The 72,089-nt window shown below is 34.7% G+C and overlaps 1 protein-coding gene across 1 annotated transcript; it reads left to right on the forward strand.

The window, feature by feature from the left end:
* Positions 1-25,971: 25,971 nt before the first annotated feature.
* Positions 25,972-35,090, forward strand: LOC114270559 (protein EMSY-LIKE 3). The gene is made up of 10 exons (XM_028212082.2): positions 25,972-26,538; positions 28,640-28,851; positions 28,944-29,053; positions 29,158-29,410; positions 29,494-29,715; positions 29,795-29,863; positions 33,265-33,507; positions 33,588-33,656; positions 33,771-33,834; positions 34,693-35,090. Exons 1-10 carry the CDS (start codon positions 26,511-26,513, stop codon positions 34,728-34,730), a joined length of 1,308 nt encoding a protein of 435 aa, XP_028067883.2. The 5' UTR covers positions 25,972-26,510; the 3' UTR covers positions 34,731-35,090.
* The last annotated feature ends 36,999 nt before the right edge of the window (positions 35,091-72,089 follow it).

A 72,089-nucleotide genomic window follows, 5' to 3' on the forward strand; every position in this document is an offset into this window, starting at 1 on the left:
CCTACATCGCATTGTCTTGTGCACCTACACAACACTGCATCGCATTGTCTCGTGTACTCTATATCGCACTATTTTGTGCACCTCACCCGCACTGTCTTGTGCACTCACTCGTACTATCTTGTGCACCTCCACCCATATATTGCCCCTTCTGTATCTCTATCATCATCATCCTATTGCATTGTGTTGTATATCATCATTTTCATAGCCACTTCTTGTTTGTCCCTTTAATGTTCGAAGAGCTTTAATCCCCAGCGTGGGTCTAGAAGACCTTAAATCCTCTAAAGGTGCAATTCATTTGGTGTTTGTCGTGCCCAAATGACTTCAGGTGGTCTGGTATAGCCACCTAACTCTGATTGTAGTGAGTTCCTGGGAGACTAACTAGGACAATAGAAACTAGAGTTCGAGTAGCTAAGGCCTAGAACACAAAGGTTTGGAATTTTCGAGACTAAAGTCTTGTTTAAATACCTAGAGGTATATCCTCGCCTTGAAATTTGTATAGTAGCCCCATAGGTTGAGGTAACTTATGCACCTCAATTCTGGATACTGAATCAACCTAGTCTATCACCCCGTTAGAGAATATGGAAGGTTACAAGTGTGATCAAGGAGAAAAGCAGATTTCACCATTTTCCAAAGTTGAAGGAAGAAGTCTTAAAACCAAGAAGAAGAGGAAAATCCCCAGCAGAATACGATGAGTCATCGCCAATTACCCCTGTAATGTGCTTTTTAAGGCACCACTTCCAGCTGTTACATCACATCTATTATCTAGTACCTCTATCACATTGCATATAGCATTTGTTGCATGCATCTACTACATTATCCATTTCATCCATTGCATCATACCATTTTATTGCCTACATCCTTTCCATGTTAAGCTTAGTTTGGTATGTGCTCATACCTTTCTTGCATTAAAGCATGGTTCTGTGATAATGTGTATGCGCCTATTCTACAAGAATTGTAGTTTGAGGGTGTTGGCACCTTTTCTGTGTTAGACGTTGTCTGTTTTGCGTCCATGCCTTTTCTAGGTAAGACGAAGTTCGGCCTGCGCCCCCTATCCATTTTATCCATTACATCCATTGCGTCGTACTCGATCTTGTTGCATTCATTATTTTCGCGTAAATGCATTTAGGATCATTATCATCCCATTGCATTGTTATTTCCCAGTAGATCATTACCTAGCAAATCATTCCTCACCTATATCGTACCACCCAATCACATGTACACTTTCTGCGAAAGGCATAGTTTTGCATGTGCTCGCACCCCTTTCATGTTAAAACATGGTTCTGTTATGTATAAGCACCCATGCTGCGCTAAGGCCAATATTGAGAGTGTAAGCACTTAGCATGTGTTAGGCATCATTTGGCTCATGCCCACTTTTTTTCTATATAAAACATAGTTTGATTTGCATTCTCACTCCTTTATGATATTTGTGTGGTAGGCACTGCTTATGGTTTCAATTGTTGCATTGCATTGTGTTATTTGCATCATGCCCTTGAATTACGCTAGTTTGATTCCTTGCAAAGGGATACGTAGGCAACCCTCTGGTTCAACTAACTGCATCTGCATTTTGTTTGTTTGCCCAAGTCTTACGGCCTCGTCAAATGGGTTGTCTTCGGGCTTTGACATTCACTCACCTCATTTCATGACTCCAAGCCCTGTCAAAGTGGGGCAACTGTAAACACTCCATTTTTTATCGCCTCTAAGGCTTGTGCACTTCATTGCAAACACTCGATGATGAAATGTTATGCTGTGCAATCGTTCGAATCTTCAGCAAAAGGTTTTAGTTCTGAGCTTTAAAACCTAAACCTTACACCCCATTTTGACCAAAACCTTATTTTTTCTAGCCTGACCACTCAAAGAACAGCTGGCCAACAAATGGCCGGTAGGCCATTTTGATTGGGCCAGCCGTACATCCTCATGGTTAATCGGCCATGTTTAGTGAAAACAGATATTTTGCAGCAGCCAACTACTCCTATGCACAGGGTTTAGACCAGCTGTCTCTTTTGAAGATATTTCTGACATGAGAAGCTGAAACTCTATAAATACAGCACCCCCTTCATGGTTTGGAGTTAGAAAAAAATTGACAAAAGCCTAAATGTGAGACCCCTAACTTTAGTAAATCCTATTAAGTCCCAAAATTTTGAGTTATTATAATAAAGCCTCTAGTTCTTCGTTTATTCATAAATTTAACCGTAGAATCGAAGACGCATTGCGAATGAACCCGTACAAACCTTAATTGGCTCCGATAGCTTAGTAATCATTTCTATACGCTAATATTAATTATTTAACTATGAGGCCCCTGACCTTTGTAATTTTATTTTGACCCTTACTTTTGAACTATTTCAATAGAGAACCTTGATTCTTTATTTGTTTTCAATTTTAGCTATAGAGTCGAAAACACGCGCCAACTGAAAACTCACAAATCTTGATTGAATCCAAGAACTCAAGAACCATTTCTAAAACTCTAATAACAATTAAATTAATTTTCTAAATATATTTTTCACATAGAAACCCTAAGTTTCTGATTCTTAATACAATTCGCAGTTTAATTCAAAACAAAGAAACTTTAACCGAATTACATTCCCAAATTCTAAATAAATTGTATACTACACTTAGTTAAATTTTCAAATCCATAAGTTAAGGCTTTGGCCCTCATGTTTTTCTTGAACCACATTTTGACCCCAAACTAGTAACCATTATACACACGCACACAAACACACACACACACACACACACACACACACACACACACACACACACACATATATATATATATATATACTTGTGCCTTTCTTAAATAAATAGTTTTTGTACACAAAATATCTTTATATATATAATTGTACACAAGAAAATCAACAAAAATCTCCCAAAATTCCTTGCACATGGCCAACCACCCTTGGGAAGAGAAATTGATACATCTTTTTCAAATATAATCCATGAAATCATGGAAAAGTGTTCTAGTATACCCCAAAACATGGAACCATGCTTCCACCCTAAGTTCAATCATAACCAAGGCCTAACTAGATCATGATTAATTGCATATTTAAAGCCTCTAATTATTCACTATTCCATTAAGCCATTAAATTTCAACTAAATCCAAAATATCCAATCCAATTCCAACCAATGGACATTTTGGACCTTTTACACCAATTTTATTATATAAAAAAACCCCTCCCTTAGCATTTTGCACACAAGAATATACACACAAACACCCATTCGGTTGAGAGGGAGAGAAGGGAAGAGAGTGAGCTTGGTGGAAGAAAGGAAAGAAAGAGAAGGTCATGCTAGTTAAACAACCTCAAGTAAGCCACAACACAACCCTCTTTTTTATTTTTATTTTTCAAATACATATTATTAGAGGTTTAATATAATATTTTTAGATGTGTTGTAATGGTGTTCATGTGTTCAAAGTTGATGAATTGCGCTTTGATCCTTCTTCTATTCATATTTTCAATTAATAGATGCCAAACTACATTTTTCTTCCCATATCTCAAATTTTTTTAAAGGCATACCACCACTATAAAAATCTGAGTTATTGATACATTATTTAGTATATTTTTATCACAAAAAAATGGAAAATTTCCCTTAAATGGCCTCTTTTCTCACCAATCTTCTTATTTTGAGTATTGTGCATGAAAAATCTATTTTACAACCAACTTTCAACAATTCTAGAAACATGTAGAAAAATCTCCTAGACCTCAGTTTTGTGTCAACATCATACTTAAGGAGTTATCTTTCAAGGAAAATTGGTTTCATTGAAAAAGAGTAAGCGGTTTGTAAGAAAATCCGATTTTTGTTACGGTCGACGAATCTGGACAGCGCTGGAGTGTTTCTTAAATAACTAAAAATCTAGATAAGCTATTCCATTCCCAAAATATGTTCTGAAAACTAGATTAAATTCTCTTCGAACCATAGGAAGGCTGAATTTAGGAAAATTTTGAAATAGCCCTTTTGATTTTAATCTTTAAGTAGTACTAAATCTGGAAATTTTGTTTGACATCGTTATTTTATGCTCTTGTGTTCATGAATATGCTTATTAATATATGATCATGTCTTAGTATGATATTACATATGTCATGAATGTATACCTTTTATTTTAGTCCTTCAATGATGCTTACGTCCGTGCAAATTTATTCCTTTGTTACTTGCTTGTACTAACTAACTTAAAACATAATCTCAACAGAAAACTTAATGGGGTAGCTAATGGGGTTTCAATCACATGAGTACTGTTATGAGATAAAGTTATGCTCAAATTGAATTGATTAGCGGGACGTGTTCCCCTTGAAAGTAAAGTCTTGCGCAAAGCTGTTGTTTCGGAACCCTTGAATGGAGTGGTTGTCTTCGGACCCTAGGTATTTTGGTGTAAGGAGGGATTCGAACAAGGCCCATTATTATCATCTCTTTTGAGGCCCTGCAGTTAGCACTACACAGTAGATAACCGTTGGTAGGCATCCGAGGTAAGTTCTGTAACAAGCAGCAAAATATAGGGCATACCGAATAATCTGCGTTTGAGTCTTGTGGTTGGAAGGACGAAGTCTCTTTGGGGGATTTTTAGTTTACTAACAACTAACCTTGTAACCTTTATTATTTTCTTAAATATCATGTTTCTTTCTCCATTGTTGTAATTGTCATTGTGTATTGAATTGGAAAAAATGGAAGGGGTGTGTGTGCATTTACTGGACATTCAAAACTCATGGCGTTTCATGCCAGGAATCGAAGAAACATACAAGGTCGACAAAGAGCTAGAGACACTTGAAGACTTATGTTTGCCTTAGAGAAAATTAGAAGCCATTTTGCTTATGAGTCTGTTCGTACTTTTTGGAATGCAATAGTAATGGAACTTATTTTGAAATTTAAGTTTTAAAACACTGTAATTATTTTTTGCTTATATATCTTTATAATCCTATGACTATCTTCGAGTTACTTATGAGACATTGTGTTAATACCTCTTAAGATCTGTCAAAAAGATAGCTTGCTATCTAAAGTGGTTGGACTTAGAAAGGAGGCTATATTGACTCCTTCGACCTTCCTGGGATCTTACTTGGCTATTGACTAAAGGGCTCTTTAGTGACGTTACCCTAACCCTTAGAGTAGAAATTGGGGCATCACACTAAAGCTTGTCCAACACACTTCTCTACCCTCTCTCTTGAATATAGATACACAATAGATACACCATATAAGCTTAAACTTTAAGCTTTTGTTGAGATTTTGAACACAATTTCATATACTTGACAGTGTTTAGAGTGAGGTTTGTTAACTAAAAAAATCTTCCTCTCTTTCAATAGGTGAACTTTGAACCTTTTTTTCATTACCTTTTCTCTCTCTTTTTCTTGTCTTTACATACTAATTTCAGAGTTATTTTAAGCTTAAAATGTGATCAAAACTTTATTAAAAGTGGGAGAGCTAGCCACCCTTTCATTGGCTAGCTCACTAGTTGTGCACCCTTTGTTTTCTTTTACTTTTTTTTCACTTTGTTTTCATTTCATTTGGTTAAATTTCAGCACTTTTAGCACTGTTTTAGATTGGTTTTGTGTAATATGAATTGAATATAGGCTTATGAAAGGGTCCTCGTCCTCTCCGCTGCATGTGCTCTTACTTCCTATGTTTTGAATATCATATTTGTATTGCTGTAAGTCCTCCTGAATTTGGTTTGTTTAGGATATAGCAGTCAATCCATTTGAGTTGATCGTTTTTACTTTGTTATACCTTTCCTTATGTATCTTGGAACCTTATAGTCATAGGAGGATCAGAGCTTTGGCTTAGCCACCCCGCCACAAGTTTGCTTAACTAGCGATAAATTTCTTACTTTCATATTATTGTTGTCCACGTTGAAGCTAGGTAATAGCTTCCGTACTCAAAATGTTGAAAAAACTCTCTTATCGATCCTTTTTGAAACATGGAAATGGATGTCTCATCCTTGTTCCATAAATAAAAGAGGAGTTGTCAACAACTTTGGTGAGTTGTGTGTTTAAGCTTTGATAGATAGCTTGTTTCTTGATTTTTTTTTTTTTTCCCCTTACTTGTTTTGTTGCTCCTAGAGAGCTCTTTATCAAGAAGTGTTGAAAACTCTCTCCTAGTTCCACCTTGAAGCATGAAAATGGATGTTTTATCCTTATTCCATGAGTAGAGAGAGAAGTTGACAACAATTTTTGAGTTGTTATTTTTCATTTTAGTTGCTCTATAATCATCACATATTATCTTGTGATGTTTGATGATTTGTGAAGCATGTCTATCTCTTCCTTGAATAAATTCATGATAGGAAGGAGGTAAAGAGAATGGCCCATTTTTTGTGTTTAGCTAAGTCTTCTCCTATTGCTTTTGAGATCATCACGCAACAAACTTGCGATGGTTGATGATTTGGGAAGTAAACATATTCTATGAGAACCCGAATATATAAATAAAATAAATAATTAAATAATAATTATCTTGCAAACCTCAAATATTTTACTTGTGAATCATAAGATGCAAATTAAATATTACTGAACAATCTTTTAATTAATTTTAAACCTAAAATAAATTTATGGTGAAAGTCTTTAATTTAGAAGCAAGATTTATTATTAAAAACAAAATAGAGAAGAGGGTGTGACTTGAACTTTAGACCACAAATTTGATAAATAAGACTCTTACCATTTGAGTTGCATACAACATATATACACATTTTGTATATTATTTATTTATTTGACCTGCACACGCTTTGGGTGTGCCCCACCACTAGTATAAAATAAAATAAACACAAACCCTACCCTCTTATTTGTTCACCACAAGTTAGCAGCAATCGTAAGGGAGAAAAAAGGAAAGAGAGAGAGAGAGAGAGAGAGAGAGAGATAAGAGAGATTGGAGAGAAACTTTCAGCAACATTGGTGGTCAACAACTCTAAGGTATTGTCCTATTTTATTATATTTATATATTGTGATGGTTCATGTGTGTAATCTGCTTGTTGTTGGGAAGGAATAAGAGAAACGGGTGTGTTGTTTGGGTGCCAAGTCAGTGGTTGGTGATGAGAAATAATGGATGTAAATGTTAATCCAAAAATTTTGTACACAAACACAAACTTTAAAAATTAAGAAACCTTATCAAACGGATGATTTTTTAATTGAAATTTTTACAGCAGATTAATTACATATTGAACATAACATAATTTTTGCATAATTTTTGGGAGTCAAAATCTATGTAAACTGATGTATTCAAATCTATCCAGAAAACTAGTACAAAACAGTAACTTCAGAAGTGTCGTTCTTTTTGGGTATAAATCCAAAAACTATCAAATCAGCGTCATTAGAACCGGTTATGAGTCTAGTTTCTTACATGGCCTTGCATTGATTGCTCATGTATACTAAAAGAACTATTAATTTCTTTAAAGTGCTGCAGAAAACAACCTGTTTGTATATAATTAATTGTAAATAATTATTTTGATAAGAAAATCGAATAAAACCAATGGGGTTTGAAACTTAGGATATATTAGTTGTTATCTGGGGGGTTTTGGAAGCGTGGAGTGGGTTTTTAATTTTCAAAGTTAGCGATTGGATTGGGAAAACTTGTTTAAAATTCTTTTTTTACTTAAGGTTACTTTTAATTAAGTTTCGATCTAAACTCATGTCTTGGGTAATTTTAGACCTTGAAGAACATGAACTTAGGTAATATTTAAAAGTAACAGTGAGTTGGGTTGAGCCCTGTTATTGCGCTTTAGTTGAGGTTACTGAGTTTATTATTCCTTTTAATATGTTTGAATTAGTAACGACATGTAGTTTTAATAATTTGTTCAGGGCAGTAGTTGGACTTTCATACTTTATTCAAGGATTATATTATATCGTGTTCAGGTGAGTAGTTGCATGCTACATATTTTTATAAATGTTCTCTTACCTTGAACTGTTGGAAAATTAAATTGTTGTTTTAGAACTAAACTGTTTTGATAAATTATTATAGTATCAATGGAATTAAATTAATTCTGAAATATGTGTAAACTTGGCATACTGTAAACTATTTATTATGGTCTCATGTTTATAATGGTGAATTATTCCATTGTGTGTGGTGACTTTGGCCACTAAGGAACAGATCTGAGTTGGGCTGTAATGACTCTAGTGCTCAATGATTGTAAGAAAAAGACCTGGGCTAGGCTAGGTGACCTTCAATATGATCGTCTTAGAGAAAAGGCCTCGGTTGCCACCATAAGGATCACTCTTGGTTCGATATTGGATCCAACGTGCTTATTGCCTTGAGAACTGTGTGGCGTTTTACTTGTCACGACCCAACCCCAGGGACTTAGGCCTGGAATCACAACTTACTAATTAACTCTAATCTTAACAAATTAAATGGCGCAGGCGAAGGTAGAATGGTGGAAGGAAAATAATGAAACAAAAAATTAACTTTATTTTACTATTTCGATAAAAGAAAATACATTTATAGGGCTTTTATTATTTTATTATGTAGTGATTGGCCATCAGTAAAAACAAATAAAATGAAGAAAAGAAAAGAAAAACAAAATAACAGATCAGCATCAAATTCTTGTGCGGGTTCCACTACATAAGGTTACGGGTCTTCATTACATCTCATTACCTAAAAGGGTAACAGCTATAAGCACATAGCAGAGTAAGAAATATTATGCAAAGAGTATAGGGGACACAAAATAACCATGGATAGATAGTCAAGCTAAAACAGTAACATAACTTAATTTGAAGAAACAAATGATTTAAAGTGGCAGAAACTGAAATACAAAAATTATGTAAATAAATAACCATAACCACGGTACAGAACAGAATAGAACATAGGGCACAAGAGTGACTATCAGAACAGAGATCAATGGATCCATGACAAACAGAGGACCACAAAGTGGCCAAACAAAAGCTAGTGGTTATTTAAGTCCCCCAAGGCATAGGACTCTTATGGTAGTACTTACAGAAAATAATTGTTTACAAAATCATTGTCAAATAACTTCTAAAATTTAAACAAACATATCCATGCGTTTCAATTTAAGTAAATGGAGTTCAGAAAATAATTAACGTAATTGCAATATAAATATAAGTTATAAAACATAACTTGTATAAAATGAATTATGGTAACTCAAAACATACATAAAATATATTATGGTAATTCAAGATATAATATAACTCGCCTTTATACTAATCCCTTACTCTTACTCTTCCATTCATCGAAACTCCCTCCTATTACTAACTGATCACACACCGTTTTGCTCTCCCCAACTTACTCCCAACACTCCTATTTATAGGCAATTTCTTTGCCTCTCAAGGAACCACTTGGCCTTGACCATGCTTATCCATAAGGTTAAGCTTCTACTTGATCGTTACCCTTTTTTTTCTTTTTTTTTTTCTTTTTTTTTTTCTTTTTTATACAAACTTATCTATAACAATTATTAATTTTAGTTAACAGAATAATTGTACAATAACTCCTAATTACACTTTATCTCATACCATCATAAAATTAATTATTTTCTTTTACTATTACTACCATTCTTATTATTATTACGATTATTATTATTTTTTTGTTATTATTGTCGCGATTGGCTGTGGTATTGATTAAATATTTAGGGTGTCACATTTCTCCCATCCTAAATAAAGGTTTGTCCTCAAACTTGACGTATCTTGGTTTTCGAAGAGGTATGGGTATTTGATCTACATTTGACTTTCCATTTCCTATGTAGCTTCTTTGACTCGAAGATTTCTCCACAAAACTTTTACAAGAGGTATAGTCTTGTTTCGGAGAACCTAATTACGATGGTCAAAAATCTGCACTAGTTGTTCTTCATATGAGAGATCTTCTTGAACTGTTAGGACCTCATAATCCACGATATGCTCTGGATCTCGAAGATATCGTCGAAGCATCGAAATGTGAAACGCATTGTGAACATTGGACAATTCAGGTGGTAGTGCAAGTTGATATGCCACAGGACCAATCCTTTCTAGTATCTTGAATGGCCCGTATAACGTGGGTTTAACTTGCCTCACTTTCCAAATTGAATAACCCCTCTTGTTGGTGAGATCTTTAGGAACATATGATCTCCTACTTGGAATTCCAGTTCCCGTCTTCGTATATCTACATAGCTTTTCTGGCAACTATGAGCAGTACGAATTTGCTGTTGGGTGAGTTGGATTTTGTCACTTATCATTTGCACAATCTCGGGACCTAATAGTTTCCTGTCTCCAACTTCCGTCCAACACGGAGGTGATCGACATCTCCTTCCATATAGGGTTTCGTACGGTGCCATTCCAATGCTTGCTTGGTAGCTGTTGTTATAGGCGAATTCCACAAAAGGTAGGTGTTCATCCCAATTACCTTTGAGGTCCAACACGCATACACGTAACATGTCTTCCAAAGTCTAGATTGTTCTTTCGGATTGCCCATCAGTTTGCTGGTGATAAGCAGTGCTAAACTTCAGTGTGGTTCCCAGAGCCTCTTGTAATTTGTTCTAGAAGTGAGACACGAAACGGGGGTCTCAGTCAGACACGATTGACACTGGGATGCCATGTAAATGAATGATTTCCTTGATGTATAAAGTGGCGAACTTCGTAAGGGAGTACGTGATTTTGATTGGTAAAAAAATGCATTGGCTTCGTCAATCGATCTACTATAACCCATATTGCATCGTTCTTCAAGACTGACTGTGGCAGCCCGACCACGAAGTCCATAGTAATGTGTTCCCATTTCCACTCAAGTATAAGAAGTGGTTGTAGCATTCCTACAGGCCTTTGATGTTCTGCTTTAATCCATTAACAATGCAGGCATTTAGAGATGTGGCTTACTATGTCTCTTTTCATTCCTGTCCACCAGTAGTGTTCATTCAAATCATGATACATCTTCGTATTGCCAGGGTGGACCACAAACCTCGAGCTATGAGCTTCTACCAATATCTTCTTCTTGAGTTCTGAAATATTGAGTTTGCAAATTCAATTTTGAAATTTTAGCATCCCATTGCTGATAGTGAAGTCAGGATCGGGCGTACTCATTTGCTCTTCGTACTTTTTCTTCAAAAGTTTATCTTCATATTGGCGTGCTTTGATTTCTTTAATCAACGCGAGTTCCACGATTATTTTAGCGAACAGTCCATTGATCTTACGGGAAACGAAAGTGCATGCCAAACTTCTGGTCGTCTTTAGGCTCAGTGCGTCTGCTACCACGTTAGCTTTGCCGAGATGGTGATGGATCTCTACATCGTAGTCTTTCATAAATTCTGGCCACTACCGTTGCCTCATGTTCAATTCCTTCAGTGTAAACAGATATTTAAAACTCTTATGATCAGTGTAAATCTCGCAGGTTGCCTCATAGAGGTAATGGCGCCAGATCTTGAGGGCGAAAATCACTACAACCAATTCTCGATCATGGGTTGGGTAATTTCTCTCGTGAGTCTTTAGTTGGCATGATGCATAATCAATGACTTTTTCGTTTTTCATAAGAACGCACCCCAAACCATTATATAAGCCATCCCTATACGAACCCATCTACTCATATAGGGAGTTGCTAGTATAGGAGTCGACACAAGTCTGCTTTTTAACTCTTGAAAGCAACGTTCTTGTTTGTCTGTCCATTCAAAGGATACGTTCTTCTGAGTTAGTTGAGTTAAGGGTGATGCTATCTTCAAGAAATCTTGAACGAAATGTCGGTAATAGCCAGCTAGACCTAAGAAACTTCATATTTCTGACACATTAGTAGGTCGTGGCTAGTCCACGATTGCTATAACTTTTTAGGGGTCAACTGAGATGCCATTTTTGTTAATGACGTGATCGAGGAAGCGTACACTAGTGATCCAGAATTTGCATTTTTTTAACTTGGCATAAAGTTTATGATCACGTAGTGTTTGTAGAACCGTTCGCAAGTGCTGCTCATGGTCTTCCGGTGACTTAGAGTAGACGAGAATGTCATTAATGAAGACAATAACGAACTCGTAACACTCGGTTCATGAGATCGATGAAGGCTGTTGGAGCATTTGTGATGCCAAATGACATGATGAGAAATTAGTAGTGCCCGTAATGGGTTTTGAAGGCAGTCTTTTCGATACTTTCTATTTTGACTTTTAGTCGATGGTAGCCAGAACGCAAGTCGATTTTTGAGAATACTCGGGCGCCTTAAAATTGATCGAACAAGTCATCGATTCATGGCAGAGGGTATCGATTCTTGATGGTGACTTTGTTCAGCTCCCAGTAGTCAATACATAACCTCATCGTGCCATCCTTTTTCTTTACGAATCATATTAGAGCTCCCCAGGGTGAGGTACTAGGTCGAATGAAGCCTTTGTCCAGTAGTTCCTGGAGTTGAGTCTTCAGCTTCTTCAATTCTATCATCGATATACGATAAGGAGCTTTTGATATTGATTGTGTGCCAGGTTGAGTTTTAATGGTGAATTTGATTTCCCGGTCAATCAGGGTACCAGGTAGATCTTCAGGAAAGACATTCGGGAATTCTTGAACCATGGGGATTGCATCAACGGTGGGGGCCTCTTTTTGTGTATCAATCACATAATAAATATAACTACAATAACCCTTTCTTAGAAGTCATTGGACTGTCATGGAGGCTATGACACATGGAGGAGTGGAAACTCCAATCCCATCAAATACAAGCTCAAGTTGGTTTGCTAATCGAATGGAGACCTTTTGGTTTTGCAATCAATAGAGGCTTGGTTGGCAGTCAGCCAATCCATTCCGAGGATGATATCAAAGTGACCAATGCGGAGGGGAATCAAGTCTACGTATAAGGTTTTGCCTTTTTGGGATATAGCACAAGATTTGTACACATTAGTACTAAGGGTAGAATTACCAAAAAGGAAAGACACAAACAATAGATATCCTAATGGTTCGAGTGTTGATGCCAACTTGGCAGCAAAGTATGGTGCAACAAAAGAATGAGTTAACCCAAAGTCAATGAGAAAATCAGCTAAATGACCACAGACATAAAGTCTACCTGACATAACGTTTTCGGTAACTTCCAGTTTTACAGGTACTAAGGCAAAAGCCCTTCTTTAGCGTTTTTGGTCCTTCCTCCCTTCTCCAAGTCCTGCGGGTTTTTTGACTGGTCTAGAGGGGCTGGCTGGAGAATTGGTCAGCTTTGGACAATCCCTCAGCAAGTGGCCAACTTAATCACATTTAAAGCATGCTCCCATGTCTCAATGGCATTGTCCCCAATGAGCCCTTCCACAAGTAGGGCAAGTTGGAATGGTGCTACCTCTAGGGTTAATAGAACCTTGATTTCCTGAACTAGTTGTGCCCATATTTACCCTTTTGAGAGGTGCAACCTCAAATCTTCTGTTGTCTTTTTTCCAAAATCGTTTCTTTTGGCTTGGTTCCTTAGAGCGTGAGGCTTTAATCCTTTTTTCTACAATGTACACTCGATCTACCGCTTCCGCATAGGTTGGTAGTTTCAAAACCTCAAGCCTATCTTTGATTTCAACATCCAATCCTACTTCGAATTTCCTTGCTTGTCGAGCTTCGGTAGGGATGACATATGTCGCAAATCGAGCAAGTTATGTGAACTTTCTCTCATATTCGGCCACTGTCATGGTTCCTTGCTTGAGATGTATGAATTCCGACACTTTTTGTTCCCACAGCGAATCTAGGAAGTATTTTATGAAATACTTCCAAGAATCTTGCCCAAGTCACGATTTCTTCTTTCTCCAGGGTGAGAAGCCACCATTCCTGCGCATTGTCTTTAAAAGTGAAAGTAGCGAAAGTAACATTTTGTCTTTCGGTACAGGGTATGGTACGAAAAATCTTTTCCATGTCTTTAACCCAAGCATCTGCTACCATTGGCTCTGGACCGCCGGTAAATATGGTGGGTTTCGGATCTTGGAATTGTTTTATGGCAACCGGCTATTCTCGCCATTTTAACATCCCGTTGTTGATGTTGGTCTGCAAGGCTTGCAAAAGGCTAGTAACCCCTCTTTCCATGATTCTTTCCATCAATTCAGTGTCACTAACTGATGACTCGCTTCCGTTACCACTATTGGTCATTCTACAAAGTAATAAATGAGGGATTACACTCATAACACAGTATATATATATATATATATATCTAAAATACCAACTTTACTATTTTTGCAATTACATCCTTGTTCCAAAAATCAAAAATTATGTTAGTGTCTCATCCCTGTGATATAAAAACAAAAGAGGGATCAAAACTCATCATGGTCAGCTTACAAAAAAAAAAAAATTCCCCTTACAACATCTAGAGTGGTGGGTCAAACAACCACAGCAAGTAGTGTTGCATAAAAAGCTCAAATTCCTATCCTAACTGTACCACATCAAAACACATCCACGCTGCCTGGACTATATAAATGGAGACGGATTGTATGTAGCCCCAAAACGCTCGATTGGCGATCCATCCAGGTTGCTCAATATATGATAGGTCATTACGAAAATCAACATTTTGAATATTAATAATTTCTAACGGGTTAGGGACATTGGTGACGATGTAGTCCTCGGGGTACACATTTCCCCTTCTTACAATAAAATTTGGGGGCAAAGGGCCAATGATGTATTGCGGGCAGTCATATCCTGGGGCAAAGCCGAGGACACGAGTGGGTCTGAGAAATTGTCCGTGCGTATGGCTCTGCCTCTACAATAAGTATGGTACATCAGTAGGATCGGTCTGTATATATATTGGCCAACCCATCAATTAGGATATCCTCGAAATTGATAGCCTCAAGTTCCTCCCAAAATGCCTCATCAAGGTTCAATTCGGACATTCCTACATCACCAGAATTAATCATAGTACAAACGTGAGATTTTACATAAAAAGACAAACGTCGTTGTAAATATTTATTTTTTAGTTTATTATTTATTTATTCATTCATTTTTTCTTTTAGACCACTGCTCTGATACCACCTTTGTCACGACCCAACCTCAGGGACTTAGGGCTGGAATCGCAACTTACTAATTAACTCTAATCTTAACAAATTAAATGGCGCAAGCGGAGGTAAAATGATGGAAGGAAAATAATGAAATAGAAAATTAAGTTCATTTTACTATTTCGATAAAAGAAAATACATTTATAGGGCTTTTATTATTTTATTATGCAGTGACTGGTCATCAATAAAAACAAATAAAATGAAGAAAAGAAAAGAAAAACAAAATAACGGATCAGCATCAAATTCTTTTGCAGGTTCCACTACATGAGGTTACGGATCTTCCTTATATCTCATCACCTGAAAGGGTAACAGCTATATGCACACAGCAGAGTGAGAAATATTATGCCAAGAGTATAAGGGACACAAAATAACCATGGATAGATAGTCAAGCTAAAACAGTAACATAACTTAATTTAAAGAAACAAATGATTTAAAGTGGCAGAAACGGAGATACAAAAATTATGTAAATAAATAACCATAACCACGGAACAGAACAGAGGTCATAGGAGTGACAATCAGAACAGAGATCAATGGATCCATGACAAACAAAGGACCACAAAGTGGCCAAACAAAAACCAATGGTTATTTAAGTCCCCCAAGGCATAGGACTCTAGTGATAGTACTTACAGAAAATAATTGTTTACAAAATAATTGTCAAATAATTTCTAAAATTTAAACAAACATATCCATGCGTTTCAATTTAAGTAAATGGAGTTTAGAAAATAATTAACATAATTGAAATATAAATATAAGTCATAAAACATAACTTGTATTAAATGAATTATGGTAACTCAAAACATGCGTAAAATATATTATGGTAACTCAAAATATAATATAACTCACCTTTATACTAATCCCTTACTGTTACTCCTCCGTTCACCGAAACTCCCTCCTATTACTAACTGATCATACACCATTTTGCTCCTCCAACTTACTCCCAACACTCCTATTTATAAGCAATTTCTTTGCCTCTCAAGGAACCACGTGGCATCACCACGTGGCCTTGGCCATGCTTATCTGTAAGGATAAGCTTCTGCTTGATCCTTATCTTTTTTATCTTTTTTTTTTTATACAAACTTATCTACAACAATTATTAATCTTAGTTAATAGAATAATTGTACAATAACTCCTAATTACACTTTATCACATACCATCATAAAATTAATTATTTTCTTTTACTATTACTACCATTATTATTATTATTATTATTATTATTATTATTATTATTATTATTATTATTATTATTATTATTATTATTATTGTCGTGATTGGTTGTGGTATTGACTAAATATTTAGGGTGTTACATTGCTAGTTATTCTTGGTATCCAAAAAATCATTGATGATCATGTTGTAGTCTGTTTTAAATGGAGAATGTCATTTGTTATGTTCTTGAGAGACATGAGTATTTTTAACCGTTGAACTGTGGAACCTTCTTTTTTGAACAGATTATCTTCATCGAAACTGTATGCCAATCTAGTTTCTGTGATATATATCTTATTTTCGAGTTGAACCTTGTTTTCAAAACTGTATTTACTATCCGTGTTGTTACTCACTGAACTATCAGCTAACTTAGTTTTTTTTATCATTTCTAGGTGATAGAAGAACTTAGAGTGGACTTATGGCGTAGTGGAGACTCAATTGCATGGACCTCTAGGACATTCATTATTTTATTTTAGCTTGTTATGTCGGTTTTGTGCATACATTGTGGTTAGGTTTCATTTAGAATTATTTTATTTTGTGGGCAGTTTGTGTTCCATTTAGTATATATTTTTAGAAGTTGGTTATGGCTGGTTTTACCATTTATATTTGTGACATGTCACTGAATTGGATTTTGATTTATTTATTTCTGGACTATTGTTACATTTATTCTTTGTGATATTGGGTTCATGTTTTGGCTAACGTGTATCTTGGGCTAAGTCCCTGTGGGCCACGGCCGGTCATGCCTGGATTAGCGGTGTGACATATTCCCTCCTTGAAAATCTTCACAGCAGGAGGGAGAAAGAATGATGAACATTTTTTAGAAACGCTCTGTCTTGCTCTGTTCCAGTTTTATTGCAACAAGGTTTTCCTCAAAAACAATGGCCGGCAGGCCATTTTTCAGTACGGTTGACCATCTGATCAGGGCAGCCGACCAAGCATGTTGTACGGCAATGGTAATTTTCCAGCAAAACAAAGTAGATCTTGAGGCCAAAATAGAACTATTTTCTGACTACGAACAGGACAACTTCTGGCAGCAAATAGAGAAGTTTCCAAAGGATGTTCTTGCTTGCGCACATGCAATTCCCTGCCTCCTATTCAAGTCCTTTAGATTAGTAGCTTTGAGATTTGTATTTTGTAATAATTAGTTTATTAATTAGTTCATTCATTTGTGTTTATTAGGACATTCAGACTCACTTGTGCGATGGGTAAATTTGTAGTATTTGTATATCTTTCAACCCCCATTTCTTTCTCCTTTTTACTTACATGCTTACCGTGGTTGTATATAGCATCGTGTTTTCTTTTATCATTCCCATGTTTTGTATCTATTTGTGCATACATTAAAATTCGCCTCATCATGCATAATGCTCTTACCAATTCCTAAATGATTATGTGCGCTACCTCATGCTTTGACTTGCTTCACATGTCATGTTACTAGCCAAATTTATTAGTTACATTTTGTATGCGTCACATTAGCCACTTGTATATTAGGATCATGCATTTTTCTAACTATCTTCTTTTCTTCGGCTTGCCTTGTTTGAGTACTAGGTGAGCATTTTTGCTTTATCATATTAGATGTGTGTTTATGTTGCCATGCCAAGCATACTACCATGAGGCTACGTGCTTATTTGAAATACTTCTTTGAATGCTTGTGGATGAAGACTATTTCGCTTAAGTTGGAATGACTTTGATTATTGTACATATGAGCTCGTTTTTTCTTTAAGTAGCACATATTCAAAACTCTTTTCAAGAAAGCATAAAATCAAAGCATTCCAAAGTAAGTGATGTGGTCTATACTTGTTTGCTTCACATAGTAATGTTAGTATATTAAAAATCAGAACATGAGCATATAATGTTCATAAAATTCACATCATGATTTAATAGAGGCCGATCTTTTATCAGGTGAGTGGGATGCTCAATTCATGACCTTCCCCTCTCATACCTAAGTACCCAAACCAAGACACTTTGATTATGACAGACAAGTGGCCTTTGGCATGAGTCACAGGCTTCTTAAATTTCCTAAAAATATTTAGGTGGCAATTCTGAAATCTAGCAATATAGTCCATTTTTGGCATCTCTGATAATTAATGGATTTTCTAAGATTTGTCGAATCTGGACTCTCATTCATTTTTTATGTTTTACATTACACTTGTGAAACTAGATTCAAAACCACAGGAGTTCTAACTGTAGGGCGATCGCATCTGAGGAGACTAAACCCCTCCGAGGAGCGCTAAAAACCAGCTACAGAGATGTATAACGGTTTCGATTTAGACCTAACCCATTTCATGCTCTTATATCCAGGATTTCGTGTATTTAATTATTGTTCATACTCTTTTGATGTTGTTGGTGGTTGGGTTAAGTGTTGGTCGTGTTTGAAACAGGTTGAGAGTTAGTTTTTTAAAAGAGTTGTTGTCCAATTTTTTACTTGTTCACTCGAGTAGTGTTTTGGTCACTCGAGTAGTCTTTGAGATCTCTCAGTATTTTTATAGGTCTGCAAAACTTCTGAAAGTGGGATATCTTTGCTCGAGCGGTGTTTCTTCTGCTCGAGCACTCTTTTACAGGTCTGAACTTCTGGAATGGGGTCATTGTGCTGTTGAGCGGCGTTCTTGGTAGTTCAAGCAGTGTCACTTATTGTGTTTAGCGCTCGAGCGATGTTTTGGTCGCTCGAACGATGTGTACGTATATCAGTTCACGAAAAGGGATTTTTGAATCACTTTTTCATTTCCTCTCTCTCTCTAAAACCTTACAAACCCTAATTTCTTCACTTTGTCTCTCTCTCTCTAGTTCTTACTTAAAACCTCAAATACTCCGTCATCCATTGATTTCTTCATCATTGCTCCTTGGAGAAAAATGTAAAGCTCGTCGAAAACTTCATTCTAATTGGAGAGGATCTTATTTTCAGCTCCATCAAAGTTTCACTCTTGCTCTCTTCCTCTACTTCTAAGGTAGAGATTTCCTCAACTTTTGATATGATTTTTACCCTAGTTATTTTCTCATTGAAAGGATTTAGTGATTTGGGGGAATTTAGATTAAACCTAGGGTTTGAATTTGAAATGTAAAAGAGGGGTTTTCAAATGGTTTCTTGAAAAAGGTTATGGGGATGAGTTCAGGGTTAAGATATGTTAAAATGTTAGAATTTCTTTGCTCAAATGTGATTTTGAAAGGTAATGGAGGTTTGTTATAAAACCATTGATTATTTGATTTATAGAAGAAAAGGGGAAAAGATGTTGAAATTGAATGGATGAAATGAATGTGTATGTTGATAAAGATGATGGAGTTGGATATATGTATCACTCATGTTTTGAAATTAATGAGATTATATCTTTTGTTTGAAATTATCTGTCAAACAGAGATATCTGTTTTGGGCTATCAGTAAAAAATAGCTCTGATTATTGTAGAAATTGCATGAGGATTAAGTGAATTGAAACTAATTACTCATACATCTTGCCTTGAGCATTGTTTCATACTTAAATATTGAAAATGTATTGTTTTGAGAAAAATTAGTGAATACCTTGGTGAATCTAGTTAGAGGGTGTGATTGTGGTTATTATGTTGGCCTGTGTGTCCCTAGTGAAAGTCCAGAAACTTGCACGATTAGGTGTCGATCCTTCCGATTAGTACCGGTAAAATAGCTTTGATAGTGCTTGTATAGCCTACTGGTAGACACGTACCTAAAGATTCTAGTGTTTTGTATCCAGTGCCCTATTTTCTGATATAAAAGGATTTTTTTTCATGAATTGATATATAATTTGTCATTGCATTGTTTTAAGATGAAAATGTGAAACATTTGACAAATGGTATGCATATGCATTCACCTTATAACTTCGTTAAGATTCATACATTGTGTTAAAGCATCTGTACTAGGCTTTGGCTCACTCTATGTGAAAAATAACTTTCAAGTGCTGATGATATGCCTCCACTAAGGATTTCGTTTTAGGATGACTGTAGAGCTGAAGGCTCATTTTTTATTTCTTGTTGTAATTATTTTGTACAAGCCTTGGGCTTTAACTGTATTAAGTAGAACTCACTTTTGTTGTAACCAAGCATTATCTTATAAAGATGTAGCCATTAGGGCATTAACTTATTTGTATGACCTTTTACTTCAATTTACTCATATGTGGCATACGCTATAGATTCAGGATTTAGGATATATGAATGTATACTTGTATATGTCATCTTTTGTATGATAAAAAGATATGAATGAAAGGTTATTATTTCACATGTGATGTTACTATTGAATATCATGAGATGGATTGTTGTTATTATTATTTTTGGGGGCGTGATGAGATATGCTAGCACTCGATTTATAGGGTGTTCACCTCCTCCAACTAGGGAGTTCAAACTCAATACTTATGGGGCAGCTAAAGTGAACACTAACGTAGCTAGTGGAGGGGGACTTATCAAAGATGAACATGGGAACTGGATCAAAGGGTTTTATAGGAATATTGGGACAGCATCAACGGTTGAAACAAAGTTATGGGCTCTTTGGGACGGTTTGCGATTGGCCTTGGAACTGGATCTGAAAGGAATTCATGTGGAAACTGATGCTCAAGTTACGTCAAACTTGCAAAATTCATTCGAAAATCATCATTTCAACAATCTTATTTCTGATTGTAGGTTCCTTATGAGCCAACTGGAAGTAGCGAATGTTGAGCACATTTTTCGAGAAGCCAACAAATGCGAGGACATTTTAGCTAATTAAGGCAATGTTGCCACAAAGTGATTGCATTTTTGTACTACTTTTCCTTCTTGTATTGCATCCCAATTATATGATGATGCTAGGGGTGTTTCTTACCCTAGGACTTTTATTATCTAATATATGATCGCTTATTTATCAAAAAAAAAAAAAACCTTGTTTTTGTAAGTTTTACTTTGATTTGTGCCCCAAGCATTTTTTATTTTTATTTTTTTTGAATCCCCAAAGACAAGCAAAAATAGGATTTGGGGATGCTACTACGCAGCAATGCATCAAAACAACACCGTTTTGATGCCAATCAGATTTTAAAAATAATTTTCTAACCAGCAAGAGTTTTGAGCATGGGACCTCCTAAGAAGAGGCCCACTATTTAACCACCACACCATCAAGTTTCCTTGTAAACATTTGGTATATATATATATATATATTATTTATCATCAGTATAATTATAAATATATTAATATCAAACCTTGTAAAAGTTGCTGTGCGGCAACAACAAAAATACGGTGTTCGTAGTTTTAAATAAGAAAATCTAAATTCAAAACTACATGGTTTATGATCTTACAATTTATTTTACTCTGATTTATTTTTACAATCAAACTCTTAACTATCAGTATTTCAAAAACCCTAAAAGTTTGTTCTCATCGGCCAACCATACATCTACCTTCGTCGGAAACTTTTCATTACGTTCGTCAGAGACTCTCTATTGCCTTCACCATACTATCCAAGTTTTGTATGAATAGAACATATTTTCTCTTTGAATCAAGTTAGGGTGTTTCAAGAAAAAATATGTAATTTTTTTACTTTTATGATTGTGGTTGGTTGATTTTTTTTTCCTTGCAAAATGTTAGTAGTTTTTTTTTTTTTTTTTCTTTTTTAGTCTTGAGAACTGTTGTTTTGATTGAGATACTAGATTACCATCCGTCGGTAGCAATCAAAAGTACAAACCCATTCCTTTGCAGAATGTTCTGCGTAAAAAAACCCATGCATATATAGTAAATCCATTACTGATAGAAAAAGCATCCATCAAATAACAATTCAAATCATCAAACTGTAAAGAAGCCACATGCTTCAGTCAAGATGGTGTGCAAGAAAATAGAAAATCACTAATAGCAAAATTACCTAAAAATAAAATAACACTTCTTCACACCATATTTTCTCTTTGAATGTTAGGAAGCCTCAAGAAAAAATATATAATTTTCTTCACTTTTATGATTGTAGTTGGTTAATTTTTTTTACCTTACAGAATGTTTAGAGTTTGTATTTTTTTTTTAGTCCTTAGAACTATTGCTTTCATTATTAGTGTTGTATTCTAGATGTTAGATGTGTCCAATTTTATTATTACCCTTTGTACATTGCTTTGTTGATTTTCTATCAAAAAAGAAAATAAAAATAAAAAATTTGACATCAACAAAGTGAACAATAAAATCTATAAATAAATTAATATAAAATGTTTTAAAATTAATGAATGACTAGATTTAAGATTTTTTGTTGTTTAACTTTTACTTGCTTCATATTTTTAATAATAAAAACAATAATGTTAGATTTATCATATTGTTATATCATATTATGTTTATTATTTATTTCTAAACAAAAGTTGTTGTAATGGATCTAACCATGAGTGTATATCTCCAATACATTGTTAATAACTAAATATAAATAGTCATTGTATTATTATACTAATAAAAATTTGATGATTTAAATACTTATACACTAAAAATACTATCTTTCTATAAATCAAAATGCTGGTTCTGTTTTAGAGAATACGTTATTTGTAATTCAAATTAGAGAAGACAATTCTATAAATTTTAATAGTAGAACTTGAGCATCTTATTGGATAAGTAGAATAAAAAATAATAAAAATCAAAAACTAAGACTAACATGGATCCATAAATTTATTTTTCTATCTTTCCATATTGGCAACCATATAAATATTATGTAATGACAATCTCAAAAAATCTTGTCTTACTTTTATACTTATTCTCAACTTTTTAGATTTGTTAGTGTTGGGATGGAGAGTGGTGGACATGAGGGTTGTAGCAAAGACATGGAAGAGTTGACCAAAGATTAAACTCCATGTCTTGGCATGAAGTTTCATTCAGAAGAAGATGCATATTGATTCTATAATGAATATGGAAGGACTATGGGATTTGGTATTAGAAGAGATTACCACAACAAAAGTAAAAAAGATGGTGTTATGATTAACAAGAAGTTTGTTTGTTGTAAGGAGAGCGAAAAGGAAAAAGACAAACAGTACATGATTGTAAATCATCCTAAACATGAGACAAGAACAATGTGAAATGCATTTATGTATGTATCTTTGGATCGAGACTTGTCGAAGTGGATAGTGAAAAAGTTTGATGACAATCACAACCATCCTTTACATCTTTCTCAGTGCACACATTTGATACCATCTCAAAAAAAGTTATGTCAGGCTCAGGCTTTGAATGTTGATATAGCTGATGACACTGGTATCTCTCTTAAAGCAGCACATAATCTCATTAGTTTCTTAGCAGGGGGAAAAGAAAATTTGGGGTTGACGAAAGAGGACCAAAAAAGCTACTTGCGTGGAAAAAGACAACGAAATTTGCAATATGGGAAAGCTAGGAGTTTATTAAGATATTTTCAAATAGCCGAAAATCCATATTTTTACTATGCAATTCAATTGGATGTAGATGAGATGATTACTAATATTTTTTAGGCTGACCATGAGATGATTACAAATTATGAACTTTTTGGTGATGTCGTGTCATCCGACACAACATTTCGAACAAATAAGGAGTATTGGCCACTAGCTTTATTTACTGGCTTTAACCATTTTAGAAAGACAATTATTTTTGGTGCCTCATTATTATATGATGAAACTACAGTTTCATTTGAGTGGTTATTCGAAACCTTCTTGCATGCAATATTGGGGAAAAAGCCTAGCAATTTTTCACAGACCAAGATCAGGCAATGGCTAAGACAATATCTGAAGTCATGCCCAAGATTTTCCATGGATTATGAACTTTCCACCTAATGCAAAATGCTTTGAAGCATTTAGGGCACTTGTATAAGAGTGGTTCAAAATTTGGTAGTGATTTCAAAGCTATTATTTTTGGATACGAGGATGAATACAAGTTAATTGAAGTGTGGGATTCTGTGATTGATAAATACAACTTGCATGAGAATGCGTGGATGAAGAAGACTTGGGAAAAAAGAGAGCAGTGGACACGTGTATACATGAAACATTTGTTCACTGTAGGAATGAGAAGCACCCAGCTTAGTGAAAGCTTAAATGTAGCATTAAAAACGTATTTGCAAGCTTACCATAACATTGTTCAATTCTTTACCCATTTCAATTGGATTGTTCTAGATAAGCGGTATGAGGAAGTAAAAGCTATATATAATTCTAGACAACAATTGCCGAGAATGAAATTGAAAAAGTCTCATATTTTGAACCAAGTTGCAAATTTGTACACCCCTCTTATCTTTGACTTATTTCATAATGAATTGGACATATCTCTTTATTGTCGAGTGACGCAATGCCATGAGTTAGAAAGAGAAGTTTGGTATGTGATTAGCTTGTATGGTGATGATAGAGAGTATATTGTGGAGGGTAATATGGAAGTTGATGAGTTAAGATGAGACAAAATTTGTCAAAAAAAAATCATTGCACTTGTCAAAAGTTTGAAAATTTGGGATTTTTACGTGGTCATACAATTAAAGCACTTAATAGAATGAATGTAATAGAGATTCCTGAGAGGTACATATTAGGTTGATGGAGATTAGATGCCAATAGTGGTGAAATATAGGGAGAGAAAGTTGAAGTGTATGAGAATGATCCCAAGTCAGAGATATCGATAGGTTACAGGGATTTTTATCCTAGAATGGTAAAGCTAGCAACTCAGGCATCTGTGTATAAAGCTACTTATCAATTGGTTGATGAAGGGATTAAGGAATTGCGTGCAAAAGTGAACAAAATGATAGTATCATTTGATGGTTTGGGCGCTTGCAGTAGTGGAAACAACATTGATATGAGTTCTAATCCTAACTTTGCACGAGTTAAGAGCTTAAAAAAAAAAGATGGTGGACAGAAGGGTGAGAGTAGATTAAAACCTTGGCATGAAAAAGCTAATAAGAGGACAAAAATTATTTCACAACCTACCCGCCTTAGTAAGGTATTGTGCACCTACTTGATTCTATTTTTTTTTTACTTGATTCTACTTTCTTTCTTTTTTTTTTTGGACTCATGCACTGTATTGATAAATATTATAATCTTTTTAGAAAATTGGCCAATCAAGCGACACTTCAAATGTTCAAAGTTCTTCTTTATGCCACTCACATGTTAAATTTATTTTTTGTGTTTAAATTTTCTTATAATAGTATACTTACTTCTAACGGTATTTTATGAATTAGGATGTTGGGATATCCTATTAACCACAATTGATGAATTATGGTTACAATCTTTTCAAGCATGATGATACTAACATTGCATGCTCATCAAGTTAACCATAGTCTACACTTTTATCTTTACAAATATCATTTAATCTGCAAACTTCTCAAGTATGCAATTTTCTTAAGTTTGTAATATAATTTGTTTTTAATGAAAAATAAATTGATTATTTTCTCACACTTATTCATTTTTTTTTTCCAGTGGATGTCATTTAATGAAGGAGAGGTCAATCCCACAGGTAGCGAGTCATTCTTAGATAATGAAACTTTTATAAATAAATAAAAAAATTAGTTATTGACAACCTCCTCCACAAAATTGAAATGTAGTATTTTATTTTATTTTATTTTTCATGATTATTAGATAATGATATTTTCTTTAGCCTTCATAGAATTTTGTTTGAGCCTTGGACTTTTTTTTAGTGTTGCTTTGGATGGATATATTGTAGTTTTTGGCATAACTTGATAATTTTTTTTTTTGTTCTTGATTTGACAGATTTTATTATTTGTTCTTGAAATAGTCATTTTTTGTTGTTTTGCTTCTCGTTTAAATGAATAGGTGTAAATATATGCATATATATATATATATATATAAATCGAATTGAGTGCCGTCATCCACTAGTAAAAAATATAAATCCAAATAGGTGGACATTATTTCTTCATTCACTATGAAATTGAGAAAAGTGAGATGGTGACATCCACCTACTTAGATTTATATGCATATAGAATTTTTTTTTTTTTTTGATAACACAACTTGGATATATACATACATATTAATTGTTTGTTTGAGTAATATAATAGCATGATATAATAGTGGAACGTAGTTACTCAATAGTTAGGCTTTTTGTGCCTCCCTTTTGGAGGTCTCATACTCAAAACTCTTGCTAGTCAAAAAAAAATTATTTTTAAAATCTGCTTGGAATCAAAACGGCGCCGTTTTGATGCGCTGCTTCGCGGACTGCGCAGCATCCCCGAATCCGCAGAAACAAGAAGTGGCGGAACTCAAACCCAACTATCGACCAAAAATAATCAAAGCGCTCTATAATAAAATTTCAAGTCCGCGCTTCGCAACTGATGAGTATCGCTGATGAACTCTCTCTATCCTATGCTCTACGAATCAAGCCGCCCCGTAATTCGTCTCTCCAAAACCCTAGAATTCGTCGATTCTCGTCGAATTCGTTGTATTAAACACTCGCACAAATATTAGGTTTTGCATTCGAAGCTGATTTCGAGTTTGAAAGTCTCTCCGATCAAGTTTCTCAGTTTTTGTGCTCACTGTGAGATCTAGGGTTTCGTTTCCCTGCAATTCTTGAAAGTGATTGTGGGTTTACGAAACTGGCTATGAACTACGAGCCCTACGACAGCAGTGGTGAGTTCACTCAATCGATAAGAAAAAAAAAGTTTCAATCTTTGTCCCCAATTTTGGTGAATTTAGGGTTTTGTAGTGATTTCATTCGTGAATTAATGTTTGGGTTTGTTTGAATTATTTTCAGCATTGTCAATTTTGAGTGATTCTTTTACGTCTCAGAGTTGTGTTTCAATTTCTTCTTTTTAGTTTAGAATTGGATTCTTTAGACTGTATCTGGCTGTGTCTCTGGCTTGCCTTTGTGCCATGGCGACTATGTAGATGTATATATGAAATTTACTATTTTGGTATATCACGAGAGCTTAAAGAATTTTAAAAAGGCTTCTTTTTATCTTTTTTGCTTTGCCAATATGGGGATTTTTAGAGAGTGTATGCTTCAAGTGTTTGCTTTGAATTTGGGGCGTTTTCCTGTTGCCAAGGAGATTTGTATATTACATCAGTTGATTTGGTTATTATGTCTTCAAGATGTGTCACTTTCTTGAGAACAAGAAAACAGACAAAAAGATTCACAGAATTGAAGCAGACAGTCAACTAAAATGAGTTTTGCAAAAACTTGACTTAAGACCTGTAAGAGCAATGTTTATTGAATCAAGGGAGAAATATTTTTTCATCAAGTTGAGAATTCATGGAAGCCTTAGTCAAATTTGAATTTGATGAAAATTTGAAAAATAAAGCATTGGAGAAAAACAGTGAAGGGGAATTTTATCAATTTGAATTTGATGAAAATTTGAAAAATAAAGCATTGGAGATGATTTTTTTAAGCATGGAAGCCTTAGTCAAATTTGAATTTGATGGAAATTTGAAAAATAAAGCATTGGAGATGATTTTTTTTTTTTTTTCATCAATTTGATGAAAAGGGGAATTTGGGATAATAGGGAAATTTTTAAAAAGATTTTGATGAAAGGGCTGGAGTGGTTCATATGAAATCAAGCCTTTTACTCAATTTTGGAATCAAATTAGATGAAAAAAATAGTGAAGGGTTGGAGATGCTCTAAGTTCGAGAAATGTTGCATTAGTAGGAATTAGTGGTGAAATGGTGAGAATAGTGATTGGAAACTAAGGAAGCACGGACATGGATACGGTGATTTCAAAAGAAAAAATACGGCAATAAAAAAATTATTTTTATATATTTTTATTTGTTGTATAGATTAATATTACACCCACCAACAATCAAAATCAACAAGAACTAATGTTAATTCAATATTTAAAAAAACCCCACTCTTAATTTAACTCTTATCGTTTATGCCATTTTTATGGATGATGTATTAATTATTTAAATCTAATCAAAAAGTAATAAATATTCAACATATAATATCTATCAAAAACACTAAAAAAAAAGAGGGGGGGGGGGGGGGGGCTAGTTGGTGTGTTCCTGATGCGTTCCTTGGAAACAAATTAAATAAATAAAGGTGTTTCTCATACTTTTCCCCGCCATGTCCCTGTGTCCGACACCTGTTTTGTAGCGTCGTTGCTTCATAGATTGGAAGGCATATATAATAAGGGGAAAAAAAAAAAAAAATTGTCCATATATTATGCACTGACATGAATCACTTTATTTATTTATTTTATTATTAGAAGAAGAAGGCAAATGCATTTTTATGATGTGTGAAACATAAAAATTAACATAGATGAACTTTTCCCCCTCCCCTTTTTGCTGTAATATGTATCTATAGACCAGTTCATCTGTAATTGTCTGTAATTGTTGCAATAGTATCTACTTCTCCATTTTGAAGGCTTATATGGCAATAAATGTTGTTATGTGCATTAGTAAACAATTTAATAAGAACAAGTCATTCACAGTCGAATTGTCTGTGTTGGATATCTTCAGCTGTTTGAAATCAGAGATACACATAACGATCCCAGTAGTCTGGATTCAACCCATGACTTGTGTCCATCTTTAGATGCTTAGGTGACTGCACCCTTCACTTGTAATAATGGAATTAGACAATATTTTCATATTTAATTCGTTCTTCTGCTTGCTTTGCTGTCTTGTTCTATATCAGAAATTGGGATTGCTTGCTAGCTAGATCTTTTTGGTGTGAACTTTGTGTTGCATTTGAACATTTGAAGTCTCATCTTATTTTTCATTCTGAATCAAATGCAGGAACTGATGACGATCTTCCTCCATCACATCAAGGTAGACTTCCAAGAGGGGGTCGCGTTGCAGGGAATGGAAGATCTGCTGTAATGGGTTCTGTCCCATACCCTCGGATGTATGGTGAAACTGATATGGAGGCCCAAATTCACCACCTGGAGCAAGAAGCATACAGTTCAGTTCTAAGAGCCTTTAAAGCTCAAGCTGATGCCATAACTTGGGTACTTCTTGTCATTTTATTTGTGTGATCTAATATCTCTATATTTGTTTGATCAGGTTTAAATGACTGCTCAATGAAATGTATTTTCTTCAGGAGAAAGAAAGTTTAATAACTGAACTCCGAAAAGAGTTGAGATTATCAAATGAAGAACATAGAGAGCTTCTAGGCAGGGTTAACGCTGATGATGTCATCCGGAGGATAAGGTCTGATAGTGTTATGAACATAAGTGGCCCCATTTGTCTGATTTTTTTTTCAAGGTTTGGTCTCTTCTATCTTTTAATTGGTTGTATTTGGATAATGCCATTAGGGAGTGGAGACAGGCTGGTGGGATTCAACCTGGCATGCTTAGTACTGGTCAAGCTGTTCATGATCCAGTGCCTAGTCCCACTGTCTCAGCATCACGGAAAAAACAAAAGATGAATCAGTCCGTCCCTTCTCAATCATTTGGCGGGCCATCTTCTTCTTTCCACCCAAAAACGGTGGCTCCTTCCACCCAACCATCTTCTTCAGCTGCAAAACGAGGACCTATTATGGGAGGCAAGGGCAAGAAGCATAAACCTGTGAGTTAGAAATTTAGCTGTGAAGCTTCTGTTTCATCTATTTCTGGTATTCATGTTTTCCTTCTATTTTTTTTACTTAACAGGGTCAGATGTTGCCCAATGCATCGTCAATGAGAATGAAGTACCCTTCCTCAGGTCCAACTGGAAGGGGTCAACTTGGTAATCAGGTTTCTTCTAGTGCCCTTGCAAGTGAACCTGCTGAAGGAGCATCATTTGATAATTTAATTGGGAGGAAAGTGAGGACCAGGTGGCCAGATGACAATAATTTTTATGAAGCAGTTATTACTGACTACAATCCTGTTGAGGTATAGTTGGTTTTCCATGACTTACGAATTTAATTTTCTGCGAGTTTGTGCTGATGATATCTGTCTGAACCATTGTCAGGGCCGGCATGCTCTTGTTTATGATATTGGTACTGCAAATGAGACATGGGAGTGGGTCAATCTTGCAGAGGTAGATATCAGAATCCTTAAATATGAATGTGACATTGGTTATTTCCTGTCTAATTCAAAAAATAAATAAATAAATAGAGCAAATGTCACTTTATCCCCTCATGGTTTGGCCTATGTGTGGATTGCCGCCACATTATTTGAAAATAACCACATAACCCCCATGTGGTTGGGTGGGGAAAGCAAAGATGTCTATGGCAGTTGAGGGTGGTGGGAAAGGAAGGGAGACATGGGAAAGACAGAGAAGGGCAATGGAGGGGAGGAGGGGGGGGAGTAGAGAACTGTGAAAAGGATAGCCTGTTTTATATTTTGCTGGGTTTGCGCAACAGACTGATCGGTTTCAGGCTATGATACCAATGGTGTCGTAAATGAAGCTGCATAAGAACCACTCCAGGGTTTTTGAAACTATTCACTTGAAACATTCATTCATTTAAAAGTATCTTCCTTACACAATCCCATATATATATGTTCTCAAATAAGGAAACAGAGGAAAAATGAGAAATAGATAAAATTAGAAATCAAATCTCCTAATGTATTATTTGACTTCCTCTAGATGTCTCTTGCGCCTAAAATAGGTCTTTAAACATCTTCTTCCTTGATCCCCATCAAGTAGAGAATGGGAGGAGAGTACCCTTGAATTTTGTTATGATTTTTCACTCATGAATGAAGTATCACCACGAAATGTAGGGCCTTAATCAGTTCTCACTTATATTTACAGATGACTGTAAACTTCTCAAGCACAAACTGGAAACTTTTCATTTGTCTACTGTAAGTCAGGTTAAATAACATACAAGAACAAGAAAAGCTAACCCGAAATGCAAATGAAATATATATGCACAACTTAAAACATTTGAAAAATGCCCCTCTTAATTGGCTTGCACTGCTTACAAGAAAAAAAATACAAGACTGTTGCTCTACATGTAAATGAAAAAAATTTAGTAAAAGTGTTCTTGACGCAATCGCAGTCCTGCCCTTAACTGCCTTTCAACATGAATTTTTGTTTAACATGATAATTTACAAGTGGTGGACACTGCTTATCTGTAATATCTGTTGCTTATATCAAATGGTATTAGAAGTTCTATTTCGTATCAATCTTGGAATATCTCCACCCTGCTTCTCCTTCACTGTTCTCGTTTCCCTAACAAACAAAATAATTTGTTTCTCCCCTTCTCCTCTCCCTCTCTCCATCCATTTTTCCTCTTTTCAATACAGTGTAAGAGATTTTGACTAGTGATATCCGTTGAGACTTCTAAAACTCATACAAAAAGACACCCAAGAACTTTCTTCATCCAAACTATTACCCATGGATGACCACTTTACAATCCATTTAGAAATTCAAAAATAACAAAACTACCCTTGACTCATAGAAATTTAAGAGGTATATAAAGCTTTGTGGCAATATATGCTTGGTTATCATTTTTCAAAAACACTTTACAGAAAATTCTACTTTCTTATTTTCCGTGTTTTTTTGTTTTTACTGAATTTTTTTAATATTTTGAGCAATTTTTTTAATTTTTAGACATACCTAACATAAATATACCTAAAAAGTAAAAAAAAAAATGGAAAAAACCTTTTAAAAATTCACTAAATACCAAAAATACAAAAAAAAATACAAGAATTCAGTACATTTTTTCTATTTTTATGTATTTATTAATTTTTAAAAATGTTTTTTCACAAATTTTTTACTTTTTAGATGCATTTAAGTAAGGTACATCTAAAAAAGTAAAAAAATGTTTAAAATTTTAAAAATATTCACTAAAAACAAAAAAACACGAAAACCAAAAAATTCAGTTTTCAAATAACTTAATTCAAAAAACTCAAACCAAACACACTGATTAGGATTTAAAAATCAAAATGAAGTTCGGAATCTGTCACAACTAAAACACAAGCCATGCCCCAACTAAGCCTGCCTTGAAATTGATCAATTTTCATAAATTTCCACTTTAAATACTTTTTCAGTCTTCCTAGTGTGTACACCATGATCTCACCAAAACGCTACGTCATTCAGCTCTCATGAGTGGGACAACTAATAAATTATTATTAGCCAGGAGTGTTGACACAGGACTTCTCTGTTGCTCCCATAGCATATTGAAAAATCTTCTGTGAAAACTTATGCTTTTAGATTAGCTGGTTTCAAACATATTTCATCTGTCCTGGTTTTGATGGTTCCACTAGTGTAATTCATGATAAAGTGACTCAACAAAAAAAAAAAAAAATGTGACTCATGTCATGCCAAAGTGACCATTAATTATATTTCCAGTAATATGGTGTGGGTCATTGATGTATTGCAAACTGAAACTAATTTAGAGGTTTGCTATGTATGCTGTGAGTGAAGTGTTTTGGGGACAAATGGTATTGTGGAAATTATACTCATGTCACTGATGAAACACTGATTGATTCTTAACTAAATGTTTACTAATAAAGTTTGTCAGTGATGTTTTAAACACACACAAATTGAGGGGTTTGTGATCTTAATTTGCAGGGCCAATTCAATGGGATTGATATTTGTCAGTGATGTTTTGAACACACAAATTGCGGGGTTTGTGATCTTGTTTTGCAGGGCCAATTCAATGGGATTAATTGGGAAATTGTTTTAGCTTTTACATATTTGTGGTATCATCATAAATGTGTTTCATTAGATCGACCATCTGAGGAAGACATACGGTGCATCTATTATTTAGTGATTGAGTCGGACAATGGATGGAATGAAATAGTAATTTTAAGTGTTAGTAGTTGCCCATCCCTGTAATAAATGTTTTATTGCACACCCTCATTCTCTAGACCCTTCTTTCACTCAATTTCTTACCCAAACCACACCCTACTCAAGAACGAAAGGAGGTATTTTGGGTATAGATATTAAATGTTTTTCCTTGTAAAAAAAGTTTATATGCTTCTTTCACCCATGTGTATAGATGTTGGTTGGATCTTCTTGTGTTTAGATTCAATTGCCAAGAATTTAATGGAGAACTTGACTCTAGAGGGTTGAATGGTGGTGAGGATTACTACAGGGTTGAGGATTGAACCACCAAAGTAATTGAGATGAAGGCTGTTGAATTTGAGGCAATGAGGCATACACACTTGACACCAGTATTTATCCACATGTTCAATGACATGACTCAAATCATATTGTGGAAGTGCTCAGAAAACTGTGTCATTTGAATATCACATTTGATTAAGTACTAATCTTTAAAAATAATAAAATAAAACTAAAAAAAAAAAACTGTTGGAGATTTCCTTGCTTGCAGCTTTTATGGATTAATCAAAAGCATTTTATTTTATATCTCATACTAGGCTTGTTATTTGTTAAGAACTGATGTACTTTTTATTATTATTATTTTAATATCATTACTTATGGTTGTATTATTCGAATGAGCTCAATTTTTCATTTTTTGTTTGTTATGGCAGATTTCTCCTGAAGATATTCAATGGGATGGTGAAGACCCTGGAATTTCTCGTCCAGGGGGTTATGGTGGACCAGGACATGTGATGGGTAGATCTGGTGGACGTGATGGTGGTCCAGCAGGAGGAAGAGGAAGGGGATTGACGAAGAGCCAATTGAGGAAGGATTTTCCTCCATCACAGAATGGTATCGGAAAAAAGGGATCGGATGAAATTCAAATATTTCACACAGACACTCTAATTAAGGAGGTCGGTGGAAAGCAATTTGATTCATGTCACTCTTTATGTGTTTATATATTTTTTTAATTATTTTCATTGTCTAATGATAGGTGGAGAGGGTCTTTGGTGCTAGTCATCCAGATCCGCTCGAAATTGAGAAAGCAAAGAAGATGCTAAAGGTCAGCGATGCAACCATGCAATTTGGTGAATTGATTTTCCTTTGTTAGCAATACACATAACAAGGTTAAGAGTTATCTTTTTTTCTTTTTTTCTTTTTTTTTTGGGCAATGCAGGATCATGAACAAGCACTTGTTGGTGCAATTGCCCAGCTTGCAGATATTTCTGATGGTGAAAGTGGTATAAAATTCTTTAAAATATTTCTATACTTTGTTCCATGTGTTTTAAATAGTTCTTCAAAATTTATTGTCTCACTTGCACTAGTAATATTTCATAATCAAGGTAAGTCTGGGCATCTCATGAGAAAGTTTGGGTAACCTTTGCCCTATCATTTTTATGGAAAATTTCAATATCTTGATCGGGGTTGTCAGGAGTATAGGACATTTCACAAGATCCTAAAAAATTAACTGTTACTATTGCGAGTAGGGGTGTGCGCGGTGTGGTTCGGGCGGTTTGAGAGTAAAATTACAAACCGAATGGCGGATTGGCAGATTGCGGTTTGGGCGGTTTTTTGCGGATTGGCAGATTGAAGAATATTCTAACCAATTATCATACATTTGCATAATATATAACTCTAATTTGTATAATATTTTTTAGATATATAACCCAAAGTAATTTTACATAATATGTTTCATATATATAACTACTAATTTGTAATAAATTTATATCTTAAATCTCTTATACTCATTTTTACATTGAAATTTCATTGGAGGTTAAAAAATATATATGTATTAATTATAGCGGAGCGGAGCGGTTCGGTTGGCGGATTATAAATTTTAAAGTTTAAACTGCGGTTAGTGGTTAGAGCGGTGCGGATTGATGCAGATCGGTGCGATTTTAGCGAATTAGGCGGTATTTTGCACAGTCCTAATTGGGAGGGAGGGAGAGAGGTTATATATTGACTCATGTCTCTGTTAATAAAATTCAGCAGTAAGTCGTGTTGGACACTGCAATAATTATTCTGTTAATTTTCAATTTTTCCGATTTCATGCTTTAATAGCATTTTTCTTTTCTTTTTTCCCTGCTGTTTTGAAACAGATGAGGGTGGCCATTTCTTGCCCATGGACCGGGAATAATGAATTGAGGTTTTGATGTAAACTAGAACACAGCAGATGCACTGATTACAATGACTGGAGGGGAGGGGTGTTCAAATGACAGTCAAATGCAGCACTGGACACATTTGAATCTGACGAACAGTGAGTGAGACGTTGAACGTCCCGTTTGATTCTAGGTCTATGTTGTATAATGCCATCCTCTGATTGTATTTTTGAATTGCTCTAGTTTGGTTTTTTTAGAGTAGACAATTTTTAGCTGGGGTGGTAGTTTTCTTCACTAACAGGCTGATGTTTGTGTAAAATTATTCTAGTGTTTATCTAGTCGTCATGTACAAAGTTCATTTTCTTTTTTGTTTTATGGCTAATTATTGGTGTTTGCTCTTTGTTGTGGCCATAGTTTTGTAATTCATAAAGGTGCGCCCATGTCTAGTTCTTGAAATCAAATTGAGACTGCAAAGCCTTGATGGAAACCAAATTAACAGAGTGTTGTGATTGAGCTAATTGATGTTTGTGCAAAGAATTGTCTCTGATTGTAGGTCATTGATATCTTGATCATCTCAATAAACCTTTTCCCTTTTGGGAAAAAGAACAGAATTAATTGATGAAATTTAAATCCCCTCGCCCCCGTTTTGGTTTTGGCGAAGGTGATGTGAGCGATTCTTAATCACGCACAATAGAAGTATGGTGTTTTTTGGGTGGAAGGTTCTCCTACGATAACTGGACATAAATTCTAGCTATTGTATAAACTCAAGTGATCTAATCCTTGACCCAGTGATCTCTCTATCCTATTTCTTTCATTTCATGTTCCCTTTTGATCATATATGTTTTGAATAGCTAGTTTTTGTGACTTGAGGGTAAATCATAACTTGTGGGGATGAGCTGTGCTGTCTTTGTCATTTTTGAGCTGTATAAGGGCTGTGGAAAAACAAATATTAATGTTTTGAGTCTGTTGAGATAGAGCTATCCTACAAAGTAGTGTGGCAACTGAGGAAGAGGAAGATACTTGTTAGTTTAATAGGTAAATGTTTAGATTGTGTTTGAAAAGAAAAAGGAAAGGAGTGACTTTTTTTGTGCCCCATAGAGAAGTGACTCCCTTGTTGAACGAAAAAACAAAACAAAACTTGGGTGCAATTTTGTAGATTAAGTGGTGGAGTTGATCAATAAGACAATAAGGCAAGTGTGTTACACCTGCAAGGCAAAGTCAAACATGTGTGGGGGTTTAATATTAATATATATTCTCATAAGTTGGCAAATTGGTCATAAAATAAAAGTGTACATATATGAAGTTTATGAAGCAAAACTCATTTTGATGGAGCATTTGGGAAGAGATTGGGATGTTGGCTCCAAACTATATATTGTGAGTAGAGTTGTAAACGAATCAAGTTGTTCGTGAGTTCGGTCTGACTCGGCTCAACTTGTTAAGAGTCTCACTCTGCTCAGTTCAATTTGTTGGGTAAATAAACTAGTTCGAGTTAGAATTTTAGGTTCGTTTAGTAAATGAGCCAAGTTAGAGTTTGAATAAGTTCGGTTCGTTAAGTTCGACTCGTTTATCTTTATTTAAATTATAAAATAAATATATTATTTATATATTAATTAATATAAAGTATGTATAAATAATACCATAATTATATTATTTATATGTTAAAATAATATTTTATTTAATTTTTTTATTAAATAATATGTAACGCCCCGAAATAATTAACGTTAACCCGTCTCATAATAGTGCTATAATTGATCAATAATCTCATTACTTCTATTCATTATATATTTTATCATCACACGAGATGACATATGCAATATATATTCACCGAACCTAAATTCTGAATTTATTGCATATGGCATTGATACAAGAGTAAAAAGAGAAATAAAATCGAGTAATAAAATGCCTTAGTGGCTACAACTTTCCAAGATGATGTTTGGTTACAACAAAATGAGTTTAAACTCAATACAAGTAAAGCACTAGGCTTAAACAAAATAATTACATCAAGAAACCAAAAATGAAACTTTAAGCTCCAAGTCTTCCCATTACATTCTTGGTGGAGGCATATCATTAACACCTGAAAATTGTTTTCCACATAGGGTGAATCATAACCCAGTAGAGATACTCTAGCACAATATATGAATCTTAGCAAAATTATAAGATGAATGCACATGCATGCCATTTGTCAAACATTTCTCATTTTCCAATCTCAAAACAATGCAATGCCAAATTATATATCAATTCATGAAAATAATACTTTTGTACAGAAAACAAGGCAATGGATACAACACACTAGAATCTCTAGGTACATGTCTACCAATAGGCTATACAAGCACTACCAAAGTCATTTTACCGGTACTAACCGGTAGGATCGGCACCTAACCGCGCAGGTTTCTAGACTTTTACCAAGGACACACAGGCCAACATAATAAAACCACAATCCCATCCCCTAATCAGATTCACCACGATATTCATCCTTTTTTTTCTAAAAATAAAAATCAAAACATTTACAATGTTCAATATAAAATGATGCTCAATGCATAATGTATGAGAAATTAGTTTCAATTCAACCTAATCCTCATATAATGTTTATAACAATCAAAACTATCCTCCACCGATAATCCAAAATTAATATTTCTATTCAATAGATAATTCTAATTAAAAGATACAATTTCATCAATTACAATGGGAGTGATACTACATATACAACTCCACCATCATTATCAACATAAACATTGTTCCAATTTCACAATACCCAACATCATTTTCCATTTTCCTTCACAATTCCAAATATCCAAAAATCTAGGGCAAAACCCCCTTTGTTTTACAAAATCCATTTCAAGAAGAAATATCCACAATTTTAACATATCTCACTCATAAATACATTCCCACAACCATTTTCAAGAATTCATTTGGAAAACCCTTTTGATTTCAAATCCTAATCCTAGTTTTTTTTTTTCCAAAATTTCCTAAATCAATATCCTTTTCAAAGAACAATTAACTAAGCTAAAAATCATATAAAAGAGTCAAAGAAATCCTTCCTCAAAGTAGAAGACACGAAGAAACAATGGGTAGAACTTGACGGAGTCGAAAACACTAACTTCTCCGATTAAAACGAAACTCGCGACGTACTCAACATTTTACTCCAAAGAATTAGGTGAAAAAGCCCACGGATTGAGAGTATTTAGAGTTAGAATTCAAGAACTAAAGAGATAGAGTGAAGATCTAGGGTTTTGAAATGTTTAGAGAGAGTGAGAGATGAAAAAATGACTGAAAATGGCTTCCTCTCGGATTGATATACACACAAACCGCTCAAGCGCAAGAATGGTCGCTCGAGCAACATACACAATAAGTAACACTGCTCAAGCGACCAAAACCACCGGTCAAGTGCACAATGACCCCCTCCTAGTAGTTCAGACCTGTAAAAGATCGCTCAAGCGCAAGAAAGACCGCTCGAGCGAAGATATCAAACTCTCAGTAGTTTTGTAGACTGTAAAAGATCATTCAAGCGCAGGAATGATCACTCGAGCGCAAGAAAGACCGCTCGAGCGAAGATATCAAACTCTCAGTAGTTTTGTAAACTGTAAAAGACCGTTCAAGCGCAGAAATGATCGCTCGAACGAACAAGTAGAATTCTGGGCAACAATTATTTGAAAAACTGACTTCCAAACTTGTTTCAAATTCAACCAAAACTCTCAATAGCCAAACTTAACAAGTGTTATGATGGAAAGATGATGAACAACAGTTAAGTATATGAATTCTCGAATCCAAAAGTAACAAATGAGTTGAATCTAAATCAAAATCGTTATATAATATATAAATATATTATTTATATATTTAAACAATAGAAATAATAATAATAATAATTTATTATCAAGTTTCCAGTTGAATTTAGACTTAGGTCAAGTTTGGGAAGACTAAATAAGTGCACTTTTTGACTTTTTATGAAATATGGGTTGGATTTGGGTTGGGTTTGAAGTGATGTGTTAGAGAAGTGATGTGATGTGACTTAAATAAGATGATGTGATTTAAATAAGATAGTGACTTTTTGACTTTTCGAATTTTTTAAAAGATACCAAACTTGACCTTAATAAACAAAAGAACTGATCTCGTCCTTAACAAAGCTTGAACGCGACCTTAACATAGTTCGGGTCGGGGCTCCACTCGTTCGCGACCAGAGAATCAAAATTTGGGCAATTAATTGGGGGGCTGCTGCTTTGAGGCCCAGGAGGAGGTTGACATTTTGAACATTTTGGTGGAAAAGAAACTTTTATCTGTAAAGTGGTTTTCTTGGACCCACCTAGTACCCCTCCACATTGAATTTGCAAGATAAAAGTGATTTATTCAAGTGTAGTCCATCACCACCACACGTACAAAATAAATTTTGTTCAATCGGGTGTTCAAATTACGCGCATATTGATTAATCTTGAGATTTACGTAAAGAGCTCCTTTTATGTGCATCGGACATAAATTCTAGCTATTGTATAAACTCAAGTGATCTAACCTAGACCCAGTAATCTCCTATTTTCTTTCAACTCATGTTCCCTTTTGATCATCCATGTTTTGAATAGCTAGTTTTTGTGACTTGAGGGCAAATCGTAACTCGTGGGGATGCGCTGTGCTGTCCTTGCCATTTTTGAGCTGTAGAAGGGCTGTGGAAAAACAAATATTTAATGTTTTGAGTCTAATGGGCTAGTGCTATCCTCCAAAGTAGTGTGGCAACTAGTGGCGGAGTCACTGTGGGTCTAGGGAGTCACATGCCCTCTTGGGTTTTGGAATAATTTTTTTTTTTTTTACAAACATAAAGAAAATATTTTCAATAAAAAAAATTATAAAATATTATTTAGAGTGAAATATCAATGACAATTTTAAATTATGAGAATAATAATGATTTTTTTTATTAAAAATAAAGATATTACGATAAGTCATATTATTATCTATGAAAATTTTAATATAATGGCGATATTTATCATTATTAACATATAATAATGTGGGGACATAATTTTTGAATGACAACACGTGGCCGAGGTGTCAACGAAGTGCCGGCCGAGGTGTCAACGAAGTGCCAGCCGAGATGCCACGTGTCCTGGTCATGACACCGAGATCGTCTCGGCTAGGTCGAGGTTATCTGCGAAGATACCGGAATCCGGGATAAGCGGATAAGGGACAAGAGTCCTAAAATAAGAAATGACTTCAGTTTGGGTAAAGAAAAAACTCTTAGGGAGTTTATCCCAATCCTATTGGGAGTTTATCCCAATCCTATTGGGAGTCCAAGATTAGCAGTAATCCTAAGTCCATTAAAACTAGGCTTCTTTTGGGACTAGGTTTGTGTTGGCTATAAAAGAGAGGCACCCTCATGGGTCTAAGGTATGTTTTTTATGCTCTAAATAGTGAGTTAAGCACTTTTGCTATCTTTGAGAGATAACTGACTTGATCGTCGGAGTGCCCCGGGTGGACGAACCTCCCCCAAAATCTCTTCTTTTTGTGACAGGTCGTTCGGGCTTAATCTATTCTGTCAGTGTTCTCCAACTGAGTGTTTGATTGACAGTGTGGTCGGAAATTGACACACACAAATAATAATTAATCTCAATAAAGATATGGAATTTATTGAATTATTAGTTACATTTGACATGTAGGGTTTATCCTCTATGTGTTTCTTTACTATTAATTGGTGATATCATATATCAATAATGACGTACTATTACTATTATATTAAATTTTTACTAAAATTTTGTATAAAAAATTAATTTATCATTATATAATTTATTTTAATACTTATATCCATGAATTTTTTTTATATTGTTCATGATATACAAATTACAAATAATATATATATATATATATATATACATTTATTTTTGTTGAAGTCAATCGTAAAAATTTATGTGAAATATTTTTGTAAAAATTTTCAAGATAATAATTAATTAGTGCCCCCGATATAATTTCTTGGCTCCACCACTTGTGGAAATTGAGGAAGAGGAAGATACTTGTTAGTTTAATGGGTGAAGATTTGGATTGTGGTTGGATCATAAATTTATAGATTAATATGTGTTCGAAAAGAAAAATGAAAGAAGTGCTTTTTTTGTGCCCCATGGAGAAGTGTCTCCCTTGAACAAAAAAAAAAAAAAACAAAACAAAACAAAACAAAACTTGGGTGCAATTTTGTAGATTAAGTGGTGGAGTTGATCAATAAGACGATAAGGCAAGTGTGTTACACCTGCAAGGCAAAGTCAAACACGTGTGGGGGTTTAATATTAATATATATTCTCATAAGTTGGCAAATTGGTCATAAAATAAAAGTGTACATATATGAAGTTTATAAAGCAAAACTCATTTTGACGAGCATTTGGAAGAGATTGGGATGTTAGCTTCAAATTATATATTGTGATTATAGCTGCAAACAAATCCAGTTATTTGTGAGCTCGACTCGACTTGTTAAGAGTCTGAATCATCTTAGTTTAGTTTGTTGAGTAAATGAACGAGTTCGAGTTAGAATTTTAGGTTCGTTTCTGTAAATGAGCCAAGTTCGAACTCAAATAAGTTTGGTTCGTCAAGTTCGACTTGTTTATCTTTATTTAAATTATAAAATAAATATATTATTTATATATTAATTAATAAAAAGTATGTATAAATAATATCATAATTATATTATTTATATGTTAAAATAATATAAATAATATTTTTATTTAATTTTTTATTAAATAATATATAAATATATTATTTATATATTTAAACAATATAAATAATAATAATACTTCATTATAGTTTCGAGTCGAATTTAAACTTAATAAACAAAAGAACTAAACTCGACCATAACAAAGTTCGGCTCGACTCGTTCAGCGCGTGAATCTCGGGATTAATCGAAATGCATATAATTCGAACGAGCACACCCCAAATTACACCCACTAAGTCAATTCCTTAAAGTTACCGCATGTACAAAATACGGAGAGATAGGGAGGGAGAAAAATAATTTTGTGACTTGAAAAAAAAAGAAAAAAAAAAAGAGGTGAACTACAATGACCTCCCTTGAGTTTTGGTAAAATTGCAGAAAACTCCACTAAGGTTTTTGAAATGACTTAAACCTCTCTTGAGGTCTAGCTTTTAGTTACACAGACCTCTTTTGAGATTTAATGAAATGTAGAAACCTCCCCTAAGGTTTCTGAAATGACAGAAACCTTCATTAAAGTTTAGTTTTCAAATGCACTGACCTCCCCTGATGTTTAATGAAATTGTAAAAACCTTCCTCAAGGTTTTAAAGTGACAGGAACCTGCCTTGAGGTTTAGCTTTTATTATAAATTATTTTTTGTGCTACTTTATCGTAAAAACTAGCAAAAAATGCTGACATCATTAGATAGTTTAATTGTATTTTTAATTTACTCACTGTGTGCAATTACAAATAAATAAAAATATTTATAATTTTTATTTTCTTTCTTTATTATGCCTTCAATTACTATTGATTGTGTGTGCCTCATTTATTAAAAATTCCCTAGCATCGTAAAAAGATAAATAAATAACAAAAAAAATCTTGACATCATTAAATAATTTAGTTACATTTCTATTTTTACGCTTTAAAATGAAGTCCAATTACAAAAATAAATAAAATAAAATAAAATAAAAATTCTTATTATTGTCTTTGTTATTCTTGTAGTTATTGTTGATTATGTATGCCTCATTTATCCAAAGCCCCCAATAGAAATTATATATATATTATTTCTTCACTACAACAAAAAACACAAACGGCGACTAAAAAAAAAAAATTCGTCGCTGAAAGTGCATGAAATGGCGACTAAAATGAAATTAGTCGCCGAAAAGCAGGTTTTTAGCGACTAAAAGGGTTTAGTCGCCGAACAGCGTGTTTTTAGCGACTAAAAGGAAGTTTTGTCGCCTAATATACGGTTTTCAGCGACTAAAGTTTGTTTAGTAGCCAAAAGTCACGGTTTTTAGCGGCTAAAATAATTTAGTAGCGAAAAGGTAGGGTTTTGGCGACTAAAAACAGGTTTAGTCGCTGATTATAGCAGTTTTGCCGACTAAAAGCAATTTAGTGACTGAAAGTGGAGGTTTTGCCGACGAAAATCCATTTTAGTCGCCGAAAGTAGTGGTTTTGGCGACGAAATTTCTGTTTAGTCGCCAAAAGTGCTGATTTTTAATTGAGAACTTGTTTTTTTAACAACAAATAAATAATTAGTAGCCCAAAATAATACAATTAGCGACTAAAAAATGGTTTTAGTCGCCAAAAGTCGCCTAATTTTTTTTTATTAAATAATTTATTTTTTGACAAAAATTATATTGAATTAAAAAAATTATATTTATAAATATTATTTTGTATTAATTGCGGTTAATATAGTATATAAATAATATATATTGCATATATGATCATGTGATGATGTACTGGCATAGTGGAGGGAGTGTTGTGCAAAGGGTTTGGCGTGTGCAAAGGGACGTCGCAAGTTCGAAACCTGTTGGGAGCAACGGAGGCGAAATTTTTTTTTTTTCTGAAAATACTTTCAGCGACTAAAGTGAATGGTCGCCAAAGGTATTAATAATAAAATAAAAATGAACTATTGGCGACTAAAAGTTTAGTCGGCAAAGGTATAATTTCCAATACAGAAATTGACTATTGGCGACGAAATATTTAGTCGCTGAAGACATATATATTGGCGACTAACATTGTTTTAGCCGCCAAAGGCATTCGCGACCGTTTATTGGCGACAACACGGGCGACTAAACTTTTTTGTCGGGAAAAGTGAAATTTTGACATTTGGCGACTAAAATCGGACCTTTGGCGACTAAAAATTTAGTCGCCAAAGGTGTATTTTCTTGTAGTGCTTTCTAATTGAACACAATTTTAAAAGGTAAATTAAAAATATAATTAAACTATTTAATAATGTTAACTTTTTCTATTATACTTTTTACGATAAAGTAACATAAGAAAAGAAAATATTAATAAAAAATAAAACCTCAAGGGAGGCTTCTACAATTTTATTAAACCTCAAAGGAAGTTAGTGTAATTGAAAACTAAACTTTAAGAGAGGTTTTAACCTTTTATTAAAAGGGGACTTATCAGCCGGTCTCATGGAAATAGGTTAATACTAGTCAAGTCTTGTCCTATTTCCATTTCCAATTTTACCCCTCCATATCACACCACACGTGTGAAGCAAAGAAGCCATCACGAGCTCTCTCCTGCGCGCGTGACACACATGCGCCTTTTCAAGGGTTCTATTGCAGACGAACCTGTGAAGATTTGGAAACCATTCTGAAGCGATTTTCGATTTGGAAATCGAAACAAACGAAGAGATTTTCGACGAATCTCCCATTGTTTCCAAAGAAATCGGCAATTGTTTTCATAGCGATTCTGAACAGATCCCCAACAAATCTTCCACTGTTTCGATCTATATTTCGATTCGGACATCTACTCTACCTGTTTAGTTCATCTTCAACAAACATGTCAATCAAATGTGAGTCGTACTCATCTTCCCTTCTTTTTTCATAACTATAATTAAGTGATAAAATTCGACGTGAAGCTATTTTCAATGTGTATCATACAGTATTAATTTATCAATGATATTCAACTTCATAATAATCATATCTTTATATTCATTTTCTATATAATGATGGATTTGTTTACTTTTGCTAATTCAGTGATAAAATTTGCTATACAATGACAGATTTGCTTACTTTGCCTAATTTAGTGATAAAATTTGCAATAAGAATAATAGATTTGCTTAATTTTCCGAATTGAGTGATAACATTTGCTATACAATGACGAATTTCCTTACTTTACCTAATTCAGTGATAAAAATTATTATAACAATGACAGATTTGCTTAATTTGCCTAATTGAGTGATAAAATTTGTTATAATGATGAATTTGCTTCCCTTCTTCTTTCATAACTATAATTAAGTGATAAAATTCAACTTGAAGCTATTTTCAATGTATACATATAGTATTAATTTATCAGTGATATTCAACTTCATAATGATCACATCTTCATGTTCATTTGCTAATGATGGATTTGCTTACTTTTGCTAATTCAATGATAAAATTTGTTATACAATGACAGATTTGCTTACTTTGCTTAATTTAGTAATAAAATTTGCTATAACATTGACAAAAGGACTTGACCATGCAACCTATGTCTATTTAAATGACATTGACAAAATATTGAAGGGTGAAGATTTGGCAGGCATTGTAAATTGAATTTGTAACTCATTAAAATAACATTTTAGTTTTTGATTTATATTAATTCCTTGTTTTATTTTTTGTTTTCAACACAGGTAATAGACGCATATGTAGAACACTTGCTTGCACAAAAACAAGAAACAACATCATTCATATTCATTTCAAGTTGCCATGTAAGTAATACATAGTATTTGTCATTTTTTTCAGATATTTATGTATTGTTTAATGAAAAAATTCTTTGTGATCTACACGGCATCTCATCTATGCTAGGAAATTATTCAAGAAATAAGTTTTATTAATGTATAACCTCTGTTTGCTTAACTGAGTAATGAATTTTGCAATGCAGTGATAAATTTTGATATGGAGTGATAAAATTTTGATCACAGTGATAAATTTGCTTAATTTTGTGGTAGCAAATTATTTAACCCTTTATGTTTATGTTGTGTAGTTGAGTTCATTATTGTGATTTTATAATACTTTGTTTGCTTAATTAAGTTAAAAACAAAGTATTATAATACAAGTATTTCAATTTATCACTATAAATTGCATACTTGCCACCTACTCAATTTGAAAAAGCTTAAATTAACATTATTTTTTTATTTATATTAGTTAGCACTTGTTGACAACAAAAGATAAGGAAGCAACAAAGAAAATGCTGAACAGGTTGATGCTTGAAACCATGAAACGAATATACCTTCTTTTCCCAATCCACCAAAATTTTCATTGAACAATACTTGTTCTTGACATTGAAGAAGGTTCATGGAAATTCTACAATTCCATGAGACTAAGGGGTGCAATGTGTAAAGATCCATACTTCAATACCGCAAATGAAGTGGTAAAAATGTTTTCACTATCAAACTTACCATTAATCCAATATATCAATCCTGATGCATGCTCAATTATACATCAAAAATTTATACAGTGATATATTTTATCATTCTTTAAATCCATGGTTTCTCATTAATTGTTTCAACTGACTTTCTAATAGAACAATTATACAAATCTATATGTTGTAGAGAAAGATTGTTGACAAGTACATAAAGGAAGAGAAGCCAACTCTCATTGCCCCTGATAAATTTTAACAAGAGACAGAGAGAGTCATCAACAGCTCACAATAAGAAGACACTTCGTAAGTTGATCAATAACAAAACACTCTCATAAAAAAAAATGTAACGAAACCAAATTATAATATTTTGTTTTCAAAATGTTTTTGCAGGCTTGATTGTGGAATCATTGTTTGCTATATCATGAGGCAATATGTTTCCAGTAACAACATAATGTCTACTTTTTCCAAGGAAGAATGCAATCAATTGAGAGCCGATATATTAACTATCTTCTTGACTGACCAACAAACTACTCAATAATAAATAGTTGATGAAAACATTGATGACTTGCCTCCGCAATAATCAACAGATCTGGAAGAAAAGAAAACATTTTGCTTGTTTGTTTGTTACACTAACCAACAGATCTGGAAGAAAAGAAAACATTTTGCTTATTTGCTTGTTATAGTGTAACAAAAAGGAAACATTGATTCATTTAGTTGTTAGAATGTGAACATCATCGCTACATTTCTTAACTATCCATGCCTTTGTATCATTAAAAGCTTCTTCCAATTTTTTCTCTGCAAAAGGACAAACAATACGATTCCACTTATTTCCAACTTCTCTCCTTTTTGAAAATTGCTCCATTAGTCTCACCCGTATAGCATCAACAAGATTAGTTGAAAACAAATGGCGCTTATCCCTAATCCAAAAGATTCCGCAGCATTTGTGCACATTTCACCATACATCTTGCTTTGAAAATAAGCGTTACACCAATACTCATTAGGTAAATCCTCAAAAAACTTCTAAACACTACGACCACAACGACTCTTAAATTCTTCAAATAGCTCATTAAACAACTCAATAGTAGGAGCATATGCACATCTACTAAAAAGAGTGAGCAAATACTGTTTAGATTCGCGACTCTTCATTAACAAATAAGTCTTCAAGTTTGTCTTCAAATACATTAGACAAAAAGAATGAGAAGAAAACGGAAGGACCTCAGCTAAAGCTTTCAGCAAACCTCCATGCCGATCAGTAACAAACGCAATATCCCTTCCCAGAGTCAAAATAACAAATAACTTTGACAAGAACCAATGCCAATTGTCATAACGTTCACTATCAACAATGGAAAAACATAACGAATATAAACCTACAAATAAAATATATACACATTATTCATAACAAATAAAAAAGATTACAAAACAAAAGCAAAACGCAAAGTATATAACATATAGCACCAACCATAGATAACTTTATCACTGTATTACTACAACAATTCAATTGCAACATACAACATATAGAATCAATGCATAATAAATTTATCACTGTATAAATATAAAAAATTAACGAAAGTATACAGTATATAAAAGTATACAGCATAAATTTATCACTAATTGATTGACCATACTCAATAATCAACACTCTCCAGTAACAAAAATGATAAAATTATCATTGTTTTAATGATAATAACAAATAGACACAGAATATACCTTGGTTACTGTCTTTTGCCGTAGCAGCCAATAAACAACCTTTGTGTCTTCCTTTCAAGAAAGTTTCATCAAGTATCAACACAGGCCGACAATACTTGAAACCATGAATACATGCCTCAAAAGCGAAAAACAAGCATTTGAAATGTCTTCCTTTACTATCAATATCAAATTTCATATCAAAAACACTCCCGGATTACAATCATTAGCGGCATCAACATACCAACGAAGATCGTCAAATAAAGATGAATAGTCACCAAAAACAACATTCCTTATTTTTTTCAACACCCATCCAAGCTCGCCGATAAGAAACTTCTGCTCCATAATAGTCCTTGAAATCACAAACCCCCTCACTAACCGATGTCAAAGCCTTATTACGAACCTCACTTGAAATTAGCCCACCAATCATACTCGAAGCCATCCTAGTATGTTTAATTGTACGAAAAGAAGATCCACACATATGAACATCATCAAATTGTTTAATAACAAAAGCTTTACTAGAATTTTCCACTCTAGCATGCACGCTCCATAAACATCCTAAATCAGCCCTTCTCTTATAATGAATAGTGACACGATCCTTGTCATTCTTAACAAAATCAAAATCAAAATCAAAACCAGAATGAATAGAATACTTTGACAACGCATCTCGAAATTCAACGACTTCTTGAGCAAACCTTTGACCCACTCCTTTTATACAATTAACCCACCTATCGAAGAGCAAAGGTTTCCGTTGATTTCAATAAAATAAAGACAAAAAATTAGTTTCACAAACAACACTATTACTACTACCAGCTTCATCATCACAAATCATATAACCTTCACCCAAAGAACAACACTTAACCAAAACATCAATACGATGAATATCACAAGAAAATGCGAGTCCAACCATTACCTTCAAATCATCTTCACTTTGTAGACCATAACAAGAATGTCCAGGCATTGAATACGATATATTCAAAGAACTACCAACTAACTCACTCTATTTTGCACACAATTTATATACTAAATCCTTGAAATTAAATCCATCATTATACTTGATAACCAATGTCACACCTCTAAACTTGCACATAAGAAACAAAGAATTTTCCATCACTATAAATCCTACAACAAACAACAATTATATTTCAGCAAACAACTCAAACAACCTAAAACAAAATCTAATACAGTGATAAAATTATCAACAAACTCAAACACATCCAAAAACCAACAGTGATAAATTTAACAATTAACACTACTAAAGACCAAGAGCATGAACAGTGAATAAGGCTTACACTTATTGGGCATGGTAACTCGATTTGAATCTTACCATTATATTATGTAACTTTTTCATCTCCTATTCCTATATTCACTGATAAATTTATCAGTGTTGAAAAAGTTAATCCAATAACACCCTCAAACGACTCAGTGATAAAATTATCACTGTAGAAAATTACAAACCAGCACCTGCGTTCAACCAAAACAATTTCGTAACCAAAAAAAAAAAAATCTAATAATCATTACATATACATATCTCAAAACTTTCAATATCATGATCAAAATACAAATTCAATCGCAGAAACAACATAATAACAATAATATCACAAACAAAATCAAAATCACAAACTCAAACTCAAACTAAAAAACACCAAAACGTCGAAATTGAAATCAAAATCAAACATACCAGTCGAGCTCCCTCCACAAAATCGCAAATCAGAAAATATAACTATACACCAAACATGAAATCACAAAGCACGAAAGTTCACAGATTTATAAAAAGCAAATCATAAATCGAGCTCCCTCCATGAGATCGCAAATCGCAAAATCCAAATATACACCAAGCGCGAAATCACAAATCACGAAGCTCCACAATAATGCATTAATAAATTGCGAAATTTCACAGAAATCCAAATCCAAATCCCAAACCCAAACCCAAACTCACATCACAGTATTTTGATGGCAAAAATCAAATAGAAACGTGCCAAAACAGGGGAAAACAAAACAGGGGTAAAACAGGTACAAAAAAAAGACTCCAGGACCTACTGGTGCACAACATCAATATTCAGGACTAAGAAGGGAATAACTATAAAAAGTAGGACCGACCAGTAAAAAACCCTTTATTAAACCTCGAGGTCAATGCAATTGAAAATTAAAACTCTAGCAATGTTTAAGTCATTTCAAAAACTTAATGGGAGGTTTCTACAATTTCATTAAATCTCAGGGGCAGTAAATATAATTTACTAGAAGAAAAAAAAAAAAAAAAAAAAAAAATGACCATCCTCACTCCATCCATGGGTTGTTTGGTTATAACAATTAATCAAAAGGAAAGTAATTTGGAATTTGGATAGTTATTTGGGAAGATTTCAGGTTGGTTTGGAATGATTTTTCCATTTTTTTTTTTTCCTTCTCTTGGATAAAGTTATTTAAAAAATGGATAAATTACACTCATCTTCCTTGAGATTTAAAATAATTAGAATTACTTTTTTATATAATTATATTGGCTTTACTTGGAGTTTTAATTCACATAACATTTTGGTCATTTTTCATTAGTAATTCGTGAGTCGTATGAATAAAAATATACTATTATCATCTTTTTTTCTATTAAAATATTTATATTTATCTTTGTTTATTTTATTATCTACTCACCGTCTGTATTAGTTTTGATTGTTTTAACCTGACTAAAAAGAAAGTTAATGTAATTATGTTAAACTTATAAGGCTGATTATATTTTTTTCAACGTTAATGGAGGTAAGTGTAATTTACCCTAAAATATTGATGTGTGAAAATTGAGTGGGTCTTTTTCTTTTTCTTTTTTTTTTCTTTTGTGAACCTTTTTTTAGTTAAAAACAAAAAAAAAAATTTATATGGAAAATGATATAAAAATTCACTTTCTTTCTAAACCTATTTTTTAAACTCAATGATGTGTAAGTGATGTAATTGGTTAATAAAGAGAAGATATAAGAGAGAGTGCTATATTTAATATCTTAATTGATTGTCACATCATTGGGTTTAAAAATTTAGTCTACTTCTTTTTTTTTCTTTTTTTCTTTTTTTCTTTTTTTGGGATATATGATCAATTCATTGATTGTAAGGAACTTTCACTCCTCTACATTCCCAAAAGAAGATGGGTGGGGTTGGCTGTTGTGGGGAGGCACAATAACTACTATTGTACGGTCATATGAGCCCATTTGAGACCTTTTTCGATAATGCAAACTATTAACATTTTAAAGTACGTCAAATAAAACATCCATAAAAAAAATCGAGTTGATCAAACATTGTTAACCATTTCATTGAATTACATTTCTATTTATAAAATAAATGACAAATGTGATTTTAAATATAAAATTGAATACAAATGTGAGTCGATGAAATGATTAAAGATTTCGGATTAACTTAAATTTTTATAGATATGTTTTACTCTATGTATTTTAAAAATTGAACGGTTTGATTATCAAAACAAGCTCCGAAATAGGCTCATATGACCGCACAACAGTAGCTACCCTACCCTACCCACAGTAGCCACCCCATTTCTTATTTGAAATGGGTTGGGTTTCACAAAATAAATAATTCAAATTATCAAAATATGACTCATAATGAGCTACACAAACTTCTCAATTTTTTTCAAATTAAAATATAAACTTGAAAAAAGGCATTCGAAATATGCCTTTTTAGGAGGATTACATTACATCTATTTATACTATATATTAAGAAAAAAATAGTTTCTAATAAGAAAAATGTTGTGAAACTCAAAACTCTCATACTATATTTTTAGAATTTTTATTTTTTAAATAATTAAAAAATCTTCTATTGGCTAACTTTTATTGAATCATTAAAATAAATCTTATCATGCCTTAATTTACACATTTTAAAAAGAAAATTAATTAATCAATTATAAATTTAGATTTAGAAATCTGAAAAGAAAAATTAATTAATCAGTTTTAAAAAAAAATTTAAAAATTTCTAACTATTATTGAATCATTTAAAAAAAAATCGTAACATGCCTTGATTTGTACATTTCACAAAGAAAGATAATTAATCCATTTTTTTAGTTTAGAAATTTGAAAAAATCAGTATTAAAATTTAGATTTTTGCACTACTAAAATATAGTAATCAATTCACATCTTCCATAGATTATTTCTCTTGATATTTAATTTTTTAAATAATTAAAAAATCTTTTATTGGCTAACTTTTATTCCCTTATAATGTGATTGATGATCCATTCTAAGAACTTGATTCTCCCACTAAGTATTATATAAGTTTGTTTTAGATAATGTATATCAATACAAGATCCAAAACTTCTTTCAAACATTGATGATGTGTTTGGTTCATGATTTTGGGTAGAAATTTTGAAAGGAAAAATGAAAAAGTGTGTAAAATTAGGTAAAATATAGTTATATTTCATTCATATTTCACCTATCATTTTGCCTTTCTCATTCCAAATTTCTATCCAAATTCATGAATCAAACATAATATAAAATTGGGTACATATTTTCCATACTGAATTTTTTTTAAAAAAAAAAATTTGTGTACTCCAAACTCTTATCACACATGTCTCTCCCTATAATAATGATTGAAATTTATTTTAGTTGCTATTTCAAATATTAGGTATAGAGTAAAGGAAAATGTATACATCTTAAAGTTTTAAAGTAAAAATTTTATGTTAAAATTTGTTCAAATATAATTCTCTTAATATTTATTAAAAAAATTTATTGATTGATAAAAAGTATAGTTAACATTCAGATTATTTTTCTTTTATGATATTGAGTTTTTAAAGTAGGATGTAATATAGGCTTAAACCAAAAATTTGTGGAAAAAAAAAAAGACTCGAACTAAATATTTTAGACTAATTTTTAATATTTAATCCAATATTAGAACCCCTAACTCGATCATACCTGTCATGAATCGAAAAAGATAATTTTTTATAATTAGGTGAAGGTTTCATTGGCACATGGGTGCAAATCTGAACTTTTGTATGTTTGGACTTATTTATTAAGATTTTAACGAGTTCGAGTCCGAACCCGAACCTGAGCCCGAACTCATGAAAATTTAACGAACCAAACTCGAGTTGAGTTGCCTTAGGCTTAACCCAAGCAAGCTTGTTCACAAGCTTTAGCAAGCCAAAGAAATTATAAATTTATACTTACATATGAGACTAAAGTTGCAATTGAAATTTTGATTATACAATCATATATATAATATATACAAACATAATAAAAGAAAAGTCAATATTTTACCAAAATAATAATATCTACCACCAATATTATATAAATGTATTATCTATAGTTAGCAATTATTTGTGTATAAATAAATTTAGCTTTTATTTACATTATTTAAATATATAAATAACATTTTTATCCTACTTTTTATACATATTTTTATATTATTTAATACATAATAATATATTTATTCTATTATTTAAATAAATGTTAAACTAACAGTTAAATTAATGAGCCAAATTTTAGTAAGTTTAGACTTATTTATTAAGATTTTAATGAGTTCGAGTTCAAATTCGAACACAATAAAAATTTGACAAATCAAGTTCGAATGAGCCCTTACCAAACTGAACTCGAACTTGTTCACGAACAACTCTGTTCATTTGTAGCCGTAAGTAGGTCACTTCTAATGTTTAATCCAACACCACAAGTCAATCCTAATTCATTTTTAAGTAAGAGTTATGACATACGACAATTTACAATTTTGCGTAGACTAATTTTTAGACTTTATAAAATATGAAAAAATTAGTATATTAGCAAATATAATTTATTACTATTATATGGTAATTAAAATTACGAAACTTATAAACCGAAATGTATATATATTTTAACATAAATACAATTTTAATTTATTCTTTAATTTCTACCAATTAATTATGACATACAGTTTTTTATTAAGAACTTTAAACACACAATTAACGATATCAAATAAAAATCTTCTCTTATGTGTAACTCCGATAAAAATAAATAAAATTTAATTGATTATAAATAATTTTTATTTCATATTTTAAATAAAATTTATATTATTATTTTAATTTAAAAACTAATTTTTAATTATTTATTTATACCTGTACATAGCATTGTTAATATACTAAAAGTGATTTAAAAAGTGGAAGTCAAATTGAGAGGGCATAAATCATGATGGCATGTTGGAGTGTTCAAGTTACTCGATAAACTGGAGAATCGAACTAAATCGACCTCTTTAGGTTGGGTTGGTTTTTGAGTACATTAGTTTGGTTCTAAATTTTTAAATCATTAAATCGATAGGATTGAATTGATTCTTGGCTTATGCCTTACCTAAATAGAACCTATGACACCTCAAAATATATTTACTTAATTTGTGAAAATAAAATATAATTACAACATTTTTTGAGCCATAGTAGAATATAAGAAACTTGTGCAAATAGTTTTCCAGAAACTTCATGTTTGGCGTGGTGAGCCATGATAGTACTGCATAGTAAGTGTCTTCTCACCTATAAATAGGTGAATTGCATGGTAATAAAATCACAAGATTAACAAACGAGAGGTATATGAGATGAGAGCGTGAGTCGAAATCAGAAGTAAGAGTAAATAATTAAATTTGAGGTAAGTTGTATTATATTTTGAGCTATCATAAATTGTTTTATATAAATCTATTTTACAAATTATATTGGTTTTTTAAAGTATATTATTTGATAAATGAACCATATTTGCTTAAAATGGAAAAACCATGGATATAACTATTTATTAAATGTATTTTACGCAATTATTTTGTAAGTACTACTACAAAAGTCCCATGTCTTGGAGGACTTAAATAATTATTGGCCCTCTATATTGTCACTTTAAGTAATCCTTTGTTTGTCATGGAGCCACTAACCCTCTGATTTCTAGTGTGGAGCAAACAATGTGTGTGGAATTAAGTGCTACAATATTGTGAGAGTCACCTCTAGAATTTGTACGAGCCACCTTTTGAGTCCATACATATGTTCTGTTTTCGTTCTATACTATGGTTATGATTATTTGCTTATATGATTTCTACGTTATGCTTCTGTTATTTAAAATGATTTATGTATTTCTGTTACCAAACAAATCTTTGTTTAGCCTAAATAATTATCCATGGTGATTTTATGCCGTTATACTCTCAGTATAATATTTCTCATTCTATCATGTACTTATAGTTGTTAACCACTTTCAGGTGACGTGTCAGGACCAATGCATAGGATAGACACAAGACACTTTGCAGTCATAATTCAGCTCTGGCAATATTAAAAAATAGAAGCTCCAATGTATATATTTTTGTTATAATTAAATAAAGTTTTGAGAATCCTTTTATTTTACTCTACTACACTATTAATTTGTTATGACTTCAGTTATTGTCTTGTTGCGACGTCGAACCTCCAAGTACTAGGTTTGAGTCGTGACAGAATAAATCCAAGAACCGAACCTATTTGTATATATATATATATATTAAAATTTATTTATATTAACATATTTTCACCAAATTGGTCTATTAATAAATTTGATTGCACCTAATGATTTTTCACATACAACAATTATTAGGTGAATGAAAGAAATACTAGAAGTTTGGGTTGGATTTTGTAATTGATTTTATTTGTATTGGTTATATTAATAGAATTAATTTATATTGGTTATATTTAAGCTGGAGTTAGATTTAATTTGTATGGGTTTGTATTAAATATTTTTTTGCTCTTTATTTATGTTATGTTTTGTGGGAGCCAGATTTTATTAGATCCATAGGGACGGATGAGCGTGTCCGGTCCGAAACGTAACCTGTATTCGGCATATATGCCAGCCAATCCAGGAGCTAAATAAAACAAATAAGCCGAGTAGATACTGAACTATGGAGCCGAGTAAATAAAAGGATAATGAGTGAAAAGTGGACCCGGCCCCGAGGCCCAGGAAACGAGTATAAATAAAGGAACAACAGACTAAGAAATGGATGTGAGAATTGTTGTGTTTAACCCACAATTTAAGTAATCTTGAGTGTTGAGACTGACTTGTCTGTCAGAGTGCTAATTCCGGCACCCCCGACCGGAGTGTTTATTCCTTTTCAGGTGACTATCAGCGGATCACGAGCGTCCCCCAAGATCAAAAGAGTATTTCCGAACCACTTCTCCACAATTGGCGCCGTCTGTGGGAATACTCAAACACATCCATGGCGAGCGTAACGGAAGACCCTCCGATAGTCACTGATGAAACCACGCAGAGAGACGACCTCACTCCACCAAACATGCTTGGACCGGACACCATCCCCGTAAGACGCGCTCTGAACTTCGCCTCACCCTCGACTCCAGAGCATGAAGCAATGCAAGCGATCATGGAACAAGCAAAGCAAAATGAACAAAGGTTGGAGAACATGATCGCAGAAAACGAACGTCTTCGTGAAGATTTGGCCTTAGAAGTGGCGAAGTCCAAACAAGCTGTACGCCTAAATCCGGAACGATCTCCGAAGGCAGGTGGTCGACGACCTCGAGCCCGACAGGACGACACTGATAGTGACTCCGACTCGTTATCCCCGGAGCCCAAGAAGAAGGGGCGACTTGAAACTACCAGTTCTTCTGAAAAAAGTCCCTGTATAAGGCACAAGCGAAGAAGGAACAATTCGGACGAAGATCAACACGATCCATTCGTACGACGGATTGCAAAGGCAGTACTACCCAAGAAATTCAAAGCACCGTCATTCACCTTGTACGACGGCAAATCAAACCCCACTGACCACATCTGCCACTACAAGCAAGCCATGACATTGCATGCAGACGACGAGGCCCTCATGTGCCGAATATTTCCCAGCAGTTTGGGACCATAGGCTGTCATGTGGTATTATAAACTGGAGCTGACTTTGATCAAAACCTTCCACCAATTACAGAAATCCTTCAGGGCCAGATTCATCACTAATGAGGTCCAGCCGAAACAAGCCGACTCTCTCTGGGCGATGCAAATCCTGCCAGGAGAAACACTAAGAGCATATTCGGCGCAATATTGGAAATGCTTTAATCTTATTGATGATGCTTGCAACGACTCCATGGCCATCACCGCCTTCAAAATGGGATTACATCCAGATAGCGCCCTCCGCAGTTCCTTGACTAGAAGACCCCCCAAAACAGTCTGGGGGTTGATGAAGAAAGTAGAGGAATACTGCAAAGTGGAAGATGACGCCTTGCGGGTTAAATCCGGACACATGGCCAACAAAACGGCCCCTCCTGAAATTGCTCAGCCAATAAGTTCCGTACCACCTTAGAGCCCCGAACCACGACAGGGGGCTAAACGAGACAAGAAACGGGATTCTTGTCGATCAAGCGATCAATGCTCACACCAAGCAAATGAGCAACTGCAAGTTGATAGTAGGCGCACAAAGCGCGTCGACAAGAAATATACGGAGCTGTCAGAGACAATCAGCTCGGTTATGTCCAAAATCCAACATCTTCCGTTCTTCAAATGGCCGTCCAAAATGATGGGACCTCCTGACACGAGAAGACAGGATAGGCGGTGTGAATATCACAAAGATCATGGCCATGATACGGACAGTTGCTATGCTTTGAAACACCACCTTGAGGAATTGGTGCAAGATGGTCGACTCCAGCAACATGTCCGAAAGAGCGCAATCAAAATATTTGCCCTTCGGCAGGATTCACCTCCGCTCGGCGTCATTCATATGATATATAGCCTTTCAATGCCTCTTACCGTACACGCAATTCAGTCAGTCCCCCAGAAGCAACGCACACCAACGAAATGGCCCCATGAAGCTCCGAGTATTATCTTCGACGATTTTGATCTTATCGGCATAACACTCCCCCATATTGATCCATTGGTCATTGAACTACACGTAAACCGATTTACCGTTGAACGCGTCCTCATAGACCAGGGGAGCACTTCGAAGGTTATGTATTACGAGACATTCATCAAACTCGGCTTCAACGAATCAGACCTGTCTCCGACTCCTCATCCATTATTCGGCTTCAACGCAAATCTAGAGTACCCGTTGGGAAAAATCACACTTCCCGTTCGAGCGGGCTCCTAAACAGTAGATGTAGAATTCTTGGTCATCAAGCTCCCTTCACCGTATAATCTCATCATGGGGCGAACTTGGTTGCATACTATACAGGCCGTCCTAAGCACCTATCATCAGCTGCTACACTTCCCGACCGAACACGGCATTGAGCAAATCCGTGGTTCTCAGCAATCCGCACAAGCATGTTATCTCCTTTCTGGAAAGACACCAACGGAGTCGCATGTCAACTCCACTGAAGCCACGAAAGCCCTAGGCGATACCAGCAACAGCTTTCCAAGTCGCACAATCAACGTGTTCAGCTGCGTCGCTACACCGGGAGAGTTGATCCTGAAGGTACTTCCGGATGACAAGAAACCGGTTGATGGAAAATTGGGTCCTAACTGAGACAGCCATTATCGGATATATTCCATATCGGCGCAGAAATATGTCAGGAAGGAGTCTGCCACGGCCTTGGAACCCGACGCACTTGCGAAAATTCTGTCATTAAACCCGACTTGTGGAAATGATCCTAATTCTAAATGATTCGCTATGTACACACTCCACTTTTGAAATGCAAGGATTCTTGTTGAAAAGTTGTAATCTCACCCACTGCGAAATATAATTAAAAAGTGTTGCGACGGAAAAAGCCTCCGGATTTGGAGCGCCCTTCGTGGATATCACGATTGACCGATTAAAGTCTCCGGATTCGGAGCCCCATCGGCGCATGACGTCATTGGGCCGAAAAAGCCTCCGGATTCGGAGCGCCCTTCGTGGATATCACGATTGGCCAAAAAGTCTCCGGATTCGGAGTGCCCTTCGTGGATATCACGATTGGCCCATTAAAGTCTCCGGATTTAGAGCCCCATCGGCGCATGACGTCTTTGGGCCGAAAAAGCCTCCGGATTCGGAGCGCCCTTCGTGGATATCAGAATTGGCCCATTACAGTCTCTAGATTCAGAGCCCCATCGGCGTATGACGTCTTTGGACCGAAAAAGCCTCCGGATTCGGAGCCCATCGGCACATGACATCTTTGGCCGATAAAGCCTCCAAATTTGGCTGACCAAATAGTGTCCCACCGGGCGACGCTCAAGGGCCGTATGAAAAAAATGCTTAATTAAAGTAGGGATATGCAAGTTGAGCTGGCACAACCACATGAACAAAACAAAACGTGCCAACATTCGAAATAAGATGCTTAATTAAGCATAAAAAATTTAGAACGAGATATATAAACTTTTAAAATAACACATTTTATTCGATTAAACAGTAATTACAAAAAATGCAATCCGCGTTCGAGCATTACAATATCTATTTTCATACGGCGTCGCCTTCGTCCTCACCTTTCTCAAACTTCGAAGGCAAAAATGGGGAAGTGGTGGCGTTGGTACAGCAGCAGCACCGAATCAACGCCCGCTGCTCGAAGAGCATCCGCAGCTTGAAATGCTCTGATCTGACCGTGCTTGAATCCACGATGTTCACACCGGTGGAGAGCTTTGACACCATAGACAACGTTAAGGCCGAGATCCAGGACAAGAAAGGAATTCCCCACGAAAACAGTAAAACTCAACGGTCGCAGCGCCACGTCGGCCTCATTTCTCGGTCGTGGTTACGGAGAACTTCCCCGTTGCTATTTCTCTCTTCGGGGTGATCTGCTTCGACAACTTGGGGGCTGACGTTTTTCCCGTTCTTTGAACGCCCTACCTTCGCACGAGTGGGTTCCCTGCTACGATTCATTGTAGTATCAAGCTCAGCCAAATTTCGAGCTTCTCCTCTACTGATTGAAGAAAACTCCATTTGACATTCACACTTATCTAACCCCACGCAGTGCAATTGTTTTAAATCGAGTCTAAACACAGTAAGTGAAGTTACTGGCGCGAAGAGTCCGAGGCGATTTATTTCTAATCCTTGCAGTGACCCCGAGGCGATTTCATTAAACACTGAACTCCAAAAGACAGACACCTATCGATATTGGCCACAGCTATTCCATGTACTAATTTTTGGCTTTTCGAAGTTGAAATGGCCCAATTATCTAAACGTCAATTAAAGATGGGCTGACAGTCTCCAGATTCGGAGCCCCATCGGCGCACGACGTCTTTGGGCCGAAAAAGCCTCCGGATTCGGAGCACCCTCGGCGCGTGACGTCTCCGAAGTAGAAATACACGTGTGCCGAATAAAAATTACAACGAAACAAAGTTGAAAAAGGCAAAGTTGAAATAAACAATGCACTATTCAAATTAGATTGTTCAAGCCGTATAAACGTAATACGTGCGCACATTTGGAATAAAATGTGTACTAATATAAAATGCATAATAAGTGCATTACAAATTGAGAACTAAGCATTTTATTAAAATCAGCTAATAAATATATAATTTCATTTTCAATCTACGTAATTATTACAAGGTTTTCTTCGGTTCGACAGCTTCTTCATCATCACTATTCTCAATTTCGAAAGCAGAGAAAGGTAAATCATTCTGTTGGTACAACGGAAACGCCGAATCTAACCCTGCCGCCTGGAGATTCTCAGCTTGCTGAAGTGCCTTGATCTAACCATGCCTAAATCCACGATTTTCACATCGGCAGACTTCTTCGGCGAGTTTCTCCTTGGTCTTCTGAATTCTGACCTTTCAGCCGTCGTAGAAGCCTTTTTCATAGGCCGTAGCCCTCACTGTCTCGATCGCGAACATGCTAGCAATATTACGATCGGCGATCGCATCACTAATCAGCCTTTGACTAGCCCTCTCTTCGACAACCAGGTTGGGGTGGCTGGTTGCTTGGGGCCTGGCAAACTTGATTTTCCTTAGCTCACGCTCGGCCTTCTCGGCGCAAGCTTCTAACTTTCAAATGCATTCATCTCTCTGTTCTATGTCGCGGCGAGCGACGTGGAAACGCATGCCGATCTCATAAGCCATGTGCAATCCCCTCACCGCCCCGTGAACGCCTTCACGAAACACTTCGAAGTCTGGTCGACCTACCATCGACTGTTGAACTTCGGGTGGAAAAATCTGTCGAGCATACTCGACTGCCACATTTGGATCTCGAATGATCGAATCCGCCTCTGTCATTGGTCTATTACCCTTGAAGACCGCGAAACTCAATGGGTGAGGAGTCTCGTCGGATTCCCTTCCGGGACGAGGTTGAGGAGACTTACGCTGTGGCTGTTTGTTCCTCTTGGGCGACCTACTTCGACAACGAGGAGATTGGTGTCTTTTTCGATCCCTCGAAGTCCTACTGCCCGAGCGTGAAGGTTCACCGCTTCGACTCATGGCATCTCCCAGCTCAGCTAGCGTCTTCACTTCACCTCTGTTATTGAATAAAAGCTTATTTGACATTCGCACTTGTTTAATCTTCTTCCAAGAGCTGGACTGAGTTGCTAACTGAGCACATAAATAGGACTCAAGTTCACGAAGTACACGCCCATTTATTCTCTATGAGGGCAGCACCTCCGAGGCAATCTCATTAATATTGAAGTACACGCCCGTTCACGAAGTCAACAGCCCGGTGCCGACTAAGTCATATGCCCCAATCGCCCATCCACTACTGATAATCGACGTTCTACGATCATGAACCAGCTGGGGCAAAGGCAGATTCATTAATCTAGACAGCTTGAGTGCCCCAGCCATTCCACGAATCGATTCTCCAGTACAAGATTCATACGTAACGTGTTAATCGGCGTTCTACGATCATGAACCAGCTAGGACAAGGGCAGATTCATTAATCTAGACGGCTTGAGTGCCCCAGCCGTTTCACGAATCGATTCTCCAGTACAAGATTCATAAGTAACGTGTTAATCGGCGTTCTACGTTCATGAACCAGCTGGGGCAAGGACAGATTCATTAATCTAGACGGCTTGAGTGCCCTAGCCGTTATACGAATCAATTCTCCAGTACAAGATTCATACGTAACGTGTTAATCGGCGTTCTACGATCATGAACCAGCTGGGGAAAGGGCAGATTCATCAATCTAGACGGCTTGAGTGCCCCAGCCGTTCCATGAATCGATTCTCCAGTACAAGATTCATAAGTAACGTGTTAATCGGCGTTCTACGTTCATGAACCAGCTTGGCCAAGGGTAGATTCATCAATCTAGACGGCTTGAGTGCCCCAGCCGTTCCACAAATCGATTTATCTGAACAGTAGTCATAAATTCATTTTGTTTATGATTAAATCAGATCCCTAATTTTAATCAGCTGATTATGTCTGCCGTCTTACGTAAGTTTGACATTTTGTTCTAACTGCTAATTCTCCTAACTATATACTCATACAGCAAACAATACGAGAAATAATTTGAGAGCATATAAAATTTTCATTCATAAATTGGGCGCTAGCAGCAGACATTTTATATATGAAAATCCAAAAAAAATGGAAGTCAACTAACAAAAAACATACATTGCAATTGCGTAAAGCCTAACAAAACTATAATGTCACCCAAATCAAGTCTCAGGATCAGACTCAAGCGGCTTAACGTCCACTTGCTCGTATGGAATTGGCATGGCCAATGTAACTCCAGCGGTAGCAAGGGCTTTGAGCCAGCCGTGTCTGAATCCCCGATTCTCAAATTTGGGGACTTTTTCTACGTAGTCATTAAAAGCGGCGCTCTTCCCAGCCTCGAACGCCGCGGAAGCCTCAAATTTGACTTTTTCCTTGGCCTGCTTCAACCCTTCCAACTCGGCCTCCAGTATCGCAAGCGCCTCCTTGTCTAACTTGAGCAATTCCTCACTCGTGTTTGCCCTCTTCTTGGCGTCAGACCTGAGTTGATCAGCAGTCCTGGCCCTTTCCTTCTCAGCCTCCGCCCGTGCACTTTCCATTGCGGCTCTCATTGCCTCAAACTCCGCTCTGCTCCTTTGGCCATCAACTTTTGATTATAAATGGCCAATCCTTTCAACAGCATCACGCTGGCGTCGGTCTAATTCGGCGATCCTTCCAATTGTCTGCAAAACAAAGAATCGTCACATTCCAAGAAACATCGAATGTAAACCAAAAGATCATCACATTCCAAGGATAAACACGTACCAAAAAGGTCGACTGAGCAGCTAACGCTACCGTTGCCAAGTCCGGCTCGGCATGAAAGGTCGCCATGTCAGCCGGCAAGGAGACCGCGGCAGCCAAGCCCAATGCCACAGCTGGATCTTTCAAAGCCGACGCTTCGGAGGAGATCGGCATGTTCTTTATCTTTGGTTCAATGATGAAAGGAGCAACCACAGCCGACCCCTCTAAGCGTGGTCGCTTTTCAACAGGGCCCTCTTCGGAGCCGCCCTTGTCCTCGGCGCTTCTTTTTTCGCCTCGATCCTCCGAAATCAGCCGATCTTCTGTAATCAGGCGCTCAATATCCTTTTCTGTCTCGGCGACGACAACCTAGGCCGATTCCTCTACAACAGTAGGTTGAACAGATTCAGTCGGGACAAGTCCGGAATGGATGGCCTCGGCCTTTTTTCGGGCGGCTATGCGTTCGGGGTTTCTCTTTCGTGCCATTTGCATAAGATTTTCCCCAGCCATATCTTCAGAGTAATCGGCGGGAAGGTCTCCCAAGTTTGAAAAAATATCTTCGAAGGCGTCGCCTCGGCCTGATGTAAACGGAGAGTCAGAAGAGTTCAATCCGACTTCCTCAAAGGCCGAATTAATCGCTTCGTTAACTTCCACGGTTGACCGGTCCGAATCCTCGACAATTAGTTCGGCCACTTGTTCTTCTGCGTGTTCAGAATCAGATGACTCTAAACTGATCTGCCTCAAGTTTTTGAAGCTGGGGAAGATGACGGCAACAAGTTGATTGTTGCCTCGCGCGATCGGAATATTGTATGCCGCCGAAAACGTTGTGTGAGTCGGCTCATACCTCAGGAGAATGTGGGCTGCCCTTCCTTGTTTTCAAAGGTTTGGACGGCCGACGAACTGTAGTGCGGTTTTGATTTCTGCGAGCATGACGTCGTCGTCTAAAACTAACACTTTCTTCAAATCGCTGCTTGCACAAACAAAATGATAAGATGAACATAGTGCCGAACACATATACATGCAATTATGAAAACCAAAGTGATCTAATCGGCCACCTGGATTGCCTTTTTTCCTCGGCACCGGGTCTAGACGATCTTCGCCTTCGCCGAACTCCCAGTTGCCGCGGACAACGACCATCACGTCGTCGGCACGCTTGCCAGAGCTGGCGAGCATAGTCACTAAGTGATTATCAGTATCCTTAGCTCTAAGAAAGTAGCGCCCTAGCCGGCCAGTAGATTTGGCAAGGGCGTAACAGTGGCGAATGGCAGGAATACCTAAATCGGTCCTAAGACGACGATTTAGTTCTACGATCCCCATTATGATATGAAAGAAATTGACGTTGGGCTGGGAGGGGATCAAACCCCAGTATCTAAGAACGGCCCTCAAAAGTGGGTGAAGAGGAAAGCGGACTCCGCCCTCAGCAATTGATAGGAGAGGAAAGACGATTGTGCTCTCATTTTCCCTCTGCATATCAGTGATGTTGTCTGCCAAAAGTGACAGATGGACGTCATCAGGGATAGAGAAATGGCGTTGAAAGCCGGAGATTCGATCCGCCGAAAGGAGCTCTTTCAGATGTTTTGCCATTTTTTTTAAGCCAAACCCAAGGATTACGGAAAGTTAAAAGCCAATAAGGAAGTGGGATCAAAAATGAAGGAGAAGAAGACTTACAGGAGATAAAGCGAGAAACAAGTTGTAGAAACCGCGAAGAGATAGAGTTGCACTGGAGGGCGAGCAAGATATCTTTTGAACATTCAGGGCATACACTCGAAGAGGCAATTTCAAATCATATTAAATGGAAGCAGTGTACGAAGGAGCGGGAAAGAGTTACGATGACTAAAAAGCGTGTGCGCATTCTGACACGCATTGGGAAGAGGGTTAACGGCCGAATTTTTGACTTCCCAGGCTAAAAGCCAAACACGCCGACTAATTGATGATAGTAGGGTGTTTGGGGGACAATTGTGGGAGCCGGATTTTATTAGATCCATAGGGACAAATAAGCGTGTCCGGTCCGAAACGTAACCTGTATTCGGTATATATCCCAGCCAATCCAAGAGCCGAATAAAACAGATAAGCCGAGTAGATGCTGAACTATGGAGCCGAGTAAATAAGAGGATAATGAGTGAAAAGTGGACCTGGCCCCAAGGCCCAGGAAACGAGTATAAATAAAGGAACAATAGACTAAGAAATGGATGTGAGAATTGTTGTGCTTAACCCACAATTTAAGTAATCTTGAGTGTTGAGACTGACTTGTCCGTCGGAGTGCTAATTTCGGCACCCCCGATCGGAGTGTTTATTCCTTTTCAAGTAACTATCAGCGGATCACGAGCGTCCCCCAGGATCAGAAGAGTATTTCAGAACCACTTCTCCACATATTTAAATGGTAAAGACTTATTTATTTTAATTATTTATTATTAATTGATTTTTTTTTTAATATAGTGGAACCATAAAATCCAACTTAAACCAACCCAAATTGCATTAGATTGAGTTAAATTGGTTCTAGTATAATTGATTTGATTCTAAATCTAAAAATTTAAAATCAGTCATAATTAAATTAATTTTAAATTTAATGTCAAACCAAAGCAAACCACCATATAAACATACCCTGATGGCATGTGCCTCTTGCACAAGAAATACGGCACAGATGCGGTCAGCGAATATGAAAATGGGGTAATTACATTACATATGTAGGAAAAGAGAATACAAATTCACCAAATAAATTATAATTATAATTATTAATATTTATAAAAATGTTTATTAATTTATAATTACTTTTTTAACACACCACTAATGGGAAAGGGGAGGATAATGTGACAGCTTGATTGAGGTTTGTGCCGATTTTATTTTAATAATTCGAACTGTTTATATTATAAAATCTGTCGAGTATATTATTTAAAAAGTGAGATTAATCAGATATGTATAGCATTATGATTGGACCATCATTATTTTAAAAAAAAATATTAAAATTATATTAATAGTTTATTTTTTAAAACATAAATTTAATCTTATTATCGGTTATATATGTCTAATTAATTTCTTTTTTTAAATAAATTTTTCACCTAACAAATCCTATAATGTAAACTATTTTAATTTTCAAAATAAATTCGAAAAACAACCGCCACAAGTTCACAAGACAGTGGTGTCCTCTCAGTTTCCACCACTATAATGTGATATTTCTCTTGAAAAAAGATTCAAAACATGTCACGTGACTCATATCCCATTTATTGTTATTACTATTTATTTATTTATTTTTGGTGTATGTGGGTTATAAATTACACTGATTTTCAAATTTCATAATTATTAAATAATTATACAATATTAAAAGGATTAGAATCAATGTAATAGTGTAAATATGTAAAAATAAATAATGTAAAATAAATTTCAATATAAATAATATGTTTTTTTTTATTCATATAATTAACAAATTTATGATAAAAATGATTAAGTGTTATATAAAATTAGACCTCATGAGAGTTTAATATAATTATACTAAACGTAGAGTGTTTACTGTATTTTATCCAAATTTTAAGAGAAATTATTAGATTATATCCTCTCTCTTTTTTTAACAATATTTGAGGCTCGGGCATGAATTTTAACTGAAGGAGACAATATTAAAGTAAATTATTACGTTAAAGTTATTAAGAACATACTGTTTAGTTTAATTTGATTTGATAAAAAAAACAATATTAATATTTTTACTGTTATTTCATTTTCATGTATATCATTACAGTATATGTAATAAATTATCATAACATTCAAGTTTAGGGAGCTCTCTGGATGCTTGTAAAAAAAGTTCGGGCTCTCGGATGTAGGTCTCTTTTGGATGAACTACTTGTTCGGGTGAGCTAATTTAGTTTGATTTTTTAGTTTTTTTTGGTTATTTTAACTTGATTAAAAAAGTTATGTATAAGATAAATTTTGATTTTTTTTTTTGTAATTGATTTGATAGTTAGAGAAAAAAATGAAATGATTATAATTTAGATATTACATTTTGTTTTATTGGCTAAATTAACATGATTTGTCTTTATTGGCTAATTAAGCCAAAATAGCTCATGCCAAACGAAAAAAAGTCAGCTTATTGATTTATTTAGGTTATATCGCCCCTTTACTTTTTGCACATCTTTTCGTAATAAACAAAAATAAATAAATAACTTATAAGTCATATCCAAAATAATCCTTAGGCAAGCTAGTTTGGAATGAACGTGGACAAATTTTTCTATATTTCAGGTTAAGTTTTGACAAATTCTAGCACTACTAAATTTGCCAATACTTTATCAAATGCGCTTAACTATAAAATAGCATTATTATTTAAGATTAAAAGTTAGATCTAATTTTTAAATTCAGTGATCTTTCAAGCAATTAGGATATTAAAAGTAATACTATCTCTCATATCTTCTCTAATTATCAACAAATTATATCATTTACACATCATTGAGTTTATAAAATAGGTCTAAAGTGGATTTGTATATCATTTTTCATTATAAAAGAGTAATTCAAAAAATAATTTAGTTTTAAATGTTTAATTGTGCAATCAAATAGGGCGAATTAACAAGTAATAGTTAGCGATGTTTGGCAACAGTTAAAGTAACTTTTTAGATTATTGGTTTTAATTTTATTTTATTATTATTATTATTATTATGTAAAAATAAGTTGTGAAACTATTTGGTACAACATTGAAAAAGTTACGAAAATATTTGGAAAATAAGTTATTGAGGAAATTACAAATTATTTTTTTTAGTTTGACTTTTGTAACAAAATAAATCTTAAATTTTTTATTTTATTAATTTAAATTCTAATATTTTGATTTGTTTAACAATTCACCTATTTTTGTCAAGTAAAATTAATGAAAATATATATATTTTAGCTATTTAATTCAATGTAGGTATACATAATAGGTTTAATGAACATTTTTTTTATTGATTTGATGCAAGGGACTTTCTGGTTGAGCTCATAAGAATAGTCCTCTTTATGTTTGGATCCATAAGGACATGCCTTCGAGTTTGTTTGGATCCACGCGTGTTATCTGTTGAAATCAAACCCATTTTCCTCTCTCCTCCATATTTCTCTCTCTAGTGCCTCTCACTCCTCATTTTCTTCGGGCACAGCTTCAAATTTCTTTCTCTCTTCTCTCTCCTCCTTCTTCCTCTCTAGAGGCGACCCTCTCTTTTACCTCTTTGCTCTCCTTTCCATCTTCTCTCTCTTCATTGACAACCTCTCTCTTGTTGACTCTCACTTCGAAGGCTTCAACGCCGATCATTCCAACGAAACCCTAGAAGACTATTATGATTTTGGACTCTCTGTTTTGCCGAAACAACTTCAAAACAATGGGCTTCTTCATACCCAATATGGAACTCTGGCATACGTGTCGTTGGATGTGCTGAGGAAGAATGGTTACGATGGTGCTAAAGCTGATTTATGGCCTTGCGATGTGATTCTCTATGTTCTTCTATCTGGGCTTTTGCCCTTTCAATATGAGAACCTCATGAACATGTATAGAAAGGTTTTCAAAGCAAAGTTTGAATTTTCGCCATGGATTTCCTCTGAATCTCGGAGATTGATTTTGAACTCCTAATGGCCGACCCAAATCGGCGAATCACAGTCCTAGGTATAATGCGGGTACCTTGGTTCAACAAAGGATTCACAAGAGCACACTCATTTTCAATACCAAAAAAAAAAAAAAAAAATTCCAAAGAATTATAAGAAGAACAATAAGAATTGACCCAGATGAAGAGTTCAGCCTCGTTCCATACTTTGTTGATCTGGGTTGGATAGTTGTTGACCAATTGAACAGATAAGCTATAAAAATTTAATTAAATGCCCCTCTCTCCGTCCTCTCTCTCCATATGTGTGTGTATATATACGAGAATTTGGACAGATAGGTTAAAATAATTTACTGATAGGTTCAACAAATAAATTTAAAAAAATTAAACAGATAGGTTAAAGTAAAATTTCAATAGATAGTTGATATTTATGGAACAAAATTTGTTAGTGAACTTTTGACCAGTTCTTATCGCAAAATAAGATTTTTCTTTAAATTTAATGTCTTTTACCTTCTTTAAATTAGATTTTTCACCAATTTTCTTAATTAAAACTTAAGATTTATTTTGTTATAAAGGTCAAATCTTAAGGTTTTCTATTTTTTTTATTTACAATTTTCCATAAGTTATTAAATTGTTTGCTTTTGTTTTTGCTGTGTAATTGTTCAAAATGGGCTTATAACAGCAAACGAAATGGGCTAATCTAACAACTTTTGTCGATAAAAAAAATATATATATATATTTCAATAAGTTACACTACCAACCATTTAAATGAAGTATTAAGACTGAGTAAGGAAATTGAAAAATTCGCAAATTGAATTTGATTTGGTTTTTTTAATTCATTGTTTAGTCTTGATTTGGAAAATTAGGAAACTATTCTCTACGGATTGGTTCCAAATTTAGGTTCATGGTTCCAGATTTCAACTAAACCAGACCATATAACTTAAATCATATATAGTTATTTGCTAGATATTATATTTGTTAAGTCAATGATGGAACAATGTGCATGTTTATATTTTAAAAGGTTATATATGTTTCGAAAAATAATGACAAATTAACGTTGTACAATGTTTGCTTAATCTTATATTTTTACTTAAATGGTCAATATTATGAGAGTAGTTTGTTTGGTGGACATTTTATTATTATTTTTATAGTTTATGATCGGTTGAATTTTAAAATAAAATATTATATGATGTTTCTTGTGAACAAATTATGTGAAATCCTGGTTCTAAACTGAATCGAACCGTATTTAAATGGTTTGGTTCAAATTGGTTTGATTTGATTCTAATTTTTATGGAACCGTAGAAAATGAATTAATCCTAATTTCATCCCAAACCGATTCAAACCAGACCATGTTCACTCCTATGAAGAATGGATTGGACTTGAAAGCTAGCAATTGTAAATATAAAAAGGCAAGAAAGAAAAGAAAAAAAAGTGACAGGTTTATAACAAGGACACACTTGAATCATAATAAAAAATAATAAATAAAAATAAAAAAATATGGAGGAGAATTATTGGTTCCAAATAACAAACATAGACTTTTTTAACCAAAAAATTTAAAAATAAGGTCACAAACGAGTGGAGCCGAGTTGAGCCAAGTCGAACCGAGCTTTGCTGTCATGACCCAAACCCGCCCCTATAGGTTTAGCGACGTAACCGGCCAGTAATCTTGGGATTAGCAAAGGCCTCTTAACAGAATAACAAAATATATAAGGGGCTGAGGAAGTAATTATACAAAATACAAGCTCCATAGAGCTATGAAGACATACATGAAACAGATAATGTTTTAAACTTATATGATGTCAAACTTCCATATACATTGTAACGCCCTCAAAAATAAATCCATTAATTATATGTATCAACAGCATGCAATGTTAGAGAGGAAACATTTCATTATAATATTCATCAGAGTCTTACTAAATAAAAGCATTACATGTAACCTCAAATTAAATGCCCTACAGGCTTACATCTTTCCAAGCCAACACTTGGACAACAAAGTATGAGTTCTAACTCAAATCCAAATAAAGCCCTAGGCTTGAGTGTTTACATGTACTAACGAATAAAAACAAACAACTGAAAATAGTCTTCAAAATCCAAGTCCCTTCCAAGCTAAGTCCTTGGAGGTAGCTTATCACCTGAACTTGAAAATGATATTTCCATATAGGGTGAGCTACAGCCCAGTAGAAATATACTAAACCAAATATAAGCAATGAATAAAGCAATAGCAATCAATAGATGGTTAACCAAGATAATCAATTACAACATTATCCAGTCTCATGACACTATTGTCAATGACACGTTCCACTTTCCAACATTATCAATATGGCTCAGAACCTGGCCAAACTTACAACAGTGAATCATATATATCATATTCACATTCTTCCAATGTCAACAAACAAATGAGACTCAAGCTCAAATCAAAACACTTCATACTTCCAGTTTGATACACATTTTAGTGCTGTATCAATAAAAACACTTCAATATAAATAAACACACATAAAAATGATGCTAATGGAGTCCTCCCAAACAAAATCGGGTTTAGAGGTCCATCCCCTATCTTCCCCTAAACCGTGGAGTACATCCCCTATCTCCTCCCACACAAAACAATGTATGTAAACACATAACATATAACACACAATCAATACACATAATGTATGTATTAGTTCAGCAGTCAAAATGAATGACTCAACCAATGTGATTAGTTTCAGTTATCCCTAATCCACATGCAATGTCTACAACAAACACGACTATCCTCCACCGATAGCCCAAAACAGTTATTTCTAGATTTTGATATAAATGTATCAACAATTCAATAGGCGAGTGTTTTAAATTATCCATCTACACCATTTAATCAATGAATTCCTCAATTTCATGAATTTAACCCAAATTCCCCAATTCCCTTAAATTAATTATACAAATTAATTAATTAATACAACTAGGGTTTTTCCCAGAATTATCAAAGTAACCCCAACATATCAATATACCAAAACTTAGAACAAAACCTATAAAATGGAGTAGGAAATCCCTACCTCGAAGAAAACAACCCAAATGGAGAAGACAGAGATGATACCCAAATACCAAAGTGCTCCAAATCGCCAACTATTCAGATTAAATGGAAGCCCTCGACTCACTCTATCTTTTTAATGAAGGATCTAGGGTAGAAACTCACTCTAAGTAGATCAAACCTAAGAGAGAAGGTGAGTAGGGAGAGAGAGAAGTCGAACCTAGGGTTTGGAATCAAAAAGAAGATGAAAAAGACTGATCAAAACCCGCTACTGCGTATATAAACTGGACAGGCTCGCTCGAGCGAAGACATGGTCGCTCGAGCGACCAGACACAAGAAAACCTCGCTCGAGCGAAGAAAAGCTCGCTCGAGCCAAGAATGCAATACTACAGGTCTATACTAAACGCAAACTCTCGCTCGAGCGACCAAACTCCGGCTCGAGCGAAGAACCAAAAACAACTGCTCGCTCAAGCGACTAACTCCTCGCTCGAGCGAAGATCCAAAATTCTGGACAGCAACACTTGGTTTCTAAACCCAACCAACCTGAAACAAACCTGCCCAACACATCCTGACTCCAAAAGAGAAAATAAGGGACAACAACAACAATTATACAATGACAGACTCTACGGAACTTAAGTCCGGATACAATAATCAAATGGGAAAAGACCGGGGTCGCTATATACATAGTATCATAAAGGACTTCACCCAATGTTCAGGTAGACAAACCAAACAAAAACAAAAGAACATCTTCAACAGAACCACAAAACTTAACTTCTCAAAAGGAACTTCCTCGGGAGGCACGATGACTGGTTGACCCAAAAACACTCTAGGCAGTAACTTAGACCTAGTTACGCGCTTGCTCACCTACATATATAAATATAAATAGTGAGCGGAAGCCTAATGAATAATAACAAAGTAAAGGATTTAAATGAATGATATCCATAATAGATTCAGAAATCAGAGTTCATATCAGAAACAGATTTATATTCGTATTCTTTTTCAAACTGCATACAAAGATCAGAGTTCATGCTTCATCATACATGGTATATCCATTAGCGTTATCATGCTTGTTAGTTCCATAAGGAACCTTCGATACCGGAAATTTGTAATATACTTGAGCCACGGTATTATTACCCCCAGGAAAGGGTCTTGAGACCACGGTATTGTTACCCTCGAGCAAGGGCCTTGTGCTTATAGGCCACAATATTATTACCCC

The sequence above is a fragment of the Camellia sinensis genome, chromosome 2 (genome assembly GCF_055761805.1).
Source record: "Camellia sinensis isolate YWXY chromosome 2, ASM5576180v1, whole genome shotgun sequence".
Classification (NCBI taxonomy): Eukaryota; Viridiplantae; Streptophyta; class Magnoliopsida; order Ericales; family Theaceae; genus Camellia; species Camellia sinensis.

Coding starts and splice junctions, on each gene's coding strand:
- LOC114270559 (XM_028212082.2), top strand. CDS start 26,511: ATGAACTACGAGCCCTACGACAGCAGTG. Junction 26,539..28,639: donor CGAGCCCTACGACAGCAGTG/GTGAGTTCACTC, acceptor AATCAAATGCAG/GAACTGATGACGATCTTCCT. Junction 29,864..33,264: donor AGTGGGTCAATCTTGCAGAG/GTAGATATCAGA, acceptor TTGTTATGGCAG/ATTTCTCCTGAAGATATTCA.